Genomic DNA, 72089 nt, shown 5'->3' on the forward strand with positions numbered 1-72089 from the left:
AATTTCTGAATTAAGTGAATTTGAATAACTGGAATTATCTTGTTTTAACTCAAGTATCTTTGAAATAATCAAGTTTTCATTGGGATAAACAAAATGCATGTAATTGTGTCACTCATCCATTAAAACTGGCATGAAGGCCTGTTCTCCAGGGGTCTGTATGGCCCTGAGTGGTCTTTCAAGATACCTGGAAAGTTCTTTCAGGTAGTTCAGTCACTCAAAGGGTTATAGCAGCTGTGTTCTTGTTTCTTTCTGGATCTCACAATCATCTCTCTAATTAGGACTTTAAGGAAAGTGTTAACAGTTTGAATAAAAGGGAAGCAACTTTAGTAATTACCAAACAGGAGACGCTCTCAGTAGCCTGGTGATGACAGCCCCACTCGCTGTCTCTCTCATCCAGATATATGAGCTTCAGGTAGTCATGCTTTGACTCATACTGCCTGTTTTATACAGTTTCTGAATTCTTGGTTTCTTCTTGGCAACACTGTCATGGGCCAATCAGAAAGTGACCCTCCGCACACACCTTGGAAAGATATGAAATGTCCAACCACAATTTGGACACTGAAATTCTTGCAACTCTGTCTCTGGAAAATCCATGGTGCAAAATGTCTTGTGCCATCCTAGATTGTGTAAGATTTGTGAGGCCACAGAGGTTTCTGCAAAATATCTTGGGTCATATAATGAACACCTGCTGGTTTAGCTTTACTCAGCAACTTACTTCTGGAGGCCACTTCCCATAGGCCTCCCTGCAGTATGGTCCTTGGCCAGCTTGACACAACTCTGTGTCCTTCCCCAAGTGGCAGTTTCTCTGTCAGCTCTTTCTTTGAGCTGCCAGCAGAAATGTCCATTTTGAATACAGGGCAGATTCTTTGTGTAAAGTCCTTTCACATTCCTTGATGATTCTGTATTTTTTAAAATATATTTTATCATGCTGCAACATAGAATCATTTGACTTATTTGCTTGGTTTATTACTAACAATGTTGGTAACAATTAAATCGGTATTAAGACTACCCACTCTACATGGCTCTGTATGAGTCACTGGGAAATCTCTACATAAAAGAGTAGGACCGCATCATGTGTTTAAAAATACTAATAATTAATAATGTTAAGGTTAATTGGGCCTTTTGGTTGTTTAGACCTTATAGCATTTTATTTGAGTTCATCTTACAGATTTTCACTTCCTATTCGTTTTGAGTATTGAATATAAACCAGGTTTTCTTATCTTTGTTAAAATTAGTTACACATTGTAAGTGGCACAGGTAGAGATACCTAAAGTTGGGATTGATTGACACATTCTTTTATATGCTCTTTTTTTTCCGTTACTTAGAACTTTGCCAAATTTAAAGTGTTTAATGTTTCGTGTACCAGACTGAAGCAAGACCATGTGCAGTGCACAGAGAATGTTTGGGGGGGAGGGGGGTAGCAGCAAGCCTGCAAGTTCTACAAGGAAAACACAGCTGTGAAATGGTCTTTTTGATCATTTACAATTTAAGTAAATCTAAATGGATTTGAATCAAGGCAGGAAAGGAACATCCCTGGCTTCAGGGCTGATTACCTGCCTTGTTCAGCATTGTTCTGTCATATCTGCCCTGTCTGGCCTTGTTTAGTTTCAGACAGTCTGACTTTGCAACATATTGTTGCGAAATCCCCAGCATGACTGTTGCCAGTGCCTCCAGGCGGGGGGGGGGGGGCAAGGACACTTGGGCCTAGTGCGAGGGGGCTTCATCGACACTCGTGATCTTCCATCCCCTCGAGTTACCTAGTGGCCATACCCAGTGCCCCCAACAGATACAACTAGTAAGGAATACATTGTAACCAAGGCATAGAGCCAACAACATTTCAACCCCACCCCTAAGCTTCAGACCATCCCTCCCAGCGCTCAGATTTCCCCTCTCCCTCCATAAGAGGTTTATTACCACTGAGCCGCTCTCTTCCATTGCTTCTCGGCAGGTCCTTTACAGTCCAGCTCCACTTTGACCGGCCCCAAAAATCTTTCGAAATAAAATTTTCTCAAACACAAAACCTTCAGAGCAACCCCCACGCCCACCAGTATTTTGTAGGAAGTGGGACTTGTGTGGGGGGGGTCTGTCCCTCTTCTACAGCCTAGAAGGGAGACACTGGGGCACCCCTTTTCCTCCAGGGGCTTTGCCAATCCACTAATAAACACCTCCTCCCTCTTTCTTCACCCCTCCCCAGAATGTGTCTTGATAGGTTTGGTGATTGACAGAGAGATCACAAGGCTCCTGGTCCTAGGACCTTAAAGAAATCCCTGGGATCATTTCCTCTCTCTCAGCACCTGCTACTCCCAATTCTCAGCTCTTTATTTACTTCAGAATTCATGGAATGGAGTAGCCTCATGTTAAAGGGCTGGTGTACCCATTATATCCCCACTTCTCCCCATTGGGAGGCAGTATTATATTAATCTCCCCAGAGAAGTGAAATCCCAACACTTGGCATAATTGAAGGCCGATTTTCAGTGGCTTAACATGGTCTGGAAATCTGGGTGGGAAAATGCATGGGGAAATGTTGACCTGCATGCGTGTTGCAAAGGCAGGCAGAAAACAGAAGCTGTTCAGAAATTTTGCTCATATGCTGTGACAAAATTACATTGGTTTGTTTGGCTGCCCTATTGCATTACAAACAGGTCTGTGTTATGGCTGCTTAGCAATGCAATGTATTTGCAACAGAATGGCATCAGCTTTGGGAGGGGTTTGCAAACATCAGAAGGTCTGCAATGAGTATTCATTTCTGATGTGTTATTTATCTGCTTTGTGAAATGTTTTAATTTGGTATAGAACCATAGAACCATAGGGTTAGAAGAAACTGCAAAGATAATCTAGTCTAACTCCCTGCCAAAATGCAGGATTTGTTGTGTCTAAGCCAGCCAATACAGATGGCTATCCAGGCTCCTTTTGAAAAACTTTAGTGAAGGCTATTCCATGACTTCCCTAGGCAGTTTGTTCCATTGTCCTACTGTTCTCACAGTTAGGAAGGTTTTCCTGAGATTTAAGCTAAATCTGCTCTACTGTAGTTTGAACCCACTGCCTCCATCTTTTTTTATGGTAGTCTTTCAAGTATTTGAAGACTGCTATCATATCCCCCTTAATCTCCTCTTTTCCAAACTAAACATACCCAGTTACTTCAGCCTCTGCTCAACTCCAGCAGAGTTCTGATGGCTACAGCAGTAGGAGTCACAGAAGCCCACTAGAGCAGAATTTCTCAAACTGGGGTCCGCGGGCCCCGCTGATCAACTCCTTTCCCTCCCTCCCAATGCCTCCTGCACACTAAGAGTCTGGTGGCGCAGTGGGGCTAAGGCAAGCAGCCGACACATCCCTGCAGGGCAGGGGGTCTCTGCGCACTGTCCCCGCCCTAAGTGCCAACTCCGCAGCTCCCATTGGCCGGGAACTGCGGCCAATGGGAGCTGCAGGAGCAGTGCCTGAGGGTGGTGGCAGCGCACGGAGACCCACTGCCCCCACTCCTGCCAAGACCACTGCCAGAGGGATGTGTCGATCGCTTTTAGGAGCTGCCACAGCCCAGAGACCACACCCCCACATCCAAACTCCCTCCCAGAGCCTGCAGTCAAACTCCCTCCCAGAGCCCACACCCCACACCACCTTCTGCATCCAAACTTCCTCTCAGAGCCCAGAGCCTGCACCCTGCACTCCAACTCCCTCCCAAAGCCTGCACCCCACACCTCCTCCTGCAACCCAACCCCCTTCCCCAGCCTGGTGAAAGTGAGTGAGGGTGGGGGAGAGCAAGCAATGGAGGGAGCGGGGATGGAGTGAGCAGGGGGCAGGGCCTCAGAGAAGAGGCAGGGCAGGGGCGGGGCCTCGGGAAGTGGGCAGAGCAAGAGCTGAGCGAGGGGGTTTGGGGGTCCCAGAACATTTTTAACTCAAAAAGGAGGTCCTTGGGTTGCTAAAGTTTGAGAACTGCTGCACTAAAGTGCTCCCCACTCTTTAAATGGATACTACCCAATTCCTATACACCACATAACGCCACCCTTCCCACACACATATATTCATGGCTCATAGTATCCTCCTAATTATGAGAGATATTTTGAGGTTTTACCAGGATTTAAAACCTCTCTGTAAGGGGGTGGCTGCATAAAAATAGGATAATAACTTTATATACACATAGAATATTTATCAATAGTACAGAAAAGAGATATATAACCAATACACTACAAACAGTTGTATGCTAAACCACTTCCAGGGGGAGCTATTTCCTGAATTCCTCTTTGAAACATGGGGCCTCATTGAAAGCCCGCTGCAGTCACTGAGATTCTTTCCATTCCAGTCAGTTTTGGACCAGGTCAATGACGTTTAATTGGTTTAGGTGATCAAGATGTAATCCTGGCCCCACTGAAGTCAATGACAAAACTCCCATTGACTTCCATGGGGTCAGAATTTCACTCGAGATTGTAATATCTTCCTGGCAAGGACATGTCAGCAGTACTGATGACACAGAAAATATGGAATTTATTATTAATAACAATGTCATAAACATCCAGGCATGGGGCATAATCCCTGGTTTAGGCCTAAACCATTAAAACACATCAAACAGTAGATGCGGAGTCTGTGGTTCACAGAGGCGTTAAATTGAGTAACAGCAACAGTCCCTAGCTAAGCTGACCACAGTCTCTTACTAATTTCTGAAGTAACTTCATCTGTTATCAGTTTCTTCTATATTATATGCTTTATGCTTACAAGTTCATAATGGAGCTATTGTAGATCAAGTTGTGACTTGATATGGCAGTATAACATACTATTTTAGAAACTACATAGAAAATTAAAATTTATCTTGAGCATTGTGCAAGAGAGCCATCAGTTTAAGGAAATTCAATGGACACAGTGCTGTCACTAGAAAAATAAGCATTTTGGAGAAAGTCAAACATTTCAAATAAAAACCATGTCTGTGTGCACGCTCATGTGCATACGGGTGTGTCCACCTAACTAATCATAAACAAAGGTATGACACTGCATTGTTTTATAATAAAGAAGCTGATGCACTCAGTTGTTATGTTGTGAAGTCAATGAAAAGTGAAAATCTGTAAAGTGAATCCAACTGAAATATTATTAGGCCTGTATGACGCTTGGCTTGATCTTCTTCTGTCTGCCAGTTTCACAGCGATCTCATAACATGTGTAGTCATCCTCCTAACTAACAAATAAAGTGTAGAGAATAATCAGGTATGGGTACAGAAGGGACAGCTATTTTGTTTTATAGTCCAGTAATGTTATCAATATTATTAGTGGTGAACCAAGTAAATAAGTCAAATTACTTGTAGCATGATGACCTATGAAACAGGAACAGAATCATTAAGGAATGTGAAAAGCATTTAATGAATCTCTCCTGACTTCACAACAAACATTTCTGCAGACAGCTTAATGTGCTGACAGAGAAACTGTCATCTGGGGAAGGATACGGAGTTGAGCCAAGCAGGACTAGGACCACACAATGGTGAGGACTACACAGGAAGAGGCCTGCAGAAAAGGCCTTCAGAAGGAGACTGATCATCAGAACAACATGAGAAGGTGCTCAGCGTGTGTCTCAAGGCATTTTGCACAAACCACTGTGACCTAATGTGTCTTACACAAACTGGGATGGCTCAAAATGGGTATGCATGAAGAGGAATTTCATAGAGACATGGTTGCAAGAACTCGGTTAAATTGTAATTTCTTGGAGCTAAAATATCTGGGTCAAAGAGACAGAGAATACGTGGCATTTTCTGGCCACTGAAACTGCCCTTTGTCTGGTAACAATTAAAATATCTTCCTCGATAAACACCTTATTAACTGTCCTTTAAAGTCCTATCTAGGGTAACTGCAACAAAATCTAGACTCAGTACAGAGCTGTCATAACGACTTGGGGAAATGAACTTCCTGAATTAACTTTTTATGTATATCAAGAAACCAGTCAGTGTGGCTGACATGAAGAAAATGGCCTCATGCCACTTTCAATCAATACCAAGTGAAAACTTGTTACTTTAAAGTTAAATACTTCTTTGAAAGTATGTACCTGAGTTAAAACCATCTGAATGTTTAAAATGTGTGATATCTACTTGTTTTCCACTCACAAATTGAATCTCAGTTGTTTAGAAATTGCAGTAACTTAATACATAATTGAGACTATTGATGTCTAGAAATATCTATGCAGTACATCGCAAAAAGAAAAGGAGTACTTGTGGCACCTTAGAGACTAACCAATTTATTTGAGCATGAGCTTTCGTGAGCTACAGCTCACTTCAGCATCTGATGAAGTGAGCTGTAGCTCACAAAAGCTCATGCTCAAATAAATTGGTCAGTCTCTAAGGTGCCACAAGTACTCCTTTTCTTTTTGCGAATACAGACTAACACGGCTGTTACTCTGAAACCTGTCATTATGCAGTACATTGCACTTATCAAAAGAAAAGATATCCAAGGGAAACCTTGAGTGTTTCAGAGTTTAGCCTAGAAATCGTATGGAAGCTGTGGTCAAGAGAAATTTAAAGCTTCGTTACAAAAAGAGGGAGAAGCTTTGAATTGACTTGTAAGCTAAAGTTCCTTACCACTATTTATTGTATAGTTTCAGTTACTTAAAAGCAGACAATACTGATAAAAAAGCAGATAAATTGGAATAATTTAAATAATTATCTGTTTAAATAATTATCTGTATACTATGTTAGGAGGTTAATGTATGATAATGAACCAAAATCTCATTTTTAGTGTTCAAGTAACTTGTCTGATTTTCTAAATTGTAACTTTAGAGCAATTTGGTTGAGCTGCCACATGCAGTCCTATCAGCAAACACGTTTGATTAGAAACGGATACAAATCTGCATTTAAACATCCATTTTAATACCAAAGTGAACTGCACAGTATAGTATAAAACTAGAATAAAGTTTGCCTTGTAACAAGACTATAACAAGTCTGTGACAGACCTTGAATGAACTGATTTGATTTATTATTTCTTGGTAAATTGTAAATTCCCAAGATAAATTTCATAACATGAGTGTCTAACACTTTTTTTTCTTTCTTTAATTTCTTAATTGCTTTCAGTTCTATTTTGGCAAATAACACTCATAATTGTGAAATAATTCTCCAGTCTGTATATTGGCTAAGGAACAGAGATCCAAAGAACTTTGAGGAACCCAATTGCAGTAACTGGTAAATTAAAATTACTTACAAAACATCTTTTTAAAAAAAAAATAGATCTCACATCACACCATTGCATGCCCTGAAATGCACCTAGAAATAATCATTATTATTAAGATATTGGCAAACACATATTATAAATGTCATATGGATTAAAACAATATTTCTAGAGCTCAGCATACCACTATCCCTAGTTCTGTAAAGACAAGGACTCTCTGTCTAGTCTCTTTCTTGGTATCTTTTCTCTACACTGATGCTGGATTCCAGGCTGACCTTCAGCCATGAAGATCCTTTACCTGATCTTTGCTATTCTCTTCCTGGTGCTCCAGGGTGCCCCAGGTAACATGTAAATGAAACCAAGGTTGAAACAGAGCGTGATATCTGGGAGCCTATACTAAGGTTGCCTAACACTTTCCATTAGAAACATATTTCTGACTAAAAGAAAAGGAGGACTTGTGGCACCTTAGAGACTAACACATTTATTTGAGCATAAGTTTTCATGAGCTACAGCTCACTTCATCAGATGCTTCTGACTATTTTCCTTATGAGCTGTAGAGCCCCCATGCTTTGCAAATGAGACATGAAATTTGGTAGGGGAATAGCCCTGCAGTCAGACAGGTACCCTTGCTGACCCCATGAAAATCCATTGGATTTGACTCAACTAGGACCAGTCTAAAATCACCATTACCCCTCCATGTTCTCATCGCTGTATACTGCTATGACTTGTTGCTTAAACCCAACGTTCTATCTGCCCTGCACATGCTCTTCCTAGCACAAACCACACAGAACAGAACATCCAGATGGGAAACAGACAAATGAAGTCCAGCCAACCACTTTCAAAATACCCTTTCTCCCAGGAGAAAGTATAGTCATCTGGGAGTCAAAAGACCATAAATTAAAATATAACTTCTTCTGCATCAACACTATTAATTCAATCAGCCCAACTTGTTATGTCATCAAAAAAAGATATCACGTTTGTTTGACAGGATCTATTTCCATAAACCCATGTTGCTTTGCATTAATTATATTATCTTCCTTTCATTCTGGATTAAACGAGTCCCTTATCATCTGCTCCAGGAAAATGAATACCCTGCTCTGAAGTTAACCAGGAATATTTGCACTCACTAGTCAGCGATTGGGCAATTCCTGCTGTGCCTTTCACTTATAATCAAATGTTTTCTTATTCCTGTTCTTACGGATGTCCACAAAAAATCTCAGTGTGTCTTTTCTTTTGATGTGTCTAATTTTCCTGGCAGGATGTCTGGGAATGTGGGAGTCATCCTGTCTGGTGTAAACCAGGAGTGACTCCACTGAAGCCACCATGATAACTCTGGTGTGAAACTGCCAAGAGGCAGAAGAGAAACAGGTGCATAACTTTTAATGAAGAGAGCAAAACAAGGGAAATATTTCAGCTATTTCTGCTGGTCATCTGATAGCCCAGAAAACCTTATCCAATCCCATCTTGTGTGAGCTTGAGATGTGGGCCTGTCCCAGATGTCTGCCAGTGTGCCAAAGGGAAAACCTGAGTGTGTGAGGTGAGCACCATTTGGCCCTGTAGGGTAAGATTTCACACAATGCTGTCATAAGTGCTGTGCTAAAATCCCAGCATGTGACATCAATGACGAGCCGCTGAGCCTCTCATTTTATTATTCTATCACACAGAGCACTCAGGTGTGTCTAGCAAGGACTGTTGTCTCCAAAGCCACGTCCTGCTCCTGTCCATGGTTCCATTATCCCCTACATCCAGACTCTTATTTTATGCTTTGATCTATCAGAGTATAATTTAATTATCACATAGTAATTCCCAGCATCACTCTGTTTTCCTTTGTTATAAGTCTTAGGCAGGAAGGATGGTTTATAATTCAGTCTTTAGAGGAGACTGAGAAAGTCAGGGGTTAGTTCCTTGCTCTGCCATAGAATCCGTGGGTGACCTTGGTCATGTCATTTGGGGCAGATCTGTAAGGGTATTTAGGTACCTAAAGATGCAGACATGTGCGCAGTGAACTTTCAAAAATCTATGCACTTGAGATGTCTAAAAAACTTTACAAATCTGGCCCTTTTGTCTCTGGCCCTCTGATCCTCACCTGTTAAATAGGGTCAATAATACTTCATCTGTCTCTTCTGGTTGCAATTTGATTGGCTCCAGCACAATACTTTCCTAGGAATATGTGCAGTGCTTAGCAGAATGGGGCTTTAATCTAGAGGCCTCTAAGCATAACCATAATAATAACCACTGAAGGTATGTTTTGAACAAAAGGTCCCCTGGTGCTGCAAATAACAATCTCGCATTGACTACAACAATCTGCATCTTGGCAGACCCTTGGGACAGGCTAGAATAAGCTCACACAAGAAAGCTTCCTAGATAATGTACCCACTGTGTTTGGCACAGGGTAGAGTTCATGAATGTTGCTCTAAAGTTCTCAAGCCACCAAGAGACATGTCAGATGAAACCTATAGAGGAAGACAATTTCAACCTGACATGTCCACAGCCTTGGAGCACCCTCTGGAGTCTGACCCCCAACTCCCCAGCAATCAGACTCTCCATACACCCTAAGAACGGCCAGTTCCACCACTACATTTCTATTTTTAGATCGCTAGCTGAAGCAGAACTAGCGTGGGTACATCTACCCAAGCCGGAAATGCGACCTCAAGCCCCAGTGTAAAGTTACCTTTAGAGGATGTGAGAATTGATAAACTGTGCACAGCAGTGGAAAAGAGAGATTAAGGGGTCATCATACATGATTACTGTAATTTCAAATGTGTCTTAAACTGGTACTCCCGGCTCTCAACCACTCCAGGACAGCAGCGTCAGAAAGATACTTCTAATTTAGCATCATCCTCCAAGTAGGAATCTGCTGTCTCAGAAAGAAAAGGAGGACTTGTGGCACCTTAGAGACTAACCAATTTATTTGAGCATGAGCTTTCGTGAGCTACAGCTCACTTCATCAGATACATGTATGATACAGATGTATCTGATGAAGTGAGCTGTAGCTCACGAAAGCTCATGCTCAAATAAATTGGTTAGTCTCTAAGGTGCCACAAGTACTCCTTTTCTTTTTGCGAATACAGACTAACACGGCTGTTACTCTGAAACCTGCTGTCTCAGAGTACAACCTGCTGGACTTTAGTGACACTACAATGAATACAGTGATGGAAGGATGACAACCTCTGCCTAATTAAGGCTAGGATAAAAAATTTCAAATGTAGATTTTGTCACATCAAGTGGATTAAAAAAAAATCCGCCTGAAATTTCTGATGTGTGGTACAATGGTAAATTGTTGCTTCAGGGAATATCATGTTCCATTGGGAGATCATGTTCCATTGAAATAATCAGAAACTTTTCCTTTTGCAAATTTCATATCGTCTTTTTGTGCACAAAAGCGGGCTTGATTCTGATCTCAGTTATGACAGTTTTATACCATTGTAACTATGATGGTGGCTTCAGTGGAGTTACCATTGATTTACAGCAGTCTGTGTAACAGGAAGGAGAATCAGGCCTTACACTGGAATCCAGATTGGCTTGATTTCCTCTGCTGTCCTCAGTGTGGATGATGAGTTTTGGAAGATAGGGAGGGGGTCTCAATGCCATGCAGCTCCACAGGGTTTGTTACTCACCGTATAGTCAGTCTGTGACTGAACCCAGCTCCTCTGACACCACAAACTGAAAGAATTTGTACAAGTTGTAAAAATTAAAGATCTACCTACAGGAGTTCACTGAAATCTACAGAGATGTGTGGACCATGGTCTATAAACAGCCATTTGAGGAAATAACATCTGACAGGGCAGTTTTCAGGTTATTTTATTTTATTTTATTTTAATTTTTTTAAAAAAATAAACAAGATGGCTTTCTAAGGGTGATGAATGATAGAAACAGCCCCCTGGCCTGCCACCTACACATCAGCAAGATTATTTCAAACCAAGTTGTTTTGGTTAAAAGGAGAGTAACAAATCTGATATGGGCGATACAAGGCTCCTCTCTGGAATTTCTCCAGCTCATGAGGTTCTTTCAAGTCCAAATGAATTGCACTTCAGGGTTCCATTGAAGCAAGATCTGATGATTTTAGAAGCAAGTGGCTGTCTGCCAGATTCGCAGAGGTCCTGCCTAGACAATCAGAACCACCATTTCCTGTAGAAAAAAAAACAGAATCAGATGTTTTGATGATTTCCCATAGAACAGGAATAATATGATGTTTGATTTCAAATGAAAAGGCACAGGAGGAATTCCCAAGTAACTCTATGGTGAGTGAAGAGGTTCCTGGTTAACTCCAGCACAGGGAATTCATTTTCCGTACTGCAACATTCTGTTACAGAGTTTTAATGCGGATACCCGTATGTATCTACACAGGTGCTGCCAATGAAAACTGTACTGCAGAAAAGGACAACACTCATCCAGGTTCAGTTGTTCTATCACACACACCTTGTGCACAGCTGAAGCTAAAATGATGGATAACTACTTAGGTGATAAATAAGTTACTCTTAAAAAATGAAGGGAAATTCCAATCTTATATGAAAGTTGACTCCATTCTGGTGGCAGTTGCACATTAGCGGCCTGGCCTGATGATAGCGTGGGACTCTCTGCATTCTCAGTGAATCAACCAGGAGGGTTGCCGAGCAGCTGCATGGTCACTCCAGCCTGCTTCCCTTACTCTCATTCTGAAGGCCCAAGGGGCTCCCAGCTTCACATCGCCTGCCCTTGACCTGCATCTCTGATGTTTTAGTAGGTAGGAAAATCTCTCACCCTCCCAACTGCTTCTTGGGGTGCTGTACTTGATGCAAAATTAATATATCCTGACTGGGTATCCTGAATACTTTATGGCTGATATTGTGGAAACAGTCCAAACATGAATAGAAAGGAATAGAGATTTACAGTGTGGCCAGTCTAACTTTAGATAGGAACCTTGATGTTTAAACCATTCAAACAAATTAGGTATAGTGTTCACATTGATGTCACCAAGCTTTTTACAACTACCTCCCTTGGTTAAGGGCTAAGATTTTGTACTGAGCTGCTTTAAGGACGGAGGGAATCATGAGCTCTTAAATGGCTTTAAATCCTTTGTGGACTGGTGCTGTTTTAATTATATAGAAGACTGAGCGCTTCCGATAATATGCCTGTGTCATATGCCTGGTCAGTGTGTCTTACATGTCCCCTCTGTGCCTGATCTAAAGCGAATAGGAGTCTGTTACAGCCCCAGCTAGAGAGCTGGTCCTTCAGTGTTTAGATTCCCATGAGCTTCATTCTGGAGATGTCTGCTTCATTCCCCAATCTGTTGGGCAAGATAGCGCCGAGCACACTGATGTGTTCTACAGCATCTCCTGTCTGTAAGCTCTCATACACAAGCTACCATATTTTAATGTAGCTCCTCATATGCATTACTATTAGCAGCATCTGGACCCACATATACTGTAAGGAAGCCCAGTGACATGCTGCACAGTGCTGGTCTGACTGCAATTTTAATGAATATATTAGTTTCCACTCAAAAATTGTTCACACCAGGTCTGTCTGGAAGGACCCTTGAGTGAGCACTAGGACATGTGTCCAGTAACAATGTTTTGAGTTAACTAGTTTGAAAATACTGTACCTTATTAATTTTTACACCTTCCCTTCACACACACAAACTTATATCCACCCTGAGATGTCAGTAAACTCCAAACTCTGAGGCTTTTCTTTATTATAAAGCTGTAGCTTTACAGTTTGAAAGTTCCTGCAGACAGCAACCATTTTGTTCCCAGAATTTCATAGGTTTTAATGCCAGAAGGTACCAATAAATCTTCTAGTTTGACCTCCTGTAAGACATAGGCCATAGAATTTCCCCCAGTTACCCCTATAGTGAGCCCAGCAACTTGTATTTGATTATCTTCCACAATGCATCCATCCTTGATTTGAAGACACCAAGAGATGGAGAATACGTCATTTCCTTGATAGCTTGTCCCAATGGTTAAACACCCTCACTGTAAACATTTTTCTGTTATTTCTAACTTGATTTGTCTGGCTTCAGCATGCAGCCAGTGGTTCTTGTTAGATTAAAGAGTCCTTGAGAATCTGGTATTTTCTCCCTGTAAATATACTTAAGCACTTTAATCAAATCCCTGGAGACACCCACATTAGATGATGATTCCCCATTGACAAATTATATTATATTATATTATATTATATTATATTATATTATATTATATTATATTATATTATATTAATGTGTGCTTTACTGAGATCGTATGGTGCTAGTTTTTTACTCAGAATCTTGAGCAGTGTAAGTCAAGCTTTTTGAAATAATATAATTATGTCACATCCAGACAGGTATCTTTATCAAATAACTTTAAAGTCATCTAAAAATAAATTAATGTTTTTTTTAAGCAAGACTGAATATGCTAAAAACCCTGTTCACTGGCATTAACTATATTCCTAATCTTTAATTCTTTATTGATTGAGTCATCGTTTCTATTATTTTGCCAGGGATTGATGTCAAGCTCACTGGCCTATAGTTTCCTGGGTCATCTTGCCTGTCCTTTGTGCCCATTGGCATAACATTAACACTCTTCCCATCTTCTGGAATTTCCCCAGCATTCCAAAATGTATCAAAAATGATCAGTAGAATTAAGATCTCCTCCCCCAACTCTTTGGGGATTCTGTGATGGAAGTTATCTAGGTCTGCTGATTTAAAAATATTTATCTTGAGAATATGCTGTTTAACATCCTTCTGAGTTACTAATGGACTAGATAAAAGTCATCATCCTCTTGTAATATCAGTACATCAACGTGCTTCTTTCCGCATACAGAATAGAAATATGTAGTGAACACTTCTGCCGTCTATGCCTCATTATTCACAACTTTTTTCACTATCTAGAAATGGATCTGTACCATTGTAAAGATTTATTTTCTTCCTGATATTTTAATTCAATGCATTCTTGTCCTTAGCCCTCCAAGCTATGGTTTCTTCCCTCTTGTCCTTAGCTTCCCTTTTCATATTGCTGCACTTCATTACTTCCAACTTAGATTGATTGCTATCTATTTCCTCTGTATCCGTTTGTGATAGATATTGTTTTATTTCTTTCGCCTGCACTTCTCCTGCAGACTGATACACAGTAGACACAGCTTCTGCACGCTCTCCTCCAGACTTTTGTTTTTCCTGCTTGATTTTTGATTCTAAAATATAAAAGCAATGTAGACAAAGGTACGTTTGGGCCCCAATCCCTTCGTATATATGAAGCTTCGGCAGCATATGGAGGCTTTAAAAGTGCCACTAAGAGGTCTGGGGAAAATTCTTCCGAAGCATGAGCAGCACATCGTTGCCATAATAGGTCTGTGCTGTCCCTGTTGCAAATGCTGGGGTGATGCTGAAGATGTTGCTGGGAGCTGTCAGGTGTAAGGGGGCAATCCCAGCAGCACTGAGCACTGCAGAGAATCTGGGCTGCTCCAGGCTGAGGAGTAGCCCACAGGCAGCCTGGGTAAGGCTGCTATATGCAATAGAAGCCACTGGGGCGGTTCTAATACATGCTGAGGCCACTCTGCCCCCAGGTGGCCTAGAATGTGAGCAGCACAAAATTTGCTTGAAGCCTCCTTTGACCCCTGCCCATGGGCCACATGTGCTGAGCCTCGAAGAGCATTAAACAACAGCTCAGATGTAGGAAGGAGAGGAACAGTAATTTCTGTTCACACTGCAATGTTTCCGTTGTGGAATGTTGAACTTACCTGCGACAGCACAAAAAGCGTCCAGCGCATCTGCTAATGAGTTTAGAATTGAAGGGACATCTCTTATAGGAGCAGAAACCCCTGCGGGATCGACAGAGTTTGAAGGGATCCTGAGCCTCAGAGAATTCTTCAGAAAGAAAAAGAGTCAGTCATCATTCTGCAGAGCCGGGTAAATAAGCTCTGTGATTCCAAGAGGACAGGCATTTCTCATTCACTGATGCCTGGCCATGTCAGCTCAAAAGTTCAAGTCCAAAAATGTATCACAGCTTTAGAGCTACATTAGTGCTGTGACTAAGAAGAGAATGGAGAAAGTTAATTAAACAGGGGCGCTGGCTCTCAGTCTGCAGGGTTGAGAACTGTAGCTCTCAGCCTGGTGTCCCTTGCTGCCCTCTGCCTTTAAGTGATGGAAAGCATTTAGCTGCTCAAACCTCCAAGTTCCCTGAGTGGCTGCTGCTGTGGGTTTGATTCCCTCTGTCTCTAGCAGTGATGTGCCAGGCAGTATCACAAATGCAATTTGGTGAAGCAGGTTTGAACTGGCTCAGCACCAGGTTGGATGACTACACATTTTTGAAGGAGAAGGGTTTGAAAAAATCCCTGCCGGTTTCAACGCATGCCTGTCTGGGAGAGTCTGTGCAGATTTTTTTTTCTAAAAATTTGCTTGGAAATAATGTCTTTATGACTAGTTGTCAGGTTTTGGTTACACTCAAAGGGCCTGTTATTTTGAAAATCCAGCCCCAATGTGCACACCCAAATCTTGTAGAATATTTAGGTTAGAACATTTTTAACTGAAGGTTGTTGGGCAACCTAAACCAGCGGTTCTCAGGACAAATTTTTTGGTGGCCTCAGAGTACGGCCACCAACTCTTGCTGGTGCCGCTCTCACACTTTTTCCTAAAATACTTAATTAGCTTTAGGAAAACCAAATAAATGTGCACATATACATGTCCAAATCATTTCAATTTATTTATTGCTAGCTAGTAAGTCTGTTGTGAAAAGTGCTATTAACAAACATATAAGTATCACTTTCACAGCAGACTTACTCAGCCCTGGCAAGCCTGGAAACCAATTAAGCCCTGGATGGAGGGTTGTGGGAGGTAGTGGGGGCCACGGGAGATGGAAATGGAACCCAAAGCCCTGCGGCCAAAACCCAAAGCCCCGCAGCCAGAGGACGGGGCCCAGGGATGGAGGCTGAAGCCATATGGCTGAAGCCTGCCTCTGTGCAGCCATAGCCCAGGGCTGGAGCCTGAAGCCCCTCGGCCAGAGCTTCCTGCCCCACCACTCCAGGGCTGATGCCCAAAGCCTGAGCTACACAACCCCTGGGAAGGTGGGGAACTCGCTGGCTGCATGCTCCTCTAGCATTGTGCCCCAGGTGTCTCCAGAGGGGGGCAGGGCCCAACCCCTGCTGCTGGCCCCAGCAACCAACACCAGGGCAGTGCATCCAGGAACAACAGGGAGTAGGAGGGGCTGTTACTTTGCCCTCCCCCCGATCACAGCCCAGGAGGCTGTGGCCACAAGAAAAGCCCCTGGTGACCGCATGTGGCCATGGTGGCCACATTTGAGAAACGCTGACCTAAACAGATACCTTGTCATGACGGCAGACACTCTCCCACCCTCAGATAATATAATTTCTTAGAAAACTGCCAAGCACATAGGAATGGCAGATTCTTAGAGACAGTGGGGTTAAGACACTGAGATGAGGGGCTGCCATTTTAAAGGTTTGGGTTCTGTTCCCAGCTGTGTAACCCGCCAGTGGGCTATGAGATCTGACTTTATAATACAGTTTGTGACAGGCACAGAATTAGGAACACTAGCCTGCTGCAGAAGTTAATTCACAATCTCCTGGCTCCAAACTCCATGTAGTTTGTCCTAAACCAAAGTGTATATTGAATGAGGTTGGTCACACTTCATTTTATTTATATCTCATTTTGATATTCAGTTTTGTCATTGCCACTTCGAGGAAGAGTACATGCAATGCAGGTATAATATGGAGTGGTTTAAGCAGCAAGCCTCAGAAAGATCTGAGAAAAACCCAATGGAATTTTTTTTTTCCCACTGGTCATAATTCAGTCAAACATTTTTCCTTGGGGGCAGCAAAGACGTAACACAGATCTCTGAACAATGACCCTGCCAAATTTCATGTATCCTCTACAAACTGCAGAGGTACTAATACTCCTAAGAAAAAAGTCAGAAACTTGTTTAAGCATCAGGCAACCTTAGACTCCCAGAGATCCCTCTGCATCATCCCTTGCTTGCATTTATATCTTACCTGGAGCGTCCTGAAGCACAAGAAAGAAAACAGCAAAGAGCAGATAAAGGATCTTCATGGCTGAAGGTCAGCTGGGAACTCAGCGTCACTGGAGAGAGGAGACACCAAGACAAAGCGGAGTCAGAGTACCTATATGTATAGATCATGGGCATATGCTGAGTTCTAGAAATATTATTTTAATCCAAATGACATTTATAATATTTGTTCTGGAAACTCTTAATAATAATAATGATTCTTATCTATACAGCTCCATAGAAATCATAGAAGGATTTCAGAGAGATAGTTGTGTGAGGCAAATCACATTTTACAAACACAGGTTTTGTAACTAATTTTCCAGTGTCTTAAATTAGGTTCCTTGTGGTCATCTCTTTCTCCTTAGCCAAAGTACAGACTCGAGAATTATCGAGCATTTACATATTTTAGTAGCCAATACAGAATTGAAAGCAATTTAGAAATTGCAGAAAGCGCAAAAAAGATGGTTGGTTATTCATGTTTATAAAATTTATAAAAATGAATTCCTGATTTGATGTTACAATTTACTAAAAAGTAACAAATCCTATTAATTCATTCAAAGCCTTATCATAGTTGTGTTACACGGACAAACTTTACTCTAGTTCTATACTGTGCTGTGCAGGTAACTTTGATACCAACAGAAACTGTGAATCCTTTAGTGCAGATTCTTATCTATTGCTAATCAAAAGTGTTCCCCAGCGGAATTATGGAAGCACCTGTGACAGTTATAACCAACAGCTCTAAAGTTACAATTTAGAAAATCAGACAAGTCACTTAAGATTAAGAATTACAATTCAATTAATTTTCACACTTTATGCAGATAATGATTAAAACAATTTGAATTTCTCTCGAATTTTACCAGGATTCTTTGCTCTTCGGCCACTTGAACTAAATATTCAAAGTTAACTAAATATTCAGGTAGTGGGAACAATCTTTAGCTTACCAGCCAATTCAAAGCTTCTTCCTGCTTTTGGGAAAGAAACTGTCAATTTCTCTCAGCGACAAACTGTGCATGATAGCTAGGCTAAACTCTGAAGTATTCAGGGTGTCTCTTAGCTATCGTCTATGGAGGAGACATTCCCTTTTACAAATATTTCTGGACTTTAACTCTTATAATCGCATACTGAGCTACCCTAAATTTCTAGACCACTAAGATTCAGTTTGCTAGTGAAAGATATGCATACATCACACATTCTATTACAGCACCCTCTGGTTTATCCAACTGGCCTGGGGGATATTCGAAATTTGGAATATTTGGATACACATAAGAAGTGCTTCTAAATGCAGTGCTAGAAGCCAGAGGCAGCAGAAGAGGAAGGAGTGGTGCTCATCTGCATTTTGCCCCTGCATGCTGTGGTGATGGCAGTCCCCAAGGTGCTGCATGGACAGAGCACAAAGGGAGGCAGAGAGTAGAGGATAGAAAAGGGGAAGAAAAGACAGAGGAGAGAGGGGGAAAGAGGGTGAGGAGCTGCAGGAGACAGAAGCCTCCTTGGTGCTGCTTGAGCATTTCCTAGCTCTGACAATCCCAGGGGAGTGAGCCAGCCCTACCCCTCAAGATTTCTACTAGCACTTGTGGAGCCTAGGCCTATTGGTGTCATGACACCCTCAAGAAGCCACAAAGAGGCTCCTGTTTCCTGTGGCTACTCCCCCCTCCTCCTTCTTTCCTTCCCTTTTTCTCTCCTCTACTCTCCTTTGCTTTTCTTTGTTCCTCTCCCTCCTGCCCTGGTCTCTTTCCTCCTCCATAACTCCTGTTCTGTCTCCCTTTGTCCTTTCTCTCCTTGAATGCTTCTGCTTTCAATCTTTATCTTAACCCCCTTCATCTGTTTCTTTCTTGCCTGTTTACTTTTTCTCTCCCTCCCCACATATTCTCTCCTCCCCACCTTCTCCCTAATTCTTCCCTTTTCTCCTTGTCCTCATCTCTAACTCTGGAAATCCTCCCAAATCTCATTTCCCACAGCCTTGAGGTCTGTTCATCAGTGGGTGATTAACTAACACAGCATGACAGAGAGGGGCACACTGTGCATTCAGATAGGTCGTATTTCTGGATAAAGGGAATTCAGATAACTGGATTTATTCTGCAGATGGTTTTGCCTCAGATAGCTTTAAAATAACCAAGGTTTTTTTGGGGGGTAAACAGAACGTATGGAATTTTGCTCCTTATTGATTAAAATTGGCATGAAGAAGCCATGTTCTCCAGCTTTCCATGACAGTGGCCCAGGCCAGAATGGTTTCTCGAGATAGCTAGAAAGTTCACTCAGGTAGTTCATTCACTCAAGGGGTTATGACAGCTGTGTTCTTCTTCTCTTTCTGGATCTCACAGCCATATCCCTAGATAGAACTTTAAAAGAGGAGTTAATAGGGTGAGTACAAGGGAAGAGAATTTATCAGTTACCAGACTAGGGGCACTCTCTGTAGCCAGGTGAAGACAGTCCCACTCACCGTCTCTCTCAGCTTCAGGAAGTGAGGCTTTGGCACAAACAACCTGTTTTATATAGGCTGTGAAGACTTGGATTCTTCTTGGCAAAGCTGCTGTGGACCAATCAGAAAGTGACCCCTGCACGTGGGAAGGATTTGAAATATCCAACCACAATCTGGAGGCTGGAATTCTTGCAATTTCTTTCTGTCTTGGGAAAATTCCGTGGTCTTTGTGCAAAACATCTTGTGCCATCCCAGATTGTGTAAGACATGTTAGGCCACAGAGGTTTGTGTAAAATGTCTTGGGACATATAATGGACACCTGCTGATTTAGTTCTGATCAGCAACTTACTTCTTCAGGCCACTTCTCATAGGCCTCCCTGCGGTGTGGTCCTTGGCCAACTTGACACAACTCTTGTCCTTCCTCAAGTGGCAGTTTCTCTATCAGCTCTTTCTTTGAGCTGTCAGCAGAATTGTCCATTTTGAAGGTAGGAGAGGTTCTTCATATAAAGCCCTTTCACATTCCTTGATGATTCTATAAGTTTTTTCAAAGCTTATAATGCTGCAACATAAAGTCATTTGACTCATTTGCTTGGTTTATTACTGATAATGTTGACCACAATTAAATCAATATTAATACATAAAAACATAAGGACGGCCATACTGGGTCAGACCAAAGGTCCATCTAGCCCAGTGTCCTGACTTTTGATAGTACCCCTATCTTTTAACCAGTTACCAATCCATGAGAGGACCTTCCTGCTTATCCCATGACTTCTTACTTTGCTTAATAGCCTTTGGGGAGTGACCTTGTTCAAGGTTTTCTAAAAATCTAAATACCCTATATCCACTGGATCCCCCTTGTCCACATGCTTGTTGACCCCCCCAAAGAATTCTAGTAGTTTGGTGAGGCATGATTTCCCTTTACAAAAACCATGTTGACTATTCCCCAACAAACTATGTTCATTTATGTGTCTGACAATTTTGTTCTTTACTATAGTTTCAAACAGTTTGCCCGGTATTGAATTCAGGCTTACCAGCCTGTAATTGTTGGGATCAGCTCTGAAGCCCTTTTTAAAAATTGGCACCACATTAGCTATCCTCCAGTCGTTTGGTACAGAAGCTCATTTGAATGGTAGATTACAGACGATAGTATTCCTGCAATTTCACAAGTTCCTTCAGAACTCTTGGGTGAATACCATCTGGTCCTGGTGACTTATTACTGTTTAGGTTATCAATTCATTCCAAAACCTCCTCTAATGAAACCTCAATCTGAGACAGTTCCTCAGATTTGTCACCTAAAAAGAATGGCTCAGGTTTGGGAATCTCCCTCATATCCTCAATCGTGAAGACCAATGCAAAGAATGCATTTAGTTTCTCCGCAACAGCCTTATCGTCCTTGAGTGCTCCTTTAGCATCTCAATTGTCCGCCCGGGGAACTATACCTCTATTACTATTGCAATATAATTCCACCATTATAGTTACTCCAATAAATTTCTCAGTGTAGACAAGCCCTTATGTTCTTTTTGAAAGCACCACAACTCTAAAGACAAAGCCTGGGCTCAGTTTCCCTTCCAGAGAAAGTGATCCCCAGTCTATTTGCCCCTTCTCAGGGAAATTCTTTTTACAGAACGACCCACCCCATGCATGCCTGAGCTCAGTTACCACACTGCCCAGTGCCTTTTTGTTAGCTGGACCGGGATTGAGTCTTCCTTTGCCTGAGATTGACTGTCTGGGCAAAACCAGTCAGGCCATCTAAGAGTATCCCCCATGATGGTTTTTCCATTGTTTGGCTGTTGCACTAACTCAGACTTAATGGCTTGCAGTCAGAGGCACTGTGGCTGTGGGGAGTGTGCTGAGATTCCCGCCCTCCATCTCAAGAAATCCTAGACAGAAAACACATTTTGGGGACTAGACCAATGTTCTGTGCCAGGCACACCCACATTCATCACCATAGAGTTTAAACCTCCCATTGACTTCCATGGGGCCAGTATTTCAACCAAGGTAGTAATTTCCTCCAGGCAAGGTTTGGCAGCTGTAATGATGACAGAAAATATGGAATTTATTTTTAATAATATCATATATATCCAGGGACAAGCAAGTATCCTTTGCAGAACTTAGGGCCAAACCCTTAAAACATGTCAAAAAGCAGATGCTGTGTCTGTGGGTCACAAAGAAGTTTGTTTGAGTAACAGCAACAGCCATTAGGGAAGCTAACCACAAACTCTTTCTAAACTGTGAAGTAACTTCACCTTTTATCAGTTTCTTCTATATTATGTACTTTATGCTAGAAGTTCATAACAGACATAAAAGATCAAGTTGGGACTTGATATGTCATCATAATATACAATTTTAGAAATATATAGACTATATTTCTAATATATAGAAAATTAGTCTATCTGGCACAATCTGCAACAGAGCCTTGCAGTTTGAGAAAGTTTCACTGACAAGGTGATTTCACTAGAAAGAGTACTAAGAGCATTTTGGTGAAAGTTGTGTATTTTAAAAGAGCTGGCTGAGAAGCTGGCTGACTGGACCATTAATGTTGGTTTTCAGTAAGTCTCGAGCACCAGGGAAGTTCCAGAAGACTGGTAGAAAGCTATTGTTGTGCCAGTATTTAAAATGAGTGAATGGGAGGCCCTGGGCTATTATGGGCCTGTCAGTCTGACATGTAGTGTTAGAAGCCAGAGGCAGCAGAAGAGGAAGGAGTGGTGCTCATCTGCATTTTGCCCCTGCATGCTGTGGTGATGGCAGTCCCCAAGGTGCTGCATGGACAGAGCACAAAGGGAGGCAGAGAGTAGAGGATAGAAAAGGGGAAGAAAAGACAGAGGAGAGAGGGGGAAAGGGGGTGAGGAGCTGCAGGAAACAGGAGCCTCCTTGGTGCTGCTTGAGCATTTCCTAGCTCTGACAATCCCAGGGGAGTGAGCCAACCCTACCCCTCACTATTTCTACTAGCACTTGTGGAGTCTAGGCCTATTGGTGTCATGACACCCTCAAGAAGTGGAGGGACACCAGAGCAGAGTGGGGAGGGACTACTCTCTCCTTCTCCCATGATGCGATGCCCCTATGTAGGGAGCCCCAACATTACAATGGCCTTCTTTGATGCCATGTTGTATTGCAAACTCAGCTCTGTGTGAGGGCTGTTTAGCAATTCAATATATTTGCTAGAGAAAGGCATCAGCATTCTTTGTGGACGCTCGCAGGGCAGGATGTAGGGAGGGGGCTGGGAACCTCTGAAGGTTTGCAATGTACATTGATTTCAGATGTATTATTTGTATGCTTTGTGCAACAGTTTTATTTAATAATTAAAGGGTTAAAGATAATTGTATGATGCAGCACATGGTTTAATTAGAACAGCAGGTAACTGTTTGCCTGCCCTCCAGAGATGTTGTGAGTGTAATTAATTGTGGGAAGAGCTTGGATAGTCCTGGAAGGAAGGTACCAATGAGTGCCCAATATTTTTAATTCAGTATAATTAGTCACTATTAGTCATTAATCTTGGGTTGGCCCACCAATGGAAGTACATGCAGTTGACTCCAAAGCTGTAACCAGGGGGTTACATGGCCAGATATTTTGCCTTGATATCATGTTATATCTGCTGGAGTTAGTCGCACTTGGTGCCTCCTCCCATTGGTGCCACACAGTTGCAAAACTGACTGCTCGTCCTCCACTAGTGGGTCTGCCTCCTGGCTCTCCACTCCTGTTCTGCATCTGTGGGAGGGGGCTCTGCCTAGAACCTGCCAAAACTCACAGTTTTTGGTTTGCAAGGAAGTTTAGCATCAGAGGGGTAGCCGTGTTTGTCTGGATCTGTAAAAGCGGCAAAGAGTCCTGTGGCACCTTATAGAGTAACAGACATATTGGAGCATAAGTTTTCATGGGTGAATACTCACTTCATCGGATGCATGTAAGCAGTAAGTAAAATCCAGGGATAGTACAGTGATATATTTGTGACCCTAGAATAGGGCTGCCTAAAGTTTTCCATTATTAACCTTTTTCCAATACTTTTTTTCTGAAGAGCTCTAAAGCCTCCGTGGATTGCAGCAGAAATGTGATATTTTGTAGGCAGGGAGATTCCTTTACTACCTCCATGGAAAACTATTCAGATATGGCGAAATTATCAAAAAGCCCATTTTTCCAGTTGTTTTTCTCAGCAGAGCTTGATACAGGCTTATTGCTTTAAAAAAACCCACCCCAGATATTCTCCGTGCAATGCAGATGCCCTTGCTTCACCCTGGCACAGGAAACTTTAAACACTTCAACTTTGGCAAAGATCTAAGTAACTGAAAACAAGGACATATAAAAGAAAGTGTCGAGCAACCTCAACCTTAGATGTTGCTCCCTGTGCCACCTATAATGTCGAACTAATTTTAACAAAGGTAATAAAATATTTGGTTTATATTAAAGAAGGTGAAAATCTGAAAGGTGAATTCAGATAATATGTTATAAGGCATAAACAACCACAGGGTCCGATACACCTTAATTTTATTATTCTTAAGAATTACTAGTATTATTTATTGGTATTTTTAAACAGATGATGCAATCCGACTATCTCACAAATAAAATGTAGAGATTACACAACTCCTGGTACCGTACCATGTAGAGCAGTTTGTCTTAATATTGATTTAATAGTTATCAACATTATTAGTAATACATTAAGCAAATTAGCCAAATGACTTCCTTGCAGCATGATGAACTATGAAAACCATACAGAGTCATCAAAGACTGTGAAAGGATTTTACATAAATGGACATTTCTGCTGGCAGCTCAAAATGCTGACAGAAAACACTGCCTGGGAGAAGGACACAGAGTTGTGTCAAGCTGGCCAAGGACTGCACCGCAGAGAGGACTATAGAGGTGTCCCACAGAAGTAAATTGCTGATCAGAGTTAAAGCAGCAGGTGTTCATTATATGTTCCACGATATTTTACGCAAATCTCTGTGGCCTAACATGTTTTACACAATCTGAGATGGCACAAGATATTCCAGAGAGAGAAAGTAGCAAGATTTCCAACGTCCAAACTGTGGTAAGGCAGTTCAGATTTTCCCCACAAGCAGGGTTCTTTCCGATTGGCCCACAGCAGCTTTCCCAAGAAACCAAGCCTTCAGCAAGTGCATTAAACAGGCAGTTTGGGTCAAAGCATCACTCTCTGAAGATCTAATATCTGGATGAGAGAGACAGCAAGTGTGATTGTCGTCACCTGGCTACTGAGAGTGCCTCAAATCTGGTAACTACTAAAGTCGCTTCCATTATACTCACTCTTTAAAGTCTTTATAACTCTTCCTTTAAAGTCTAGGGAGATGATTGTGAGATGCAGAAAGAGAAGAAGACAGCTGTGATAACCCCTTGAGTGAATGAACTACCTGAATGAACTTTCTAGCTATCTCAAGAATCCATTTGGAGCCACTGTGATGCAAGGCTGGAGAATGTGCCTTCATGCCAGTTTTAATGGATAAGTACCAAATTCCATGCATTTTGTTTACTCCAATAAAAACTTGGTTATTTTAAAGCTATCTGAGTTAAAACCATCAGGATAATCTCAGTTATCTGAATTCCCTTTATCCAGAAATCCTAATTATCCGAATGCACAGTGGGTCCCTCCCGTAGTGCTGTGTTAGTTAATCACCCTCTGATGAACTAACCTTAGGGCTGTGGGAGCTGCGATTTGGGAGGATTTCCAGAGTTAGCAATGAAGACAAGGAAAAAAGGGAAGAATTAGGGAGAAGGTGGGAAGGAGAGAATAGGTGGGGAGGGAGAGAAAAGCAAACAGACAAGAAAGAAACAGATGAAGGGGTTAAGGTGAAGACTGAAAGGAAAAGGGGTCAAGGAGAGACAGGAGAAAGGGAGAGACAGGACAGCAGTTAAGGGAAAGAGAACAGGGCAGGAGGGAGGGGAATGAAGAGAGACAGAGGAGGGTGGAGGAGAGAAAAAGATCAGTATTTCCCCATGACCTATAAATACAGGGACTTTGTCTCCTCTCTGTCTTTGTGTCTCTTCTCTCCAGTGACACTGAGTTCCTGACCAACCTTCAGCCATGAAGATCCTTTATCTGCTCTTTGCTGTCTTCTTTCTGGTGCACCAGGGTGCAACAGGTAAGAGGTAAATGAAAATGAGGGATGATACAGAGGGGTATCTGGGAGCACATACTAAGGTTGTCTAATCCTTTCTATTAGAAAAACATTTCTGATGTTTTCTTAAGAGCTCTAGCACCTCTTCAGTTTGCAGACAGTACATGAAATTTGAGAGGAATTATCCTGAGGTCAGGGATGTGTCTTTGCTGCCCCCGGTGAAAATCATTGAGATTTGACCAAATTATGACCAGTGGGGAGAAAAAATGTTTCCATCATGTTTTTCTCAGATCTTTTGGAGGCTTGCTGCTTTTACTGCTCCACAGTCTACCAGCACTGCATGCCCTCTTCCTGAAATCGGAAATCACACAATTGATTAACTGGATGGTATACGGACAAAATGAACTCATGCCAACCCTGTTCAATATACCTTTGGTCTAGGAGAAGGTGCGTAGGTCTGGGAGCTAGAAGACTGTAACTTACAATGTATCATCTGCTGGCTAGTGTTAGTAATTCTTTGCCTTTCACAACTTGTATTATGAAGTCAGGCCTCCTGTGCCACTGAGATGTTACACAGCTGGGAACAGAACCAAGGTCTAAAAAAATGGCAGCCCTTCATCTCAGTGTCTTAGCCCCACTCTCTCTCAGAACCTACCACAACTATGTGCTGTTAAGGAAAAGTTAGCACATGTGACTCCATTTTGGTTTGGGGCCCACCATTGTCTAAACGCAAGCATATCATACACCAGGAGGAGTGATCCTTAGATACTGAATCCCTGTGAAAATCCTCCTCCTTGTCTCCAGCCTGCCTTGACTCCCAGTATTTGTTTTTTGTCAGTCTCTAACTCCCTATCTCTTGGCCTTTGATGTGAGGCCTCCCATCCTGATAATAAAAGTTACTGATGCATGGCTTTAGGACCATGCTGTGTAATTAACATACTGGTTTAGCACGAGGAATGCACCAAGGAGGGATAGGTGGTAGATAAGAAAAGGGTTTGTTTATTGGCTAAGGTTTCCGATGCACGAGGGCAACATGCTTTGCTAAAAAGTATATAACCTTTGTATAATCTGTATTCAGCGTCCCCTCCTGGCTAGCAGGGGGGCACCAAGCTCCAGCGTAATAAACTTAGTGTCTTTTGGGAACTCTGCAGTTGTGGACTTTGTTTATGTGCCTCAGCCTAGATTTGAACTGTGCGTGACCTATCAGGTATAATTCGCAGCATTGGTGTGCGTGTCCTACCAGGTGTAATTCGTAGCATTTGTGTGCGTGTCCTACCAGGTATAATTCGCAGCAGTTGTGTGCGTGTCCTCTCAGGTGTAATTTGTAACAGTGCTTAGCTTTGTTCCTAGAAATGATATCATCAGCATGGGACAGTGTTTGCAGCTGTAACGATGTACCCGTTTCAATTGCTCAGTGACCGCCAATTAAAAATGTTCTAATCTAACTATTCTACAAGCTTTGACTGTGCACATTTGGGCTGCATTTTCAAAACAACAGGTCCTACGGGTATAACCGGAGAGTGGCAATTGGTCATCAAGAAACTAATCCTAAGTGACTCTTCAGAAAAAAAAATCTACAGTCTCACAGACAGTCAAACTTTCAAAGGGGAAGGGACTTTTTCAAGCCCTTCTCTTTCAAAAAGCTGTAGTCATCCAAACCAGCGCTGAGCCAGTTCAACCGTACTTAGCCAAATTGCATTTATGATACTGCCTGGCACATCACGGTCAGAGCCAGGGGGAATCAAACTCACAGCAGTAGCCACCAAAGGAAGGTGGAGATGTGGGCAGCTACTTGCTTTCCACTCGTTAAAGGCATGGGCAGCAAAGGATGTCCATGCTCAGGCTGCAGATTGGAGAAATATACCTCTGAAAGCCAGCGGCTGATTTAATTAACTCACTCTGTTCCCTTCTTAGAGTCAGCCACTGAATTTGCACAGAACTACAACCATTCAAGTAGTAATGAAGCTGTGATAAACTTTTGCACTGGCAAATAATTGGGCTGACTTGGACAAGTGAAAGTGAATAGGAAATGCCTGTCATCCTGGAAATAAAGCCCTTATTTGCCCTGCTCTGCAGAATGAGGGTGACTCTTTTTCTTTCTGCAGAATTCTCCCAGGCTCAGAATATCAAGAGGAGATGTATACTCCAGGGGGGTACCTGTTTCTATCTGAGATGCCCCCCTTTTCTAAGGACACTCATTGGAAGATGCTTCAGCGGTGGTGTTTGTTGTGCAAGGTAAGTTCAGCATTCTACAAGGCAGACATTGCAGTGTGAACAGAGGAACAGTTGTTCCTCTCCTTCTTACATCCAAGCTGTTTAATGCTCTCGGAGGCTCCGCACAGATGGCCCAGCCCAGAGGCAAAAGAGGCTTCAAGCAACATCTGTGCTGCCCACATTCTAGGCCACCTGAGAGCTGGACTGGCCCCAACATGTATGAGAACCATTCCTCTGGCTGCTCTTACATACAGCAGCCTTACCCAGGCTGCCTGTGGGCGACTCCACAGCATGGAGCAGCCCAGAGTCTCTGTAGTGCTCAGTGCTACAGGGATTGCCCCCAGAGACCTGACATCCTCCGTCAACGTCTCCAGCACCACCCCAGCTCCAATGCTTGCAACAGGGACAGCAGAGACCTATTATGGCAGCTGTGAGTTGCTCATGCTTTGGGAAAGTCTCCCACCTCCAAGTCCCTTTATGGTTCTTGTACAGTCTCCATATGCTGCTGAAGTTTCATATATGGGCAGGGGTTGGCACCCAAACACCCCATTGTCTACATTGCTTTTATATTTTAGAATAGGGAAGTCAAGTAGGAAAAACGAAAATCTGGAAGAGTGAGTGCAGACCCTGGGTCTACTTTGTATCAGTCTGCAGGGGAAGTGAAGGCAACAATTAGAAATAAAACAGTATCTATACCAAATGGGAAACAGGGGAAATAGATAATAGTCAATCTACATTAGAAGTGATGAAGTTTAGCCTTGTGAAAGGGAAAGCTAAGGACATTGTGGAAGAATCCATGGCTGGCAGGGCTAAGAATAAAATGGCATTTTAAAAAAAAATCTAGAAGAAAAGAAATCCTAACAATCATATGGGCCCATTCCTAGATGGCGATAAAATTGTTTATAATGAGGCAGAAAGGGCAAAGGTTGTTCCGTTCTGTATTTGGAAAGAAGCAGGCTGATGCACTAATAATACGTGAAGATGGTGACTACTATCTATCCATTAGAAAATAAGGAAGATGTTAAATAACATCTGCTAGGGATAAACATTTTTAAATCAGCAGAGCTGGATAATTTCCATTATGGAATCCTCAAAGAACTGGCTGAAGGGAGCTCTGTTGCATTGACCATTGGTAACAAATTTTGGAACATTGGGGAGATTCAGGAAGACCAGAAGAGTGTTAATGTTCTGCCAATAGGTAACAAGGGCAGGTGGGATGATCTGGGTAACAATTAGTCTGACATCAGTTCCCAGCAAAATAATGGGAAAATGACTCCATCAATAAAGAATTAAAGATTAGGAATATAGTTAATGTCACTCAGCAGGTCTTTTAGACATTAGGACTTGATAAACAAACCTAATGTAATTTTTAGATGACATTACAACCTTAGTTGAGAAAGGTAACTGTGTACGTGTAACAATTGTTATTGCAAACAGTTTGACTTAGCACTGCACATGTTTCTGAGTAAAAGCCTAGCACCATAGAACCTCATTAAAGCACACATATAATACAATGTACAACCTAAAATAGTTGTCAATGGGGATTCATCATTGTATGTGGGTGCTTCCAGTGACTTGATTAAAGTGTATAAGTGTAACCCACACACCTCCTGGGTGAGGTGTTCTGTCCCATCTAGTGGTACCGAGACAACTTAGAGAACAGTTAATGAGTCTGCTCTACAGCCTTAGCTAACAGGCAGTTGGTTTTTAGCTCATGCGGTAGAGGCTCATGCACTAAGCTCCAGAGGTCCCTGGTTCGATCCCACCCGCCAACGACCGGGGTTTGTGTCGGCGTTACATAAGCACAGTCACAGGGAGATAATACCAGGTTCTCAAGGGCTCTTTGATCTAGCAGAGAAGGCAGAACAAGATCCAATGGCTGACAGCTGAAGCCACACAATTTCAAGTTAGAAATAAGACACAGATTTTTAACAGTGAGGGAACAAACAGCCAAAGGAAATAGTGTATTCTCCATCTCTTGGTGTCTTCATATCATGGCTGGATGCCTTTCTGGAAGAGAATCAAATACACGTTACTGGGCTAAATAGAGGGGGTAACTGGAGGAAATTCTATGGCATGAGGTCAGACTAGATGATCAAATGGTCCAAATTCTGGGAACAAAATGGCTGCTGTCTGCATCAACAGAATATTTATAAGGCTTTAAAACTGTAAAGCTAAAGCTTTATGACAAAGAAAAGCCTAAGAGTTTGGAGGTTACTGACACCTGAGGGTGAATGTAAGTTTGTGTTGTGCAGGAAAGGTAAAAAAGTAAATAAGGTAAAGTATTTTCAAACTATTTAACTCAAAACTGGCAGAACATTGTAATTGGGCGTGTGTCTCAGTCCTCACTCAAGTCCACACCACCAACCCAGTGTGAAAAATATTCAAGTGGAAGCTTACACATTAATTAAAAGTGCAGCCAGACAGACACAATGCAGCATTTCACTGGGCTTCCGTATGTTATATGTGGGTCCAAATGTTGCAAGTACTAATGCACATCAGGAGCTGGATTAAGAGTATCATTGTTCATGGGTGTGACATCTTTCAGACTGGAGATGCTGTAGAACACAGACATGTGCTAGGCGCTATCTTGCCCAACAGATTGGGAATTAAAGCAGAAACCTCTGAAGTAAATCACAAGAGGGGCTCTCTAACTGGGCCTGTAACAGACTCCCATTCTCTGTAGATCAGGCACAGAGGGGACATGTAACACATGCTGACCAGTGGGTGAGACCTGCATGCTATTGGAAGTGCTCACTGTTCCATATAAGTAAAACAGCACCAATCCACCCAGGATTTAGAGTCATTTAAGAGCAGATGAATCTTTCAGTCCTTAAAGCAGCTCAGCACAGATTCTTAGCCCATGATTCCCCCCCCTTATGAAGACAAAGGGAGATAATTATAAAAATCTTGGTGATGTCAATGCAGGGGTGAAAGTAACTTAAAGGACTTTCCGGTACGCCAGAGTCCTGAGTGGGGGCGTGGCCTCAACCGGAAGGGGCGTGGCCTCAACCGGAAGGGGCGCTTTAAAGGGCCTGAGGCTCCGGCAGCTGCAGAGCTCCCGGCATTGTAAATCCCTGCTGGAGCCCGGTTGCTGGAGCCCCGGGGCTCTGGCAGCAAGGCTTGGGCGGGGATTTAAAAGGTCCGGGGCTCCTACCACTGCAGGGAGCCCCGGGCCCTTTAAAGCGCCGCCCAAGCCCCACTGCCGGAGCTCCAGAGGTGATTTAAAGGGCCTGGGGCTCCCCGCAGTGGCAGGAGAACCAGGCCCTTTAAATCACCACCAGGGAAGCCAGTCCAGCACAGCGTACTGGCTCTTGCCAGTATGCCGTACCGGACCATACTGGCTTACTTTCACCTCTGTGTCAATGTGAACACTATTCATAAGTGTTTTTTTAATGTTTTAAACATCAAAGTTTAGATGGTGTAGAGAAAGTAGATAAGGAAGTGTTGTTTACTACTTCTCATAACACAAGAACTAGGGATCACCAAATAGAATTAATAGGCAGCAGGTTTAAAACAAATAAAAGGAAGTATTTCTTCACACAACACACAGTCAACCTGTGGAACTCCTTGCCAGAGGATGTTGTGAAGGCCAAGACCATAACAGGGTTCTGATAAATTAATGGAGGATAGGTCCATCAATGGCTATTAGCCAGGATGGGGAGGAATGGTGTTCCTACCCTCTATTTGCCAGAAGCTGTGAATGAGTGACTGGGCATGGATCATTTGATGATTACCTGTTCTGTTCATTCCCTCTGGGGCACCTGGAACTGGCCACTGTCAGAAGACAGGATACTGGGCTAGATGGACCCTTGGTCTGACCCAGTAGGGCCATTCTTATGTTAAGGTTGCTATAGAAAGTTAATTTGGCAACTTTGCATTTCTCTAGCCATTTTTATTCCTGCTTTTATTGTTTTAGACCATATCTGTCATAAATTTTACAGGAGGCCTAGTTTGGTCATATTGTTGTATCAAGCACAGCTCCCCAAGAAGGAGTTGGGAGGGTGAGAGATTTTCTCCCCCTACTAAAACACCAGGGAAACAGATTTAGGGCAGGAGATGTGAAGCTGGGAGTCCCTTGGGGTTGCACAGTGAGAACCAGAGAGCTAGGCTGGAGTGGCCCTAGTATGCAATTGTCCTTCAAACAGAGTCAGCCTTCAGTGAGACTTGGAATTTCCCTTACTCTTAAAGGATGAAGTTATTTATCACTGAATTAATTAGCTCTCATTTTAATTTCAGCTGTGCTCAAGGTGTCTTTGATAGAGCAAATGTACCTGGATGTGAGTTGTGTTTTTCGGCAGTATAGTTTTTATAGGCAGCCTGTTCGCCTGTTTAGATACATAAAATTATCCCTCTTAAAATTCTGTAACAGTATGTTGCAGTAGGGAAATGAATTCCCTGTGCCAGAGTTAACCAGGAACCCCTTTACACGCCACACAGTGACTGGGGGATTCCACTTGTGCCTCTTGATTTGAAATCAAACTTCATATTATCCCTGTTCTACAGGAAAACATTAACAAAATCTGATTCTATTTTTTTTCCTACAGGGGACTGTGATTCTGATTGTCTAGGCAGGATATCTGGGAATCTGGCAGACAGCCACTTGCTTCTAAAATCATTGGATCCTACTTCAAGGGAACTCTGAAGTACTGTTTGTTTAGGCTCTAAAGAACCTTATGAGCTGGAAAAATTCCAGAAGGGAGACCTTGTATCCCCCATATAAGATTTGTTACTTTTCTTTTAATAAAAGCAAGTTGGTTTGAGATAATCTTCCTGAAGTGTGTGTGTGTGTGTAGCAAAGGATCTGTTTCTATAATTTGTCTCTGTGATGGGTTGGATCACAGAAACCCCCTTGGGGCTGCCAACTGATGTGCCAAGACTACTTCTGCCCCTGCTTTCCCTGCCCTCCCAGCTTGGGACTTCAGTGCCCTGCCTGGTTTGAGCCAGGCCCGCTAGCCTGCTGCAAACACAGACCCAGGTCTGAACCACGTCCCTTAACAGCTGTAAGTTTAAACTGAAAGCAGCTTAAGAAGTGTTCCTGTCTTTAACACTCAGATGCCCAACTCCCAATGGGGTCCAAACCCCAAATAAATCTGTTCTACCCTGTATAAAGCTTATACAGGGTAAACTCATAAATTGTTTGCCCTCTATAACATTGATAGAGAGGTATGCACAGCTGTGTTGTCGCCCCCTGTCCCCAGGTATTAATACATACTCTGGGTTAATTAATAAGTAAAAAGTGATTTTATTAAATACAGAAAGTAGGATTTAAATGGTTCTAACTAATAGCAGATAGAACAAAGTGAATTACCAAGCAAAATAAAATAGAACATGCAAGTCTATGTCTAATACAATCAGAAAACTGAATACAGATAAAAACCTCACCCTCAGAGGAATTCCAGTAAGCTTCCTTTTACAGATTAGTCTTCTTCTAGTCTGGGTCCAGCGATCACTCACACCCCCTGTAGTTACAGTCCTTTGGTCCAGTTTCTTTAAGGTATCCTTGGGGGTGGAAAGGATATCTCTTGAGCCAAGTGAAGACAAAATGGAGGGGTCTCCCAGGGGTTTAAATAGACTTTCTCTTGTGGGTGGATACCCCTCCCTCCCCCTGTATAGAATCCAGCTACAAAATGGAGTTTTGGAGACACTTGAGCAAGTCACATGTCCATGCATGACTCAGTTTTTACAGGCAGCAGCCATTACCCATGTGCTATCTTGAATGTCTCCAGGAAGACTTCTTATGTGGATTGGAGCCTTCCAAGATCCATTGTTCATTAAGAACAATGAAAAATCAATGAGGTTCTTAAAAGAAGAATTTTAATTAAAGAAAAGGTAAAAGAATCACCTCTGTAAAATCAGGATGGTAAATACCTTACAGGGTAATCAGATTCAAAAGACAGAGAATCTGTCTAGGCAAAACCTTAAGTTACAAAAAGACACAAAAACAGGAATATACATTGCATCCAGCACAGCTTATTTTACCAGCCATTAAACAAAAGGAAATCTAACACATTTCTAGCTAGATTACTTACTAATTTAACAGGAGTTGTAAGGCTGCATTCTTAATCTGTTCCCTGCAAAAGCGACAGACAGACAGACAGACCCTTTGTTCCCCCCCACTCCAGATTTGTAAGTATCTTGTCCTCTCATTGGTCATTTTGGGTCAGGTGCCAGCTAGGTTACCTTAGCTTCTTAACCCTTTACAGGTGAAAGGGTTTTGCCTCTGGCCAGGAGGGATTTTATAGCACTGTATACAGAAAGGTGGTTACCCTTCCCTTTATATTTATGACAGTAGCATACAACATATTCCAGTTATGTCATATATACATTCATCAGCATATTTGCATAAAACCTTATGGAGTGCACCATCACAGTGTCCTTTAGAGAGCCATTTAGTTTTTCTTTTTTTAAATTAAAAATAAAATGCCCTTAAAACATCCCTCTCACATGTTGTTTCAACACCTGGGTATTTTTAGACCATGGTCCACATATCTCTGAAGATTTCAATGAGCTCCTGTGGGTAATCTCTATTTCTTATCATTGTTACAAATCCTTTGAGCTTGTTGGTATCGGGGGGCTGGGTTCAGGTCACAGACTGACTGTACAGTGTGTCACACCCACCATGGAGTTCCATGGCACCTTAGACACACACACCCCTCCCTCCACACCTCTCTGCTCCAAAACCTCATCTTCTACATTGGGGAGAAAAGGGAAATCAGGCCAAACTGCATTCAGGTCTCATGCCTGATTCACTTCCCTATTACACTGACTGCTGTAAATCAGGATTAACTCCACTGAAGCCATTATTGTTACATTAGCATAAAACCAGTGTAATTGACATCAGAATCAAGCACAGGATTGTCCATAAAAAGGTGAGAACTAATTTAGGAAAGGTAAAAATTTCTGGTATTCCAACTGATCCCATGATACCCCTTTTAGCATATAGTCTTCTTTGTTAGCCTGAGATAGAATTTGGGGTTTGACCTTTTGCTACTCTTACATCTTATACTAATACGTGTGAAGAACAATGAACAAAGAAACTGTGTGTTGCATTTCCCACAACCAGATGGGACTTTTAGTACAATGGGAAGAGTTAAGGGATAGATCAGTTAAAGTGTTACAGGGCATGGTGGGAATGTAATATATGAGCATACACAGGAAGGCTGCCTGGCTCTTCTCACAAGCCAAGGTCAAGCAACCAGTTAGGAGGGGCAAGGGGCAAATTGAGGGGGAAGGTATAAAACACTAAAAGCCAAAGAAAAGCCTGGCCTTGGCAAGAAAACAACCCCACTCCTTACCCCTCCCATGGGGTACAAAAGGGCTGGGATGAAGACCACAGACCAATGACCCCCCAAAGTGGAACATAACCATAAGTTGTAAGGGGTGTGACTAGGGGTGTGCACTGCAGGTATATTTGGACCTTCTAAGAAGAAGGAGGTGGGAATAGGGAATGGGGAATAGGGAAATGGGGACACAGGCAAGGCTCTGCGGCATGAGAGCTGGGAATGGGACGCTGGGAAACAAGGCTCTGCGGTGTCAGGGTTATGGTATACATGCTTGCTGGAACTAACCCCAATAAACATTGTATTGCCTGCACTTCGAACTACTGGTCTTCTGTTTTCTGTCTGCATGACGAGAACCCGGGGAGAGGGTGTTGGTCCTGCTTTGAGCAGGGGGTAGGACTAGATGACCTCCTGAGGTCTCTTTCAACCCTAATCTTCTATGATTCTATGAAGGGAAAGTCCTCCAACAACTTCAAAATTAATTTCTGATTCCCGTCTTCACGTTTCCCTGAAACTCACCTCTGTCATTGGACCATGAATCAGAAATTCCCGGTAGATTTTTTTTCACCCTTTAGACGTGTGGGATTTACATTTGAACATTTACAACAGCTTTAATTTGTCAGAGGCTGTCGCCATTCTCCAGTTGTCTTCGTTGTTCTGTCGCTAAAATCCAGCAGGCGGCGCTGTGAGACAGCAGGTTCCTACTTGAAGGAAGATGTTCAACTAGAGGGAGCACCTTTCTGATGCTGCTGTCATGGAGTGGTTGAGAGTCAGGAGTGCCAGTGAAAGACACTTTGGAAAGGTTGCTAGATCATGGATGATGAGCCCTCTGACCTCTCCCTTCCCCAACCGCGCAGAGCTTATCAACTCTGGCGTCCGCGTAAGGGTGCCTTTAGACTGGGGCGTGAGGTGTAATTTCCAGCTCAGGTAGATGCACCTGCACTACTTCTGCTTCAGCTAGGGCACAGGAAGTAGAAATGTAGCTGTGGCAGCAGTCGCGGTGAAACTGGCTGGCCAGCTGGTGTGTAATCCCTTCTGAAACCCGACACAGCTACGCAGGGCGGCTAGCCGAAGTTACATCTCTGCCTCCAGCGTAGCCATTCGCTTACGGACAGTTGGCATTAGCAGGAGGTGAGGACTGGGTTAGAGGGTTTGGGCAGCTAGGAGTGGTTGAAGCTGTTCTTGGGGTGTAGGGGGAGTTTGATAGCTCAGGAGGTGGGGATCTAACTCCAGAGGGTGCTCAGAGGCTGTGGGCATGTCAGGTTGAAATTGACTTCTTCTCCAGGTTACATCTCAGGTGTCTTGCTGGCTTGAGGGCTTTAGAGCAACCTCCATGAATTCTACCCCGTGCCAAACTCAGTGGGTACATTATCTAGGAAGCTTTCTCGTGTGAGTTCATAGAATCACAGAATATCTGGATTAGAAGGGACCTCAGGAGGTCACCTAGTCCAACCCCATGCTCAAAGCAGGACCAATCCCCAATTTTTGCCCTGATCCCTAAATGGCCCCCTCAAGGATTGAACACACAACCCTGGGTTTAGCAGGCCAATTCTCAAACCACTGAGCTATCCCTCCCCCCCGAGTTAATGTGGCCTGTCCCTAAGGTCTGCCAAAATACAGGTTGTTGTTGTCAATGACTGAGTGTTACTATGGAGCACCAGGTAATTTTTGTTCAGACCATACCAGCTATTATTATGGTCCTGCTTAGAGGCCTCAATCTAGAGCAAAGCCCCATTGTGCTAGGCACTGTACATTTACCTAGTTAAAGACAGTGTCTGCTTCAAATGGCTTGCAATAAAAAAAGTCAAAACAGAGACCATATTATTAACCCAATTTTACAGTTGAGGAGCTCTGACCCTGAAAGGGTGAAATCCTGCTCAGCTCATTCACTCAGGTTTTCCCTTTGGCAACTGGCAGACATCTGGGACAGATCTCAACATGGGATCGGATAAGGCTTTTGGGAGATCATGTGATCAGCTGAAATAGCTGAAACATTTCCCTTTTGTAAACATGTTCTAGTATTTTCATAGAAATCATGGACCCGATTCATATCTCATTATGAAAGTTTCACACCAGTGTAACGATGATGGATTCCGTGGAGTCACTTCTGGTTTACACCTATCAGTGTAACAGGGAGCAGACTCAGGCTTTAACCTTAAAGCAACTTAGCCGGAATCCTTCTCTTCTCCTCAATGTGGCCTTGTTTTGGGGAATCTCTCAGAGCTCCTATGTGCACAGTTAAAGGTTTAGAGGTTTTGTGTTGTCATTTTAAGTTCTGTGAGGGGAAACTGCTGGCTCTAGCCATGTCTGGGTGCTCTGGGACAAGAGAAGGAGTCATGGGGGTTGGGAGGTTTCAGAGCAGTGGAGAGAGTCTAGGTGCCACTCAGCTCTGTGGCAAAGACTACATACCATGTGGTCAGGCTGTGACTGAACCTAGCTCTGATAACCACACAAACGGATTTGTAAGAGGTGTAAGGAATAGATGAAGGGTTGGAAGGGACCTCAGGGGGTCATTTAGTCCAACCCCCTGCTCAAAACAGGATCTACCCCAACTAAATCATCCCACCCAGGGCTTCATCAAGCTGGGCTTTAAAAACCCGTAAGGATGGAGATTCCACTACTTCCCATGGTAACCCATTCCAGTGCTTCACCACCCTCCTCGTGAAATAGTTTCCCCTAATATCCAACCTAGACCTCCCCCACTGCATCTTGAGACCATTGCTCCTTGTTCTGTCATCTGCCTCCAAGAACAGCTGAGCTCCATCCTCTTTGGAACCCCCCTTCAGATAATTGAAGGCTGCTATCACTCGCTCTTCTCTTCTGCAGGCCTCGCTCTTCTCTTCCGCAGACTAAACAAGCCCAGTTCCCTCAGCCTCTCCTCGTAAGTCATGTGCCCCAGTCTCCTAATCATTTTCATTGCCCTCCGTTGGACTCTCTCCAATTTGTTGACATCCTTTCTGTAGTGTGGGGCCCAAAACTGGATGCAATACTCTAGATGTGGCCTCACAAGTGCTGAATAGAGGGGAATAATCACTTCCCTCGATCTGCTGGCAATGCTCCTACTAATGCAGCCCAATATGCCATTAGCCTTCTTGGCAACACACTGCTGACTTATATCCAGCTTCTCATCCACTGTAATACCCAGGTCCTTTTCTGAGTGGGCATGTCTCCCCTTCAGCCATTTTACATCGATCTTCCAAAATGTTCTTTGCTCAGATCATCCCAGGCTTCCACACTTCATTCTTAAACTCTTTGGTAAGATCTCCCGTCCTGTCCTTCTCTTCTCTCCTCCTTCCTAGAGGGGTTTCAGCAGGTCTTACCAACTCCCCTCAGAGTGAGGGGAGCAGGTCTCTCACACCCAGCTTTCTTAGCATTCTATATTTCCCACGATTGCTGGTCACAAGCCCCAGAGTCTCTGGTTTTGGTAGAGACCATGTCCCAGAAGTGAGCTGAACTTGTGTCACACATGTAAACCAACTACAGCTGAGTGAATTTTGCTCAGACTCTCCCCAAAAATCCCCCTTTGGTCATAGAGAGAGCATAGAATGTTCCTCCCAAAAAGAAAACCTTTCCAGAAATGGGCAACCATATAAGAAGGAAAGCTTAGAATGGAAAAAGATTGGCAGATGACTACTACCAAACTGTATGTGTCTTCCCCTTGCATAAACCCTGGCTTGTAAGTCCTCCTGGGGTTTGAACAGCACATGAGGGCACCTTTAAGTTATTATTTCTTGCCTTACACTCCTGGTACAGCACAGTGTAGTGGTAGATAGAAGAGACCTTGCCTGCTCCTTGGTCAGCATTTTAGACTGCTTGAATTCCTTTGTTCACTAGCCAGCTGGTGTGCTAATTACCTCATTACAGGTGCAAATGATCCCCATTAAACTACACCCAGTTCCCCTGCATGTTCTAAGTGACTGAGGTGCAGTCTCCCAGAAGAATTTGCACTCCTTCTGGGGCAGAAGAAGCAATCGGACCTGCAGCAGACAGCGATCTCTCCTTCTCCCTCTCCCTCTCCCCCAGCAACTAGAACCAGTTCTCACAGGAGGGGTGGGAGGAGGAAGGAGCTAAAAAGCCCAACAGCTGATGGTGGCTCCCCCATCCCATCTGTGAGCAATGGGGATGGGATGGTACCACTGTTTCCCACCTCCCCCCTGCAACACCCAGCCTGAGAAAGGACAGAGGGGGCGTGAGGGGCTCTAGCAGCCACCTCCCCAGAATGAAAGGGGGTAACAGGACCCTGCTGCAGTCCCCTAAGGCCTGGGAGAGGGAGTCAAGACCCCCAGGAAGAGCATAGGTGAGACTGAACGAAGATGTGGCTGAATTAATGGGCAGGGGTTGAACTGATTGGGTGGGGCCTATGGGGGGATAGAATTAGCTGCCGGACGGGGGACAGTCAGATGTGGGGGTGAGAGACCCTGTAGCAGGGGCCAGCATCACCTTTCCCAATAAATCTGGGGCAAGATCATCATGATTTTTGGGGGGTCTTACTCATGATTTTTTGATCTCATAAGTGGGTAAAACACATGATGTTTGATCTGTTGATGTTGGCGTAACTGCGACATTATGAAGCAAAATATACTTTTTAAAAAGACGTTTTGTAAGTAATTTTAATTTACCAGTTACTTATATTAGGTTTCTCACTGTTCTTTGGATCTTTATTACTTAGTTAAAGTACAGAGTGGAGAATTATTGCACAGCTATGATTTGTATTAGCCAAATAGAATTGAAAGCAATTAAGAAAGTAGGAAAAAAAAGAAAACTAGGTGATTACATGCTCTTGTTCATGAAATTTATAAAAACAAATTATTTATGTGAAGTTACAATTTACCAGGGAAAAACTAATTATATCATTTTTTTCAGAGTCTTATCCCTGTCTTTTTACGTATACAAGCTTTATCCTAGTTCTACATGTAAGTAGGGTCTGAATGAGCTCTCCCCTTACATCTGGTAATGAGCTGGGAAAACGACTTCAGGAGCAGACTATTTTCATAGACACACCTACCCTGCCTATGTGCTCTGCAGATGAAGCTGCTTTGCCAAAGTGATCAATTTTGGCTGGTTTTGGGTTACAAATCATTCGAGCAATCTCCAGCAATCTAGGCATTTTCGACTTGTATGGCAATACAGTGAATATTCTGGCCTATGCAGATGATCTGGTCCTGATCGCAGACAACCCTGAGACTCTCCAACAAATGCTTGATGTTACGAGCCAGGCTGCCAACTGGATGGGACTCTGCTTCAGTACCAAGAAGTGTGCATTCCTTCATATCGATGCTAGTAGAAGGGACTCAGTCCAGGTGATGCCATTTCAGATCTAGGGTGAACCCATGATTTTCCTTGAAGTCGGGCAAGCGTACCAACATCTCGGCACACACACGGGTTTCCACATCAAGCAGACACCTGAGGATACGATTGAGGAGATCTTACAAGACGTGGCCAGGATCAACTCCTCCCTATTGGCACCATGGCAGAAGATTAATGCCTTAAACACCTTCCTGCTCCCCCGTATTTCATTTGTCCTGAGGGGAACTGCTGTGGCGAAGGTGCCCCTTAACCAGGCAGCCAATCCCGTAAGGCACATAGTGAAGAAGTAGATGTCTCTCCCCCAGAGAGCCAGCAATGAACTGGTGTACATCTTATCAGAGTGGTAGCTGTCTTAGTCTAAATCCACAAAAACAAGGAGGAGTCCAGTGACACCTTAAAGACGAACCGATTTATTTGGGCATAAGCTTTCGTGGGTGAAAAATCACTTCTTCAGATGCATGGAGTGAAAATTACAGATACAAGCATAAATATACTGGCACATAAAGAGAAGGTAGTTACCTTACAAGTGGAAAATCAGTGATGCAAGGCCAATTCAATTAGCGTGGACGTGGTCCACACCCAATAATTGATGAGGTGTCAATACCAAGAGAGGGAAAATTGCTTTTGTAGTGAGCCAGCCACTCCCAGTCCCTATTCAAGCCCAAATTAATGGTGTTAAGTTTGCAAATGAATTGTAGCTTTGCAGTTTCTCTTTCAAGTCTGTTTTTGAAGTTTTTGTTGTTGAATTATGGCTACTTTTAAATCTGTTATTGAATGTCCAGGGAGATTGAAGTGTTCTCCAACAGGCTTTTTGTATGTTATCATTCCTGATGTCTGATTAGTGTCCATTTATTCTTTTACTTGTGAGTGGAGAAGTATTGCCTCTCAGAGGTGCCCAGGGGTGGTGAGTAATTTTCCCAGGTTACAGGGTGGGGGCTCAAGCCGGTTCTGTGTTGCATTGTTGAAAAGGAACCCCTAGATTTTGAACCGGACCCTTGTTGCTGCCGGCTCCACCTGGCAGAAGGGTTTCAAGAGGAACCAGTAGATATTGAACTCAGTCCTTGTTGCTGCCAACACCACTACATGGTTATATATATTGCACTGTGCAGGTCACTTTGGCACTAACATGGATCAATAAATGCAGAATTTTATCCATTTCTAACCAAGTGTGTTCACCAATGGAATTATGGGAGTGCTAATGGCAGCTAAACCAAACAGTTCTAAAGTTACAATTTACAAAATCAGACATGTTACTTAAGCACTAGAGTGACAATCGAATTAATCATCACACATTAATCCCCAAACATAATATGCCGATAATATTTATCCCAATTTATCTGGGATTTTGTCTGTATTGTATTATCTTAGGCAACTTTAGATATATAATCAAATAGTGGTTAAGAAATGTAGTTTACAAGCCAATTGAAAGCTTCTTCCTCTTCTTGTGTAAGAAGCTGTCAATTTCATTGACCACAAAATCTGAACAATTTCTAGGCTAAACTCTGAAACACTCAGGGGTTTCTCTCGGCTATCTATTGCTGTTGATCAGTGCTGTTTCCTGTTACAGATAGTTCTAGACTTCAACAATCTTAATCGTGTTAACTGAGTTACCACAATTTCTAAACAATTCAGGTTAAATTTGTTTGTGAAATGCAAGTATACCTCATATATTCTAGTCATTTTGATCATTTTAACTCATGTATGTACTTTCAGAGAAGTACTTAGCTTTAAAATAATCATCTTTTAATTTGGTAAAGAAAATATATGTATTTTTGATATTTATATCATTGAAAGTGGCATAAAAGATTGGAAACGTCCAACCAGAATATGAGTTGTCTCTTCTCACCAACCAATGACAAAATGAGGCATCTCTTATGGATTGCTGCAACATTTTCTCTGTAATAATCCATGAGCTTTCGACAGAACATCTTGTGTAAGACATATTAGCTCACAGTGCCTTGTGTAAAATGTCTTGGATATAAACTGAACACCTACTAGTTGAGCTCTGACCATCAACCGACTACAGATGCCTTCCCCAGGTCTCCCTGTGGTGTGATTCTTGTCCAATTTGACATGACTCTGTACCCTTTCCCATATGTATCATCCTCTGTCAGCACTTTGAGCTGTCTGCAGAAATGTCCATTTTGAAGTCAGGAAAGATTCTTTATGTAAAGTCTTTACATGTTCCTTGAAGATTCTGTACTTGTTACATAGCTCAGAATGCAGTAATATAAATGATCTGATTCGGTTCCTTGGTTTACCACTAATTTACAATTATTATCCACAATTATTTAAATAGTAAGACAAAACAGCTGTCCCATCTGCACCATATGTGTTTATTCTTTACACTTCTTTTTATTCGTAGAAGAATAGGTACATTTCTTATGAGACCTCTTTAGAACTGGTCATAGGACAGATGATCGGTCCAAGTGTTATAGGGTCCTTATCATATTTCAATGGGATTCACTTTACATATTTTAACTTTTCATTGGCTTCACAATATATCAACTGATGGTATCACCTTCTTTATCAAAATATGCTTTGTCATACCTTTGTTAATGATTAGTGAGACATTATTTTTATACATTTTATTTTATATATTTGTACACAAAGGTGTCCAAACTGATTTCTACACTCTATGTGGCTATGCAACTTCCTCAGACTGCAGGGTTCTGTTGCAGAGTACTCAAGATAGCTTTTATTTTTTTATCATCTCGAATATTATATATTATACAGCCTCATAACACCTTGATTTACTCTATCTCTGTTACAAACTTCAAAATATAAAGCATATATAGAAGAACCTGATCAAAGATGAAGTTACTTCACAACTTAGAAAGAGTTTGTGGTTCGCCACCGACCATTGTTGTTACTCAATCTAACTCCTTTGTGAACCACAGATACAACATGTGCTGTTTGACATGTTTTAAGGATTTAGCCCTAAGCTATGTTAAGGATTATGTCCTATGTCTGTATATATGTGACATTATTAGTAGTAATAAATTCCATATTTTCTGTGTCATCCTTACAGTTGATAAATCCTTGTCTAGAGAAAATTACAATCTAGGGTGATATATTTGCCCCATGGAAGTCAATGGGAGTTTTCTGTTGATTTCCATGGGGTCAAGATTTCATCCTGGACATCTACACTAATTAAACATCGTCGGTCTGGTACAAAGCTGAACAAAGTGAATAGATAGTCTCGTTGATCAGTGGGCTTTGGACGAGACAACATGGTTCAGAGAGAAATTCAGGAAGCAACTTCCTCTCAGCTGCCCTGAAATAGGCATACAGCATAGAACAGTGGTTCTCAACCAAGTGGGTACATAACGGTCTTTCAGGGGGTACATCAACTCATCTAGATATTTGCTTAGTTTTACAACAGGCTACATAAAAAGCACTAGTGAAGGCAGTACAGACTAAAATTTCATACGACTTTTTATACTGCTCTATATTCTATACACTGAACTGTAAGTACAAGATTTTTATTCCAATTGATTTATTTTATCAAATGAGATGTTCAGGTAAAAATGAGAAAGTACGCAATTTGTGAGTGACAGTGTGCTGTGACATTTTTGTATTTTTAGGTCTGATTTTGTAAGCAAGTCATTTTTAAGTGAGTTGAAACCTGGGGGTACGCAAGACAAATCAGACTCCTGAAAGGGGTACAGTAGTCTGGAAAGGTTGAGAACCACCAGCATAGAAGGCTGTCCTTTAATCATACAATAAGGATAACAACACTTCATAGATTAATGAATTCCCAAGACCAGAAGGGACCAATGTGGCTTCATGTCCCCTGCATCCAAGGTTTAAATGAATTTTAACGCAAACCAGCAGAAATTGATCACCTTGGCAAAGCAGGTGTGTCTATGCAAATAGAAAAGGAGTACTTGTGGCACCTTAGAGACTAACCAATTTATTTGAGTTAGTCTCTAAGGTGCCACAAGTACTCCTTTTCTTTTTGCGAATACAGACTAACACAGCTGTTACTCTGAAACCTGTCTCTATGCAAATAGGGTCTGCACAGGAGGTCTGTTCCTCCAGCTCATTGACAAAGCCCTGGCTGGGATGATTTAGTTGGGGGTTGGTCCTGCTTTGAGCAGGGGGTTGGAGCTGGCCTGCAGCACAGGTTTGCCCTACCCCTGCCACCTCCTCTTCTTGTTCCCCCTTGCTTCTAGCACTAAATTCTCTTGCCCATTTGTTAGTCCAAATGTCCAGTTATCCAAAATTCTGGATCTTGCCAGGCCGGTCAGATAAACGGGATTGCGCTGTAATAGAATATTTGATGTATACTTGTATTTTGCTAATAAACTGATACTTGGTTGTCTAGAAATTAGGGTAACTCAGTATGTGATGATGAATGTTAAAGTTGAAAAGTATTTGTAAAAGGAAATGTCTCGTCCTTAGAAGATAACTGAGAGAAACTTGAGTGTTTCTGAATGTAGCCTAGAAATCACATGGAATTTGTGTTTGACTGAAATTGACAGCTTCTTTTACAAGAGAAGGGAGAAGATTTAATTGGCTGGTAAGCTATTTGAATATTAAGTTATCATAGAATAGTTAGTTAATGTAGCCTAAGAACTTAGAATACTGGTAAAATTCTAGAGAAACTGGAATAGTTTAAATCAGTATCTGCATTATGTGTTTGTGCTTTAAAGAATGATAACTAATTGAATTGTTATTCTTAGTGCTTCAGTAACTGTTCTCATTTTCTGAATTGTAACTTTACAGCTATTTGTTAGAACTGCCACAGGTGCTCCCTTAATTCCACTAATGAACACCTTTGCTTAGAGATGCATTAAAGGCTTCATAGTTCCGTGTTGGAACCAAAGTCACCTGCCCAGCATAGTACAGAACTAGGGTAAAATTTGCCTATGTAACAAGACTGATGAGGCCTTGAATGACTTGATGTGACCTGTTATTTCTTGGTAAATTGTAACATCACATCATGAATTCATTGTTAGAAATAAACATGAAAATCCAACCACCTTTATTTTGCTCTCTGTAATTTCTGAATTGCTTTCAATTCTAACTTGATGAATATAAAATGTGGTTGTGCAATAATTCTCCAGTCTGTATTTTGTCTAAGGAATAAGAGATTACTACAAGAAACCTAATTTAAGACACTGGAAACAAAACACATTTGTAAACTGTATTTTGCCTCTCAATCATATTTCTCTGAAATCCTCCTTGTATAGATGACAATCATTCCTATTAAGAGATTACAGAATACATAAATGTCATTTTGATTAAAATAATATTTCTAGAGATCAGTATTTTCCCATAACCTATAAATATAGGGACTCAGTCTCCTCTCTATCTTGGTGTCTCTTCTCTCCAGTGACGCTGAGTTCCTGGCCCACCTTCAGCCATGAAGATCCTTTATCTGCTCTTTGCTGTTGTCTTTCTGGTGCTCCAGGGTGTGCCAGGTAAGAAGTAAATGAAAGCAAGGGATGATACAGTGGGATATATGGGAGGCTATATGAAGATTATCTAACCATTTCTATTAGAAACATGTTTCTGACATTTTTCTCATAAGTTCTAGCATGTCTTCAGTTTGCAGACTATACATGACATTTGAGAAGAATTATTCTGAGGTCAGGGAGGTGTCTTTGCTGCCCCACTAAAACTTAGATTTGACTGAATTATGACCACTGGGGGGAAAAAATTCCCATAATGTTTTCCTCAGATCTTTCTGAGGCTTGCTGCTTAAATCATCCCACAATCTACCCGCACAGCACGTACTCTTCCTCAAACAGGGAATCACAAAATTGAACAACCAGATGGGATACAGACAAAATGAACTCATGCCAACTCCGTTCAATATGCCTTTGGTCTAGGAGAAGGTGCATAGGGCTGGGAGGTGGAAGACTGTAACTTAAGATGTAACTTCTGAGGCTCACTAGTGTTAGTAATTCCATGCCTTTCACAATCTATATTATAAAGTCGGGCCTCATGTCCCACTAACTGGTTACACAGCTGGGGACAGAACCTGGGTCTATAAAATGGCACCCCCTCTTCTCAGTGTGTTATCCGCACTCTTTCTCAGAACCTGTCACTACTACGTGCTCGGCTGCTTTCCTAGAAATAATATTATCAGGATGGGACAGCTGTGACAATGGATCCATTTCAGTTGCCCAACAACCTCCCATTAAAAATGGTCTAACCTACATATTCTACAAGCTTTGGTTGTGCACATTAGGGTGGCATTTTCAAAATAACAGGTCCTTTGGGTATAACCAAAGAGTGGCAATTAGTTATTAAGAAACTATTCCTGTGTGAGTCTTCAGAAAAAAATCTGCACAGTCTCACAGACAGGCAGGCGTTCATACCAGAAGGGACTTTTTCAAGCCCTTCTCTTTCAAAAAGTTGTAGTCATGCAACTCAGTGCTGAACCAGTTCAACCCTAATTAGCCAAATTGCATGGATGATACTGCCTGGCACATCATGGTCAGAGCCTGAGGGAATCACACCCACAGCAGCAGCCACTAGAAGAAGGTAGAGATGTGGACAGCTACTTCCTTTCCATTGCTTAAAGGCAGGGGGCAGCTAAGGATGTCCATGCTCAGAGCACCAGTTCTGAACTCTGCGGCCTGCAAGCTAGCACCCCTGTTTAAGTAACTTGCTCTGTTCCCTTCTTAAAGTCAGCCACGGAATGTGCACAGAACTACACCCATTTGAGGAGTGGTACTTAAACTGTGATAAGTTTTTGCACTTGAAGATAATTGGTCTGTCTTAGCCAGGTGGAAGTGAATAGGAAAGATAGATAGAATAGATAACATAGAATAGATAAGTTCATGGAGGATAGGTCCATCAATGGCTATTGGCTAGGACAAGCAGGGATGGTGTCCCTAGCTTCTGTTTGCCAGAAGCTGGGAACGGGCGACAGTGGATGAATCACTTGATGATTACCTCTTCTGTTCTTTCCCTCTGGAGCACCTGGCATTGGCCACTGTCGGAAGACAGGACACCGGGCTAGACGGATCTTTGATCTGACCCAGTATGGCCGTTCTTATGAGCTTAAATGCCTGTCGTCCTCTAATCACAGCCCTTATTAATCCTGCTCTGCAGACTGAGGATGACTCTTTGTCTTTCTACAGAATTCTCCCAGGCTCAGAATCTCAGCAGGAGATGTAGACTGTGTAGAGGTTTTTGTTCCCTTGGGAGATGTCCTCCTACTGTGATATACATTGGAAGGTGCTCTTGAGTCAGGCACTTTTCCTGTCTAAGGTAAGTTTAGCATTCTAAGGCAGACATTGCAGTGTGAACAGAAATACCTGTTCCTCTCCTTCTTACATCCAAGCTGTTCTTTAATGCTCTCAGACGCTCCACACACATGGCTCAGCCCAAGGCCAAGGAGGCTTGAAGCCACATCTGTACTGCCCACATTCTAAGCCACCTGGGGACTAGAGTGGCCCCAACATGTATGAGAACCATTCCTCTGGCTGCTCTTACATACAGCAGCCTTACCCAGGCTGCCTGTGGGACACTCCACAGCTTAGAGCAGCCCAGATTCTCTGTAGTGCTCAGTGCTACAGGGATTGCCCCCAGAGACCTGGCAGCCACCGCCAACTTCTACAGCACCACCCCAACTCCAGTGCTTGCAACAGGGACCTATTATGGCAGCCGTTTGCTGCTCACACTTTGGGAGAATCCCCATGAGTCCCTTTATGGTCCCTTTACAGCCTCCATATACCGCCGAAGCTTCATATATGGGCAGGGGCTCGGGCCCAAACACCCCATTGTCGACAGAAGTGTGCTAGGCGCTATCTTGCCCAATAGACTGGGTATTAAAGCAGAAACCTCCCAAGCAAAGCACAAGTCTCTACAGCTTGAGCTATGGGGCCAGGCTCTCTAGCTGGGGATGTAACCGATTCTCCTTCTCTGTAGCTCAGGCACATAGGGTACAAATAACATGCACTGACCACTGGGTGACACCTGCATGTAATCAGAAGTGCTCACTCTTCAGTATAATTAAATCAGCACCAATCCACCAAGGATTTAAAGCCATTTAAGAGCTGGTGAATCCTTCAGTGCTTACAGCAGCTATGTACAGACATTAGCCCTTGATTTCCCCCTTTTTGAAGGCCGAGGACAGTAATTATAAAAATCTTGGTGACATCAATGTGAGCACTATTCAGTAGGTTTCTTAATGTTTTAAACATCAGGGTTCCCATGGAAAGTTAGCTTGGCCACATGCCATATCTCTGGGGGCCTTTCTATTCCTGCTCTGCCTGTTTCTCACAGTATCTGTCATAAACTATACACGTCGCCCAGCAAAGTCAAATTAATTTTGCAGCAAAGACAGGTCCCAGAGAAGCAGTTTGGAGGGTGAGAGATTTTCCCCCCTACTAAAGATACAGGTTGAGAGCAGGAGAGGTGAAGCTGGGAGCCCCTTGGGGTTGCAGACTGAGAGCCAGGGAACTCAGCCAGAGTGGCCATGCCAGCAGCTTCTCAGAAGCAACTGCCACCCAATGGTGTCAGCCTTCATAGAGAATTGGAATTTCCCTTCATTCTTTAAAAGTAAGTGATTTATCACCTAAGTCATTTTAGCTTCAGCTGTGCACAAGGTGTGTGTGGTAGAACAACTGTACCTGGATGTGAGTCGTGGTTTTCTGCAGTATAGATTTTATAGGCAGCCAGTTCACCTGTTTAGATACATATGACTATTCCCCTTAAAACTCTGTAATAGAATGTTGCAGTAGAGAAAATGAATTCCCTGCACCGTAGCTGAAGAACTTCTTCACCCACCACAGAGTGACTAGGCAATTCCTCCTTTTGATTTGAAATCAAACTTCATATTAGCCCTGTTCTGTGGAAAACATAAACAAATCTGATTCTCTTTTCTTTGTACAGGTGAATTATTGACTGATTGTCTAAGCAGGCTCTCTGGGAATCTGGCAGACTGTCACTTGCTTCTAAAATCATCGGATCTTGCTTCAATGGAACTTTGAAGTGCTGTTTGTTTGGGCTGTAAAGAGCCTTGCGAGCTGGAGAAATTCCAGAAAGGAGCCCTTGTATCACCATATAAGTTTTGTTACTCTCCTTTTAATAAAAGCAAGTTGGTTTGAGATAATCTTGCTGGTGTGTGTGTGTGTTGGTGGGAGGCAAGAGGGCTGTTTTCATCATTAGTCTCCTTTCAAAATCCATGTAGTTTATTTTTTAAAATTAAAAATAAAACATCCTAAAAACATCCCGAGCACATGTTATTTCAACACCTGAGTGTTTGCAGACCATGGTCCACCCATCTGTGTAGGTTTCAATGGGCTCCTTTGGGTAGATCTCTATATCTTATAATGCTTACAAATCCTTTCACTTTGTGATGTCAGATGGTCTGGTTTCAGTCACGGCTTGACTGTTCGGTGGAGCTCCATGGCAACCTTCTCCCAACCTATGTTCTAAAACCTTATCTTCTACACTGAAGAGAAAAGGGAAATCAGGCCAAACTGCATTCAGGTCTCATGCCTGATTCACTTCCCTGTTACCCTGACTGCTGTAAATCAGGAGTAACTCCACTGAAGCCCTCATAGTTACACTAGCATAAAATTGGTGTAATTCACATCAGAATCAAGCACAGGATTGTCCATAAAAGGATGGGAACTAATTTCCAAAAGGTAAAGGTTTCTGCTATTTCAATTGGTTACATGATATCCCAACATTCATTTCTGGTCCCATCTTCAAGGTTCCCTGAAACTCACCTCTGCCATTGGGCCATAGGTCAGAAATCTCAGGCAGATCCTTTTAATCCTTTAGATGTGCGGGAATTACATTTTGAAAATTGATCACAGCTTTAATTCGGCTGAGACCGTCGCCATTCTGTGGTTGTCGTCATTGTTCCGTCACTAAAATCCAGCAGGCTGAGCTGTAAGACAGCAGGTTCCTACTTGAAGGAAGATGTTCAACTAGAGGGAGCATCTTTCTGATGCTGCTGTCGTGGAGTGGTTGAGTGTCAGGCGGCCAGTGAAAGATAGGTTGTAAAAGTTGCTAGACCATGGATGATAAGCCCTTAACCTCTCTGTTCCCCAACTGTGCAAACTTATCTTTCTAAGGGTGCCTTTAGACTGGGGCTTGAGGTGTAATTTCCAGCTCAGGTAGATGCACCTGCACTACTTCTGCTTCAGCTAGGGCACAGGAAGTAGAAATGTAGCTGTGGCAGCAGTCGCGGTGGAACTGGCTGGCCAGCTGGTGTGTAATCCCTTCTGAAACCCGACACAGCTACGCAGGGCGGCTAGCCAAAGTTACATCTCTGCCTCCAGTGTAGCCATTCGCTTATGGACAGTTGGCATTAGCAGGAGGTGGGGATTTGGGCAGCTAGGAGTGGTTGAAGCTGTTCTTAGGGTGTAGGGAGAGTTTGATAGCTCAGGAGGTGGGGATCTAACTCCAGAGGGTGCTCAGAGGCTGTGGGCATCTCAGGTTGAAATTGACTTCTTCTCCAGGTTACATCTCAGGTGTCTTGCTGGCTTGAGGGCTTTAGAGCAACCTCCATGAATTCTACCCCGTGCCAAACTCAGTGGGTACATTGTCTAGGAAGCTTTCTTGTGTGAGTTAATGTGGACCTTGCCAGACACACCTGACAGCTTTGTGTGATGGAATTATCAAATGTGTGGCTGAGCGGCTCGTCATCGCTGTTACATGTTGGGATTGCAGCCAAGCTCTTACTACAGCATCCTGTGAACTCTGACCCCAAAAGGGTGATATCCTGCTCAGCTCACTCACTCAAGTGTTCCCTTTGGCAACTGGCAGACATCTGGGACAGATGGGATTGGATAAGGCTTGGGGGAGCTCATCTGACCAACTGAAATAGCTGAAACATTTCACTTTTGTAAACTTGTTCTAGAATTTTCATAGAAATTATGGACTTGATTCAAATCTCCATTATGACATTGTCACACCAGTGTAACAATGATGGCTTCAGGGGAGTCACTCCTGATTTACACCCGTCAGTGTAACTGGGAGCAGACTCAGGCTTTAATTCTTAAAGCAACTTGGCCTGAATCCTTGTGTTTTCCTCAATGTGGCCTTATTTTGGAGAATCTCGCAGAGCTGCCCATAGTCCCATGTGCACAGTGAAGGGTTTAGAGGTTTTGGGTAGTGATTTTAAGTTCTGCAAGGGGAAACTCTTGGATCTAGCCATGCCTGGATGCTCTGGCACAAGAGAAGGAGTCCTGGGGGTTGGGAGGTTTCAGGACAGCAGGGTGAGTGTAGGTGCCATGCAGCACTGTGGCAAAGACTACAGACCATACAGTCCAGCTGTGACTGAATCCAGCTTTGAGAACCACAGACATCAAATGGATTTGTAAGAACTGTAAGGAATACATGAGGATCTGCCCACATGAGATAATTGAAGCATACAGAGATGTACAGAGCATGGGCTATAAATACCCTTGTGTGGCATTAACAAGCAAGAGGGACTTTTTGAAGGTATTTAATTTTATTTTAATATTAAAAAAGATAAAAGAAATAGATATGTAAGGGGAAAAACAGCCCCCAACCTCTACCTCCTCCACCCACCACAACACCCGTGTACAAGTCTCAGCAATGTGATCTTACACCAACTTCCTTTATTAAAAGGAGAGTAACAAATCCCTTATGGATGATGCAAGGGCCTCTTTTGGGAATTTCTCCAGCTCACTAATTTCTCTGCCGCCCAAATAAACAATGCTTCTGACTTACACTGAAGCAGGATTCAGTGATTTTAGAAGTGAGTGTGTGTCTTCCAGATTCCACAGGTGGAGATAAAATGAAAAATACATATTTAGGTTATGAATAAGTAACTGCGAGAGAATGCAGGGAAACTCCAATTCCGTCTCAAGACCGACCCTATTTTTGAGACAGTTCCATGCTAGCAGCCCTGCCTGGTGATAGCAGGGATCTCTGGGCGTGCTCAGTGTATTGGCCAAGAAAGCAACCCTGCAGCTGGCAGCATGATCACTCTACCCTAGTTCCCTGGCTCCCATGCTCCGGGACCAAGGGGCTCCCAGCTTTATAACACCTGCCACAAGCTGCTACTCTGGTGTTTCAGTGGGTGGGAAAATCTCTCACCCTCCCAACTGCTCCTCTGGCACCTGTCTCTGCTGTAGCATTAATGTGACCTTGCTGGGTGTCCTTTGTGGTTGTTGGAATATCCTTTGCAGTTCATGGCACATCCAGTAGGTAACATATATATATAATTTTTATTTAAAATACACAACACTGTCCAAAATGCTTACAGTATTTCTTATAATGAGGGCAATGAAATTTCCTCAGACAGCAGAGCTCTGTTGCCGAATACTCAAGATAGATTATAATTTTCTATTTAGTTTCTAAAATTGTACATTATGTTGCCATAACAAGTAAGAGTTGATCTACCGTGTCTCTATTATGAAATTCTAGGCATAAAGAAAATAGTGCAGAAGAAATTGACAAAAGATGAAGTTACTTCACAACTTAGTAAGCGTTTGCGGTTAGCTTAGCTAGCGACTGTTGCTGTTAGTCAATCTAACTCCTCTGCGAACCACAGACGCAGCCTCTGATATTTGACATGTTTTAAAAACTTAGGCCAAAATGATTCCAAGGATTCTGGCCTATGCCTGGATGTATATGACATTATTATTAATAATAAATACCATATGTTGCGTGTCACCATTACAGCTGACAAACCCCGTTTGGAGAAAAATTATAATCTAGAGTGAAATACTGGCTCCATGGAAGTCAATGATAGTTTTCTTGTTGACTTCCATGGGGCCAGAATCACATCCTGAACTTGTATACCAATTAAACATCATCGCCCTGGTAGAAAATGTATTTAAGTGAATGAAAAGCGTCCCTTTGACTGCAGTGAGCTTTGGATGAGACCCCACTGTGCAGAGAGGAATTCAAGAATCAGCTCCCCCTGAGAAATGGATTGGCACTAGACTTTGTGCATGTGTGTAGGTTTTGTATCTCTTTTATACACTATGGATCAATATTCTCCATGTATTTAGTTTATTTTCCTATTTTTGTGCCACTACACTGGTACAAGGAGATTTCAAATCCCTGTTAAAATTTCAGAACAACCCCAATAACAATGAGAGCCATTAATATATGCCTGTGGGGAAGGAGCATTATGTGGTGTATAGCAGTGGCTCTCAACTTTTCCAGACTACTGTACCCCTTTCAGGAGTCTGAGTTGTCTTGTGCACCCCCAAGTTTCACCTCACTTAAAAACTACTTGCTTACAAAAACAGACATAAAAATACAAAAGTTTCACAGCACACTGTCACTGAAAAATTGCTTATGTTCTCTTTTTTTACCATATAATGATAAAATAAATCTTTTGGAATATGAATATTGTACTTACATTTCAGTGCACAGGATGTAGAGCAGCATAAACAAGTCACTGTATGAAATTTTAGTTTGTACTGACTTCGCTAGTGCTTTTTATGTAGCCTGTTGTAAATCTAGGCAAATATCTAGATGAGTTGATGTACCCAATGGAGGACCTCTGCATCCCCCAGGGGTACAAGTACTCCTGGTACAGAACCACCGGTGTATAGGAATTGGGTCACCTTCTGATTGGCCGACAGCAGCCTTGCCAGGAAGAAACCAAGCCTTCAGAAACTGTATAAAACAGGCAGTTTTGGTCAAAGCGTCACTCCCTGAAGCTAAAATATCTGAGCAAGAGAGATGGTCATCACCTGGCTACTGAGAGTGCCCCTGTCTGGTAACTTCTATAGTCACCTCTCTCGTAATCATCCTGTTAACTTTTCCTTTAAAGTCCTGCCTAGGGAGATGGCTGCTAGATCCAGAAAGAGAAGAAGAACACAGTTGTCACAACCCCTTGAATGAGTGAACTACCTGAATGAACTTTCTAGGTGTCTTGAGAAACCACCTGAGGTTGAGCTGGAGAATATGCCTTCATGCCTGTTTGAATGAAAAAGTAGCAAAGCTACACATGCTGTGTTTATCCCAATGACACGTTAGTTATGTTAAAGCAACCTGAGTTAAAATCATCTACAGGATAATTCCAGTTATCTAAATTCCCTTTATCTGAAAATCCTAGTTAGCCAAAGACACAGTGCATCCCCCCTGTAGTCCTGTGGTAGTTAATCACCACTGATTTACTAACATGTAGGCTGTGGGAACTATAGTTTGGGAGGATTTCCGGTTTTAGGAATGAGGACAGTCAAAAAAGAAAGGGGAAGAATGAGAGAGAACCTAGAGAAGGAGAGAAAAATGTGGGAGAGTGAGAAAGAGCCAACATGGAAGAAAGAAAACAGATGAAGTTGAAGACTGAAAGGGGAAGGTTTCAGGGAGAAAAGGGACAGGCAGAGACAGAGGAGGAGTTAAGAAAACAGAATGGGGCAGGAAGGCAGGGAATGAAGGGAGGCAGAGAAGAGAGGGTGGAGGAGAGAAAAGGGGATGGAAAGAAGGAGAGATACAGGAAGAGAGGGAGTAGCCGCAAGAGACAGGAGCCTGGTTGGTGCTGCTTGAGCACTTCCAAGCACTGTCAGCCCTGGGCTCCACAAGCGAGGGGTGGGACTAGGTCCATCTTCCAGCGCTGTCAGTGCTGGGAAATTTCTTAAACAAGATCAACTAATGACCTTTATTCTTCTTTCTGTGATTTCTTATTTGCTTTAAGTGCGGTCTCAAGCATATAAAATATGTAAATGTGCAAAAATTCCCCACTCTACACTTTGAATTTGCTGGTAAGTGAAAAATTATTTCCACTATTTGAATATTTTGTGAACTTTGAATATTTTGTGAAAGTGGCTTAAGACTGTAGGATATAGGTAAAATCCAGAGAAACTGGAATAGTTGCAAAAAGAGGTTCTCAGCCAGGGGAAGGGACATGTCAGACTCTCAGGGGGCAGAGTTGAGCCTTCTCGAAATTCAGTAATTATACAGTGTTACAACTCCACTCACTCAAATCTAGCCCTGCTGCTCTTCCCCATCATGACGGAGGGGCATCTGAGCCAAATTTCAGTGGCACTGAGGGTGGTCAGGCCAAATTTGAATGAGTGGTGTTGCATTCCGATATTCCTGGTAACAGGACCACTAATTCAATGTTAGTAGCAAAGTCACCTCCCCAGTGTAGCATAGAACCAGTAAAAAGCTTTCCTCAATAAGAAGACTGTGATTAGACCTTAAATGAATTAATGTGATTTACTATTTCTTAGTACATTGTAGCATCACACGAATTTATTTTTAGAAATTTCATAAACATGAGCATCCAACCACCTTTTTCTTGCTTTCTGTAATTTCTTAATTTCTTTCCATTATATTTGGGGTAATAAAATACATAAATATGCCATAATTCTCCAGTTTAAACTTTGGCGAAGGAAAAAGAGATTTCCATGAGAAATCTAATGTAAGTAATCAGTTAATTAAAATTATTTACCAAACATCTGTTTTTAAAAGATGTCTTGTCTGACACACCTGTATTTATCTGAAATCCTTCAAGGACATCTATGGTGCTGTGTGGATAATAATCTTTATTCTTAAGAGATTGCAGAACACATATTAGAAATGTCATTTCAATTAAGGCAATATTTCTTCAGCTTAGCATGTCACAATCCCTAGTGCCCTAGTGTCCTCTGTCTACTCTCTGTCTCAGTGTTTCTTCTCTCCAGTGACGCTCAGTTCCTGGCCAACCTTCAGCCATGAAGATCCTTTTTCTGCTGTTTGCTGTGGTCTTCTTGGTGCTCATGGATGCCCCAGGTAAGATGTAAATGGAAATGTGTGATGATATAGAGGAATATCTGGGAGCCTACACGAAGGTTGTCAAACAGTTTCCATTAGAAAAACAACTCTAACTTTTTTCAGCTCCCACGAAAAACCATAGAGATTTGACTGAATTATGACCAGTCAAAAAAAATATCCATGCCCCCTCAGTATTTTCCTCAGAGCTTGCTGAGGCTCCCTGCTTAAGCCACACTACATTCTATCTGCTCAGCACATACTCTTCTTATAACTGAACATCTGGATTGGATGCTGAGCAAAGGAAGTCTAGCCAACCCCTTTCAGTATGCCCCTGGGATTGTGAGAAGGTGCATGGGGCTAGGACTGGCTGGGAGACCATGACTTAAAATAGAACCTCTCCTGCTGACTAGTGTTACTAATTCTGTGCCTTTCACAATCTGATTTATTATAAAGTCAGGCCTCATATTCCACTGAAAGGTTACATCTGCTCTGCAGAATGATGATTAAGACTCTTTTTCCTTCTCAGGGTTCTCCCAGGCTCAGCTGACCTGAAAGGAATGTGCGCACCATGCGGCATTCTGTTACTTTAGAGGATGTCCCGCCAAATCTCTATACCTTGCAAGATGCCATCCTCAAGGTGTTTGCTGTCGAAAGTAAGTTCAGTGTTCCACAAGGGAGACCCTGCAGTGTGAACAGAAATGTTCATTACTCTCTTTCCATTTAAGAGCTGATGAATCTTCCATCCTTAAAGCAGCTCAGCACTTAGCCCTTTATCTGCCCCCTTTTGAAAACCAGGGGAGGAAACATTGTTCAGAATCAATTTTAATGTTTTAAGCATGCTCTGTAAATTTGACTCGGCCACATTGCAACCCTTTCTAGTCCTGTTCTACTTCTTTGTGCCTGTAGGTGCCATAAATTATACAGGCCACTCAGCTGGTCACATTAATGTTGCAGCAGGAACAGGTCTCAGAGAAACAGTTGGGAGTGTGAGAGACTTTCCCACTCACTAAAACACCAGAGAGGCAGATTGGGGGTCAAGAGATGTGAAGCTGTGAGCTCCCAGAGCCTGGAGAGTGGGAGCCAGGGACCTAGGCTGGAGAGGCCATGCAACCATCTGCAGGGTGATTTTCCTGGCCAAGTCACTGAACATGCCCAGAGATGCATGTTCTCAGCAGGCAGGGCTGCTAGCATTGAACTGCCACAAGATCAGAGGCTTCAGACAGGAATTAGAGTTTCCCTGCATTCTTTCAGAGTTGTTATCTATCTTCTAAGTAAGTATGTCTCTTTTTAGCTTCAGCTATAGACAAGGTGTGTTTGATAGAACACCTGTACGTGGTTGTGAGTCATACTTTTCTAAAGTATACTTGTTATAGACAGCCAGTTCTCCGGTTTAGATAATATAACTATCCCCTTTGAAACTCTGTGACAAAATGTTACAGTAGGGACAATGGATTCCCTGTGACATAGTTAACCAAGAACCTCCTCATTCAGCATTCTGTGAATGGGCAATTCCTCCTGTGCCTTTTGATTTGAAATCAAACATCATATTGGCTCTGTTTTAGTGGAAATCAACAAGAAATCTGAGTCTCTTCTCTTTGTTCATGTGCAGATGGACTGATTGTCTAGGCAGGATCTGGGAATCTGGCAGACAGCCACTTGCTTCTAAAATCATCAGATCCTGCTTCAATGGAACCCTGAAGCGTTGCTGTTCATCTGGGCTGTAAAGAACCTTGTGAGGTGGAGAAATTCCAGAAGGGAACTCTTTTAGCACCCATATAAGATTTGTTATTCCCCTTTTAATAAAATCAAGCTGGTGTGAGAGCATCCTGCTGAAGCGTGTGTGTGTGTGTGTTGGTGGGAGGCAGGGGGCTGTTTCTATCATTCTTCTCCTTTAGAAATCCATCTCATTTACCTTTTTAAATTGAGCATACAATAAAATACCCTTAAAAATACCAATTGCATGTTAATACTGTATATGAGTATTTATAATCCATGGTCCACCCATCTCTGTAGGTTTCAATTAACTTCTATGGGTAGATCTTTATTTTTTACAATTGTTACAAATCCTATTAGTTTGTGGTGCAGAGGAGCTGTGTTCAGTCTCAGCTTGATTGTACAGTGTGTGAGTAACCCTCACCACGGTGCTCCATTGCACCTAGACCTTCCCTCTGCTCTGAATTGCCATTTTCCACAATGAGGAAATCAGGCTAAGTTGCTTTATGGTCTGAGCCCTGATTCTGCTCCCTGTTCTCCTGATTTACAGCAGTGTGAACTCCACTGAAGTTAGCGTAGCTATGCCGGTGTAAACTGGTGTAAGTGAGCTCAGACTCAAGCACATGATTGTTCATAAAAAGACGAGTACAATTTACAAAACAAAAAAGTTTTCAGCTATTTCAATTGGTCACAAGATATCCTAACAGTCATATCTGATCCCACTCCAAAAGTTCCCTGGAACTAATCTTAGCCATTGGACCATTCAACAAACATTTCAGGAAGATCTTTTTTTTTTTTAACCCCTTCCATGTGGCGGATCTACATTTGTAAATTGATCACAGCCTTAGGCAGAAGCTCTTGTCTTTCCATGATTGTCTCCATTATATGTCACAAAAGTCTAGCAGGCTGCTCTGTGAGACAGCAGGTTCCTATTTCAAGGCTGACGCTCAATAGGAAGGAGCATTTTTCTGCTGCTACTGTCACCTAGTGGTTGAGAGCCAGGTGCACCAGTGAAAGACTTTAGAAACGTAGGCCGGGGTGTGTCACACAGCAATAAGACCCCAGAGTGGGTGTGGGCCAGCTGAACTCAGTCTCAGGCTGAGGAACTGCTTAATTGCGGGGTAGAAGTTTCGACTGGAACCCAGGCTCTAGGACGCTTCAAGGTGGGAGTATCCCACAGCTCAGGTTGCAGCCCAAGTCTGGAAGTCTACATCGCAATTAAACAGCCCCTTAGCCTGTCTAATTGCAGCGTAGACATACCCTTAGACATAACAGCCCACAGCAATATCTCTCGCATCACCCAAACCAGTGCCTGCGACAGAGACAATGGAGACCAATTATCTTAGTTGTATCCCCTCTCACGCTGTGGGAAAATTCTTCCCCAGCCTCTTGTGGTGTGATATCTCCCATACCCTGCTGGAGCAGCACATTCAGACAGGGTTTGGGGCTGGAAACAACTGGTTGCCTACACTGTGTTTTCATTTTAGCATAGAAAAAAACACCATGGAAAACAAAAGCAAAGTCTCTAGGATAGAATGTAGGGTGTTTGTCTCCCCTATAGCTGTGTGTATGAGAAATCAAGGGAACAATTAAAAATTATATATATTGTGACAGACCCAGACCGGTTGAGTGCAGGAGTCTGGTCCTATTGGGATCCAGGAAGTGGGCGGGCGGACCTCGTCCACTACGAGAGGATCCCCCCCCAGCCTAAGGGGGAGATCCACAGGGCCTGGAGAGCCAAGTGATTACGGGGGACAACTCATGGAAAAAACCAGGGACGGGAGTGTGGTCAAAGGGTCAAACGAAGGGAACCGGACGGGGACACAGAGCAGAGAAACCCGGACAGCGCCCACCGCTCCTTGCAGGAGTCTGGTCCTATTGGGATCGGCGGGCGGAGCTCGTCCACTACGAAAGGATCCCCCCCCCAGCCTAAGGGGGAGATCCACAGGGCCTGGAGAGCCAAGTGATTACAGGGGACAACTCATGAAAAAACAGGGACGGGAGTGTGGTCAAAGGGTCAAACAAAGGGAACCGGACGGGGACACCGAGCAGAGAACCCCGGACAGCGCCCACCGCTCCTTGCAGGAGTCTGGTCTATTGGGATCCAGGAAGTGGGCGGGCGGAGCTCGTCCACTACGAAAGGATCCCCCCCCCAGCCTAAGGGGGAGATCCACAGGGCCTGGAGAGCCAAATGATTACGGGGGACAACTAATGAAAAACAGGGCGGGAGTGCGGTCAAAGGGTCAAACGAAGGGAACCGGACGGGGACACCGAGCAAAGAACCCCGGACAGCGCCCACCGCTCCTTGCAGGAGTCTGGTCTATTGGGATCCAGGAAGTGGGCGGGCGGAGCTCGGCCACTACGAAAGGAGCCCCCCCCAGCCTAAGGGGGAGATCCACAGGGCCTGGAGAGCCGACTAATAACGGGGGACAACTAATGAAAAACAGGGACGGGAGTGCGGTCAAAGGGTCAAACGAAGGGAACCGGACGGGGACACCGAGCAGAGAACCCCGGACAGCGCCCACCGCTCCTTGCAGGAGTCTGGTCTATTGGGATCCAGGAAGTGGGCGGGTGGAGCTCATCCACTACAAAAGGAGCCCCCCCCAGCCTAAAGGGGAGATCCACAGGGCCTGGAGAGCCAACTAATAACGGGGGACAACTAATGAAAAACAGGGACGGGAGTGCGGTCAAAGGGTCAAACGAAGGGAACCGGACGGGGACCCTGAGCAGAGAACCCCGGACAGCGCCCACCGCTCCTTGCAGGAGTCTGGTCTATTGGGATCCAGGAAGTGGGCGGGCGGAGCTCGGCCACTACGAAAGGAGCCCCCCCCAGCCTAAGGGGGAGATCCACAGGGCCTGGAGAGCCGACTAATAACGGGGGACAACTAATGAAAAACAGGGACGGGAGTGCGGTCAAAGGGTCAAACAAAGGGAACCGGACGGGGACACCGAGCAGAGAACCCCGGACAGCGCCCACCGCTCCTTGCAGGAGTCTGGTAGAAGGAAAACACCCTGGACACTGGCTGAATAGTGTTCTGTTTCCTGAGTGACCAGGGCTGGGGCTACCCCAGAGCAGTCAGGAAGGTACTAGAAGCAATTAAGTCAGGCAGACTCCATAAGACACCTGGAACCAATTAAGAACTGATTCCAAGCAATCAAGGGAAACAGGGTAATCAGATCACCTGAAGCCCATTTAGAACTGGCTGAGACTAGTTTAAAAGGAAGCCCCTTCAGTGAGGGTGGCTGGTAGGAGCTGGAAGTAAGAAGATATGTTGTGGGAAGACTGGGAGAAAGAAGGTGTGAAGTAAAAGAGTTGGGAGAACAAGCAGGGTCAGGTACCTAGGAGGGGCTGTTTGCGGAAGTAGCCCAGGGAAGGGCTATAGCTCCAGTAGCATAGGAAAACTCTGTTGCCGCTGCCAGTTAGGGTCCCTGGGCTGGAACCCAGAGAAGAGGGCAGGCCTTGGTTCCCCCCAACCTCTACACAAATGCTGCCTGAGAAGGAAGACAGGGACTAAAAAGAGTTCTTATACCAAACCTGTTGACTGACTGACTATGAAGGTGGCTCAGTAAGCTGAAACCCTTGCCTCTAGGAGGGGAGAGAGGCTACATTGAGGGTCACAGCAAACCTCTGAGACAAACCCTAACTGCCCAGAAGTGCAGGAGCCCCCTCCCCCCCCAAAACAAAGCTGGTGCTCTGCCACTATATATATATATATATATATATATATATAACAAATAGGAAACTGGGGAAATAGATTGTAATCAATACAAATTAGAAGTAATGAAGAGCAGAAATATGGTAAAAGAAACTAAGGCCATCAGAGAAAACTCCATGGCTGGCAGGGCCAAGATAACAGAGGTTTTTTTTATTATTTCAGGAAGAAAAGCGAGTCTAAAAATGGTATAGGGCCATTACTCCCTAGAAATGGAAAAACAAATTCATAATGATGCAGAAAATGGCAGAAGTGTTCAATACATGTTTCTTTTCTGTGTCTGGAAAGAAGAAGTTGGTGTATGAATATCACATGACAAATGAGGCAGTGCATTAGTAACTAAGGAAAATGTTAAACATCTACTAGAGAAATATACTTAACTGTAGATAAAATTGATGGATGACACAAAATTTGGTGCAGTGGTAAATAATGTTGAGGACAGATTCTGAGTGATCTGGTTTGCTTGGTAAGCTGAGCCCAATAAAAAGCATTTTAATACAGACAAATGCAAGGTTATACATGCAGCAAGAAGGAATGCAGTCCATACCTACAGAATGGGGGACTGTATCCTGGAAAGCAGTGACTCCAAAAAGGATTTGGGATCACAATAGAGAAGCTATGGTAATTGAGCTCCCAGTGTGATGCTATGGCAGAAAGAAATGCGATCCTGAGACACATGAACAGATGAGTAGGGTGTTGGAGAAGGGAAGTGAAATTGTTCTGTATAGTGCACTGGTGAGGTTGATACCAGAATACTGTGTCTAGTTCTGTTGTCAACAATTCAGGAATGATGTTGATAAACTGGAGGACGTGCAGAGAACACCCACAAGAATGAGTAAAGACTTGGAAAAAATGGGGTGGTGAACTCTTCATCACTCAGCCTCAGCAAAAAGAAAAGGAATACTTGTGACACCTTAGAGACTAACAAATTTATTTGAGCTACAGCTCACTTGCTTATGCTCAAATAAATTTGTTAGTCTCTAAGGTGCCACAAGTACTCCTTTTCTTTTTGCGAATACAGACTAACACGGTTGCTACTCTGAAATCAGTCTCAGCAGTGACTGCTGTAAATCAGGAGGGACTCCACTGAAGCCATCCTAGTTACACAGGTGTAAAACTGGCACCTGGGAGATCAGAATCAGACCATGATTTCCCATAGGAGACTAGAATAATTTTACAAAATGGAAATATCTTGGCTATTTCAATCAATTGCCTGATCTCCCAAATCCTATCCGATGTGGGCCTATTCCAAGTGTCTTCCAGTGTGCCGCTGGGATCACTTGAGTGAGCTGAGCAGGATTTGGCCCTTTCAGGGTGAGTTCACAAGATGCTGTAGTAAGTGATTTGCTGAAATCCCAACACATTACATCAGTGACATGCTGCTCAGTCACTCATTTGGTAATTCCATCACACACAGCCATCAGGTGTGTCTGATAAGGCTTGTTCTTTCCAAACCCATGTTCTGCTCCTGTCCATGGTTCCAGTATCCCCTCCATAGAGACTCTTTTCTTTTACGCTTTCATCTACCAGGGTAAAAGTGACTTCTGGGATGATAATTCCCAGGATCACTCTGCTTCCCTTTGTGGCAGTGTTAGCCAGGAAGGATGGTTTATGGATCAATCACTAGAGGAGAATAAGAAAGCCAGGGCTAAGATCCAAGCTCAGCCACAGACTCCATGTGCGACCTTGGGCAAGTCACTCTGGGCTAGATTTGTAAAGGGCCAAAGGAGAATCTGGGCCCTTTGTGTCTCTGGGCTGCAGCTCTTCCAGTGTCAAATAGGCTTAATAATACTTTATCTATCTCGTCTATTTTGCTTGTAAGCCATTGGGAGCAGAGACTATCTTTTCCTAGGTACAAGTACAGTGCCCAGCACAATGGGGCTCTGATCCAGGTTGAGGCCTCTAAGCACGAGGACACCAATAATAGTTGAAAATAAAGTGTGAGCAAAAAGTAATCAGTGCTGCATAACAACAATCAGTCATTGACCGCATCCACCTGCATCATGGCAAACCCTTAGGACAGGCCCACAGAACAAGCTCACACAAGAAAACTCATCAGATAATGTACCCACTGCGTTTGGCACAGGATCGAATTCATGGATGTTGCTTCAAAGCCCTCAAGCCAGCATGAGACACCCAACATGTAACCTACAGAAGAAGTCAATTCTATCAGTTCCACTTGACATGCCCACAGCCTCAAAGCCCCCTCCAGAGTCTTCCCTGCATGGACAAACCCTCACCCCCACCTCCCCAGCTACCAACTTCTGCCTGCACCCTAAGAACAGCCTCAACCACTCCCAGGTGCCCAAACCATTTTAACCCCACCTCCACTCCTCCTAATGCAAAGTGTCCCTAAAGCTACGTCTACACTGGAGGTAGAGCTGTAATTTCAGCTAACCACTAGAAGGAGGCATAGAGGGTTTCAGACAAGATCATAAGTGGGCTGCTAGCCTGTTCCGCCACTTGCACTGCCATGGCTACACTTCTATTTTTGGTGCCCGAGCTCCCTCACAGCTTGTGCAAGTATGTCTCCCCGAGCTGGAAATGCCCCCTCCACCTACAGTGTAGACACACCCTTTGAGGATGTGAAAGCTGATAAACTCTGTACAGCTGGGAAAGGGAGAGGTCATGGACTCATAATCCATCATCTATCTACACTTCTAAAGCTTGGCCTGATTTCCTCTGTTCTCCTGCTTGTGGACAATGAGGTTTCAGAGCAAAGGGAAGGTCTTGGTACAATGGAGCACCAGGCGTGGGTTACCCACACATCGTACAGTCAAGATGGGACTGAACTCAGTTCCTGTGATACCAGAAACAGATAGTACTTGCAGCAACCTCAAGAAATAAAAATCTACCCATAAGAGCACATTGAAATCTACCGAGATATGTGAATCCTGGTTTATAAATACCCTTGAGTGCTATTAACATATGATTGGGGATTTTAAGGATATTTTATTTTATGTTTAATTTTAGAAAGATAAATAAGATTGCTTTCTAAAGGACAAGAATGATAGAAACAGCCCCCTTGCCTCCCACCAACACACACACGCACTTCAACATGATGCTTTCACATCAGCTTGCTTTTATTAAAAGGGGAGTAACAAATCTTATATGGGTGCTAAAAGAGCTCCCTTCTAAATTCCTCCAGCTCACAAGGTTCTTTAAAGCCCAAATGAACAGCAGCACTTCAGGATTGCAGTAGGATCTGATGATTTTAGAAGCAAGCGGCTGTCTCCCAGATCCCTGAGATTCTGCTTACACAATTTCAGAAAATCTCCTGTACAAAGAAAAGAGAATCAGATTTTTTGATGTTTTCCTACAGAACGAGGACAATATGATGTTTCATTTCGAATCAAATGGCATGGGAGTAATTACCCTTTCACTGAATGGTGAATGAAGAGGTTCTGGGTTAACCCAAGCACAGGGAATCCATTGTCCTGACTGCAACACTCTGTTACAGCAGTGGTTCTCAATCAGGGGGTCAGGGCCCCCTAGGGGGCCATGAGCAGGCCTCAGGGGGGTCCACCAAAATAAACAGGGCTTCAGCCCCAGTTGGCAGACCCGGAGAAGGAATGCCACCTCCACTCCCTGACTCACCTTAGAGGGCCATCAAGCCTGTGGGTTATCACCAGCAAGAAATTTCCCACTGCGTCAGTAAAACAAACAAAAAAAAAATCAGTTTTTCATTTTTGTACCTATATTATCCTTTTATTTTTTATATTTATATTATATACTGTATGTGTGTGTGTTTAACTGTATAACGATCAGTTTAAGGCAGCTTTTAATCTACTGAAGATGCAGAAAACCAGTTGTGGCACAGGTGGGTGGTGGAGATTTTATAGCCTGTTAAGGGGTTGGGAGGGGGAGCGTCACAAAAATCTGTGAAAACCCTGTGTTACAGAGTTTCTAAGTGGATAGTATCCAATATGTATCCAAATGGGAGAACTAGCTGCCTATACAGAGCACACTATGGAAAAGCACAATTAACACCCTTGTAAACAGCTGTTCTATCAAACACACCTTGTCTACAGCTGAAGCTAAAATGAGACATACTTACACAGGTGATAGAAAATGAACTCAAAAAAATGCAGAAAATTCCAGTTCCACCTGAAGTCTGACTCTGTTCTGGTGGCAGCTTGATGCTAGCAGCTGTGCCGGGTGAGATCATGGATCTCTGGGGCTGCTCAGTGAATTGGCCAAGAAATCAGCACTGCAGTTGGTAGCATGGCCACTCCAGCCTAGTCCCTGGCTCCCACTCTGCAGGCCCAAGGAGCTGCCAGCATCACATCTCTTGCCCTCTGTAGCGGGGTGGTTACCCGCTCCTGCCCTGTTGAGCTTAAAAGCCAGCCCTGGGAGAGACCCCGGGCTGAGGGCAAGAAAAGCTAGGCGGATTGGGGAAATGGCCGCAGCTGGGCCTATAAAGGGGTTGCTAGGCTGAAGCTTAGCCAGAGTCTCTCCCTGCATTCAGAGAGGGAAGGGCCTGGCTGTAGGGACCTGGGGGAGTACCGAGAGTGGAGCGGGGCTGAGGGGGAAAGGCCAGGGGAGCTCTGGCCTGGAAACCCCCAGGCTGCGAGGCCTAGATTAAGGCCTGTTAGGTACTGGAGTTTCAAGGGGGCAGCCCACAGGTAGACAGAGGCAGCAGGTCCAAACCCCCTCGCCTGTGATGAGTGGCTGATACACTGCAGTCTGCCCTGGGGAGCGGGGCTAAGCGATGACTGGCAACAGCCAAGACTGAGGTGAGGTGGGGTAGTGGGTGGGGGTTCCCTGGGGAGGGGAGACCCTCAGGAATTGGTGGGGTTTACTGCCAGGGGGCAGCACCCCAGAGGGAGGCGCCACCAGGTCCTGGGAGGGACTGGGGCTAGTGGTAAGGCAGATCACCAGATAGCAGAGGGTGCTCCAGAGGCTGATGAGCTAATTCCCAAGGACAACCAGCAGGAGGCACCGCCAGGTGAGTACGGCTCTATTACACCCTCAATCTCGTATTTTAGTAGGCTGGAAAGACTCTCACTCTCCCAGTTGTTTCTCTATGACCTGTTCCTGCTGCAGCATACAGTCAGCAACAAACAGAACAGGTATAGGATGGGCCGCAGATCTGCAAGGTGGCTGAATTAACTTTACAGAAGAACCTTCATGCTTAAAACATTCACATTCATTTGGAACAATGTTAACACTCTTGTCACCAAGATTTTTATAATTACCTCCCCTGGTTTGCAAAAGGGGGAAAATAAAGGGCTAAAAGCTGAGCTGCTTTAAGGACAGGAGGATTCATCAGCTCCTAAATGAAAAGAGAGTACTGAACACTGCAGGGTCTCCCTTATGGAACGCTGAGCTTACCTTCGACAGCAATGGCCAAAAACGCATTTGCCAAGGTATCTAGTATAGTACGGACATTTCCAAAAGTGACATTGACCCCCACGGTTTCTACATGCATGGTGGGTCAGCAGACCATGGGAGAAACCTGACAAAGAAAAAGCCTTAATCATCATTCTGTAATGCAGGGTAAATTACAATTATGATTCCAAGATGACAGGCATTTCTCATTCACTGAGACCTGACCAAGTCTGCCCAATTATCTTCCCGTGCAAAAGTTTATCATGGCTTCAGTACAATTTCAGTGGTTGTACTTCTACTCCTGTTCAATGGCAGCATCTAAGAAGAGAATGGGGTGATTTAATTAAACATTGGCATTGACTTTCCAGCTGCAGATTTTAGAACCACAGCTCTCAGCATGGACATCCTTCATTGCCCCATGCTCTTAAGAGATGGAAAGCAAGGGGCTGCCTGCATTGCTTACTTCCCTTTGAGGCTGATGTATGGTTTTGATTCTGTCAGGCTCTGACAATGATGTGCCAGGCAGTATCATCAATGCAGTTTGGCTAAGTAGGGTTGAACTGTCTCAGTGCTGGGTTGGATGACTACAAAGATTTGAAAGAGATTGACCTGAGAGAGTCCCTTCCAGGTTTGAATGCTTGCCTGTCTCTGAGATTCTGCTCAGAATTTCTTCACAAGGCACACTCAGGAATTGTTCTTTCATGACCGATCGCCAGTGTTCGGTTATACCCGATTGACGTGCTATTTTGAGAAGGTAGCCCAAATGTGCACAGCCAAATCTTTTAGAATATTTAGTTTAGAACATTTGTTGTGTTTTGACAAAACTATCTACAGCCAATGGATAGAAACTGAACTCCTACATGATGCATTGTCAAACTGCAAACACTGTCCCACCCACTGAGATGAACAGCTGCCATTTTGGAGATCTGGGTTCTGTGTCCAGCAGCATAACCTCTGAGTAGGACATGAGACCTGATTTCATAAGAAGTCAGGGGGTGAAAAGCATAGAATTATTATCATAAGTCAGCAGCAGAAGTTATATCTCCTGGTTCCTAGCTCTGTGCATCTTCTCCCAAACCCAAAGGGATATTGAAAGGAGTTGGCCAGACTTCATTTGTCAGTATCCCATCCAGATTCTGTGATTGCCCGTTATAAGAAGAGTACATGCTGTGCAGATAGAATGGGGGTCTCAGGCAGCAAGCCTCAGCAAAATCTGAGGAAAACACTGAGGGGACATGGATTTTTTTTTTCTAACTGGTCATAATTCAGTCAGATCTGAATTGTTTTTCTTGCTGGCAGGTGCGAGTGCACCTAAGAAAAGGTAAGAAATTATTTTCTACTCGAAAGTATAATTGCTTGTTTTCTTTCACATCTTACCTGGGGCATCCATGAGCACCAAGAAGACAATAGCAGAGAGCAGGTAAAGGAACTTCATGGCTGAAGGTCGGCTGGGAACTGAGCGTCGCTGGAGAGGAGAGACACCAAGATAGAGAGAAGACACTGGGGAATGTGACCTGCTGAGCTGTACAAATATTATTTTAATCAAAATAATATTTTAATGTGTGTTCTGATCATCCACACAGTACCACAGATGTCCTAGGAGGATTTCAGAGAAATACAATTCTATGAAGCAAGATATATTTTAAAAATAGAAGTTCTGTAAATAATTTTAATTCAACAATTACTTACATTGCATTTCTCATTGAAATCCCTTTTTCCTTAGCCAAAGTACAGAGTGCAGAATTATTGCATATTTAAATGCTTTATTGCCCAAAATAGAATTGAAAACAATTAAGAAATTACAGAGAGCAAAATAAAGGTGGTTGGATGCTCATGTTTATGAAATTTCTAAAAATTATTTCATCATGTGATGTTACAATTAACCAAAAAAAAAAAATCACATCAGTTCATTTCAGGTGTTATCTCAATCTTATTACCGAGGAAAACCTTATCCTTGTTCTTTACTACACTGGGGAGGTGACTTTGCTACCAACATTGAAGTAGAAACGTTTAAATGCAGATTCTTATTCATTTTGGATCAGTCTGTTCGACAATGGAATTATGGGAGTACCTGTGCCATTGCAACCAGAGAACTCCAAGGTTAGAATGAGAAAATCAGACAGATTATTTAAGCACTAAGACTGACAATTCAAGTAGGTCTCACACATTAAGCCCTAGGCATATAATGCACATAATGGTTTAAATCAGCTACCATCAACTTGACTCAAATTTGGTCCAGATGCTCCTCTGTCATGATGGGGAAAGGCAGGTGGGCAAATTTCAGTGAGTGGCATTGTGACACTGTATAATTACTGAATTCCTAGAAGGCTCAACACTATACCCTGGAAAGTGTGACATGCCCCTCCCCCAGTCGGAGACCCTCTCATTTTGCAACTATTCCAATTTCTCTGGAATTTTACCAGTAACCTTCGGTCTTAGGCCACTTTTACCAAACATTCAAAGCTGACTAAATATTCAAATAGTGGAAACAAGGTTTCCCTTACCAGCCAATTCAAAGCTTCTTCCTCTTTCTTTCAAAGTGCAGAGTGGAGAATTATTGCACATTTACATACTTTATATGCTTTAACACAGCACTTAAAAGCAATAAGAAATTATAGAAAGAAGAAGAAAGGTGGTTAGATGATCATCTTTATGCTATTTTCCAGTCCTCACAGGAATGGAGGCGAGAACTAGAACCAGTCCCAGCCCTCACAATCTGTAACTGCGCTTACAGAGCCCAGGGCTGACAGTGCTTGGAGGCACTGAAGCAGCATAAAAGAGGTTTCTGTCTCGTGCGGATACAGCCCCTCTTCCTGCATCTCTCTTTCTTTCCTTCCCCTTTTCTCTCCTCCACCCTCCTGTCAGCCTCCCTTCATTCCCTGCCCTCCTGCCCTGCTCTCTTTCGCTGAACTCCTCTTCTGTCTCCACTGTCCTTTCTCTCCCTTGACACTTCTCCTTTCAGTCTTCACCTTAACCTTCTTATCTGTTTGTTTCTTGCTTGTTATCTCTCTCTCTCTCTCTCTCTCTCTCCCTCCCCCCACCTTATCTCTTCTCTGCTGCCTTCTCCATCATCCCCCTCCACTCCCTTGCTCTTTGTCCTTATCCTTAACTCCAGAAATATTCCCAAATTGTAGATCCCAGAGGCTTAAGGTTAGTTCATCAATGGGTGATTAACTAACACAGGGCTGCAGGGAGGACACACTCTGAATTTGGATAACTAGTATTTCCCAATAAAAGGAACTTGGATAACTGGAATTATTCTGGAGATGGTTTTAACTCAGGTAGCTTTTAAATAACCAACTTTTCATTCTGAGTAAACATAACGTGTAGCTTTTTACTTCTCCATTCGAAGTGGCATGAAGGCATGTTCTCAAGCTCAGCCTCTCAGGACACTAAGTGGTTTCTCGAAATACCTAGAAAGTTCACTTAGGTAGTTCACTTACTCAAGGGGTTATGACAACTGTGTTCGTCTTCTCTCTCTGGATCTCACAGCCATCTTCTTAGCCAGGACTTTAAAGGAAGAATTAAAAGGATGATTATGAGAGAAGTTACTATAATACTTACCAGACAGGGAGTGCTCTCGGTGGCCAGGTGATGACTGTCCTGCTCGCTGTCTCTCTCGTCCAGATATTTCAGCTTCAGGGAGTGACACTTTGACCAAACCAGCCGGTTTTATACAGTAACTGAAGGCTTGTTTTCTTCTTGGCAAAGCTGCTGTCAGCCAATTAGAAAGTGACCCCTGCTTCTGGGGAGGATTTGAACTGTCCAGCCACAATTTGGACGTTGGAATTCTTGCAACTCTGTGGAAAATTCCATGGTCTTTGTGCAAAACATCTTGTGCCATCCCAGATTGTGTAACATACGTTCGGCCGCTGTGGTTAGTGCAAAATGTCTTGGGACATATAACGAACTCCTGCTGGTTTAGCTCTGATCAGCAACTTACTTCTGCAGGCCACTTCCCAGGGGCCTGCCTGCAGTGTGGTGCTTGGCCAACTTGACATGATTTAGTGTCAAACCCTCAGTCTCAACAATAATAGTCAAAATGGTAAAAAGTACAGACACAAATTGTGCCTACTGTTGCGAAGCACCTCGCAGGGTTGGTCTCATTCACATGAATCAGGTAGGGGAGAAGAAGACGTGATTGGGCTTCACGCTCTGCCTTGGAAAATGTAAGAAAAATTGAAAAGCTTCTTTGACTGATATCAAAAGTACAGGGCTGCTTGCACCTCTGTGCTCTCACTGGTCTCTGAATGTCCCCCTTAGGCATGAGGCACTGGGCACTGTCCTGTCCTAGAATGGAATTACACAAGTCTCCCACTCTCAGCATATGTCTACCCTGCAATCGGAGGTCTGATTCCAGCACACGTACACACACCTGAAATAGCTTTGGTCTAGCTACCTGAGGTACCAATAGCAGCGATGCCACAGAAGCTGAAGCTCGCAACTCAAATATGTATCCAGGGCCCTGGATAGACTTCTGCAGCCCATGCTGCTGTCCAAGCTGCCGTGGCTTCACTGCTATTGTTATAGTTTATCCAGCTAGCTAGATAAAGCTAGCTTGGGTACATCTAAATGGGCTGCAGTCACACCTCAGACTGTCGTGCAGACCTACCCTGTGACCAGGGTTTACGTACAACACCCCGTCTACACCAACCACTTATTACCATACAGGTCTGGCTCACTAGTGCCACTTGCCTTTGGGAGCTTGTGACAAGAGCTATATACTGGCAAACAAACTTCTGAGGACAAGTGGATTTATTTAACAAGTGTAAGAAAGAATTAATGTAATGTTAGATCGGCTTCTCTCCTGAGTGCCTTGTTCAGGTTTGTAATATGTCTTTGGAAGGGGTTTGCAGCAGGGGTGATCTGTCCATCTAATTCCTCAGTCATTACACCCTACTGCAGTTGTCTAGTTGGTGGAGGGAGGCAGCAGTTACCTCTTTCTCCACAGAGACAGAATGGAGACACTGGATGCTTCCATGCCAAGTGGGGAAACAAGAAAGAGGCACATCAGCCTGACTAGCCAGCTCAGTCCTCTTCTTTCCACACAGGTGCTGGTTTCCCTCCAGCTGCTGACTGGAACTCAAGCATCTGCCTTTAATTGCAACCTGTCTGTAGCACTGATGAACACACCTGGGCTTGGGAGGAGCTGGAAACTGTGGGTGTAGCAATTTGGGATGGACAAACAGCTCCAGATAAATAACAATCAACCTCTGCACAAACAATAAGAAACACCTCCTCTTCACCTTTCTCTGCCAACAAACCTCATCTTGGCCTCCTTTGAGAACCAACTGGATG

At 43.4% G+C, this 72089-nt stretch overlaps 2 long non-coding RNA genes across 2 annotated transcripts; one reads left to right on the forward strand and one right to left on the reverse strand.

Moving 5' to 3' along the window:
* Positions 1–25447: 25447 nt before the first annotated feature.
* On the forward strand, positions 25448–32552 carry LOC144261937 (uncharacterized). Its single transcript, XR_013345478.1, has 3 exons — positions 25448–25594; positions 27676–27805; positions 32332–32552. It is a non-coding gene; the product is annotated as an uncharacterized LOC144261937 (long non-coding RNA).
* A 32006-nt stretch (positions 32553–64558) lies between these two features.
* Positions 64559–70427, reverse strand: LOC144261938 (uncharacterized). Its single transcript, XR_013345479.1, has 5 exons — positions 70356–70427; positions 68169–68256; positions 66795–66918; positions 65058–65106; positions 64559–64737 (listed from the first exon to the last, which is right to left on the reverse strand). It is a non-coding gene; the product is annotated as an uncharacterized LOC144261938 (long non-coding RNA).
* Between the last annotated feature and the right edge of the window lie 1662 nt (positions 70428–72089).

Source organism: Eretmochelys imbricata, chromosome 3, assembly GCF_965152235.1.
Source record: "Eretmochelys imbricata isolate rEreImb1 chromosome 3, rEreImb1.hap1, whole genome shotgun sequence".
In the NCBI taxonomy this organism is placed as follows: Eukaryota; Metazoa; Chordata; order Testudines; family Cheloniidae; genus Eretmochelys; species Eretmochelys imbricata.